This window comes from Phragmites australis, chromosome 3 (genome assembly GCF_958298935.1).
Source record: "Phragmites australis chromosome 3, lpPhrAust1.1, whole genome shotgun sequence".
NCBI classification, from domain to species: domain Eukaryota; kingdom Viridiplantae; phylum Streptophyta; class Magnoliopsida; order Poales; family Poaceae; genus Phragmites; species Phragmites australis.
In genome coordinates, this window is record NC_084923.1 from 48989407 (window position 1) to 49059219 (window position 69813).

Below are 69813 nucleotides of genomic sequence, written 5' to 3' on the forward strand. Positions count from 1 at the left end.
TTATGTGTCTTTTTTTATCATTTGGCACCTAATTTGAATATAGGTGATATTTTATTTCCGTTGACCGTACACGTGGGACCCAAGGTCCACGAACTCAACCCAACCATGGTTCACACCAAGCACTGTTGCGGTCCTTATCCATCCCGTGAGGTGGGTCCACCACCTCTCTCATCTACGTCCCCACCACTTTCTCTCTCTCAGCCCAAGCACCCAACCCGAGCAAGTGAAATAAGCGGCGGTTGAAGTCAAGCAGCAGGGCGTGACATCGTCAGCTATTGCGAAATAGCCTTCTGACTCGAAGCGAGCAAGGTTTTAAAATTCGATTCAAGATGGATTACCTAGTCCTGTGATTTCTTCGACATTCGCAGTTTTTGACAGTAATTCGATAGAAATCGATCAAATTTTTAATTTTTTTAATTTAAACCTAACTGAAAACCGATCAATTTTTAAGGTCATGTTTGTTTCAGATTATAAAAGCTGGATTGTGATTAAAATTCAAAAGCTGAAATAAACAGCTGGATTGTAAAAGCTGGATTCTGATCACAACCTAAAAGCTGAAACAAACAGCTAGTTGGAAAAGCTGGATTGTTACAATCCAACACACAGATTGTAACAATCCAGCAATCTGCTTTCCACCAGATTATAACAATTCATAATCCAGATTTTTACAATCCAGATTTTGCAAGTCAGCTTCTTACAGTCCATAATTTATAAGCTGTTTTTCATAATCTATAGTTAAAATAAACAGGAACTAAATACGAACAGGTTACCCACGCGTTTTAAAACACTGCATACGAGTGTTTGGGAGCACGCGGACTGCGATGCGGCCCCAGCAAGCTGGCCGCGTTTTTGGAAGTGTCGGGGCGAAGCAGATGGAAGCACCCGGACTGCGACGAGCTGGCGGCGACGCACAGCCTGGAGCCATTGGAGCGCGATTGCGATCGATTTTACGACCTGGAGCATCGGTATAAAATTCTTAACCTTCGATGGGACATCTCTAATTTATATGCTAATCACCATACTGAACCCTTTTTTTTTACGCTTAGAAACGGTGATTTCAATTAGCGTCGGGTGACTCCCCGAGCGGCTACATAATCGCAACCGCTAGTTGCAAGCTCTACCGTGACATGTAAAATCAGCAACTGCCAGAAACGTCTCGCCAAATGTACATGGCTTTAGGCCACTCTGCATGTCGTGAAGGAGAAGAGATAGCCCAAATCCCACATATTCAAACCAAGCATTACGGTAAGACGTACGGGATAAATACTGCACGGACTTGTGCAGTTTCGCTTCGTCTGAGCTGACGCAATCGACACGAGTTTTTTCAACAAGGATTCGGAAAACGTCATCGTCTACCGGTACAAAATTGCCTGAAGTCGGACATATGTTTACTGCACATGAAATCATGGATACAAAAGAAAATACGTTCCAGTCCAGCTGGTAGTAAGTAAACTAGCAGTATACTCCCTTCTAGTAGCGGAGCGCCAGTGTTATTATAGAGGAATCCTAGTAGCAGCAGTATTAATTTTAATTACTTCTCCTGTTTATTTTTACTTGTCACTCTATTTTTAAGGAGCAAATTTGATCATGCTTTTTTTCTAAAAAAATTGTAGATACTAGAAGAAAAAACCAGAAACTGGTGCAGTGGTGCATGCATCTGGGGATTAGAGATAAGGATGACCTGTATACCTTAATGCCTTTTTCTTTCTTTAGTCCGTGACTTTGGCGATGGAGAGGATGACGAGGCTGCACCGCATAGGATAGGATTGAATAGGACAGGAGGTGACCCGCGTGCGGGCGTGGCACTGCCGCTCTGGATAACGATGCGCACCAGTAGTCTGGGCCTCCGGACTCCACCGGGTAATTGCAACTTCACTTTGACTTTCTGACGGATGTTTAATCTTGTTCGTTTATTTCTCATATTTATTTATTTATTTATTTTATACTTACTATTTAATATAAATCTCAATAAAATGAATGATTTAAATAATTTACTGGTGTTTTGCCCGTGTGTTACAATAAGAGATAAAAACTCGTACTAACAATTTAACCATGTATCTGAAGAATGGTTAAAGCACAGCTGAGAGTCTAATAAAGAATGGTTAAAGTATACTTGAGATTCAATGAAGAATGGTTAAAGCGCATATGAGATTCTAATGGTTTGGCCATGAAAACCTAGAGGTTCTTCTTCATGTGAATTTGGATATCTATCTTTTAATATAAAGTCATCCAATTTCTTCTAAGTTAGTTTAGTTTTTCTAAAAACGTAGAAGTTCTTGCACGTAGAAAGCAACATGAGCATCGCATTGGTAAATAGTTCCAAAACTAAATGTTATGATCCCATCCAACTACAACGAAAATATCTAAGAAGTAACCATCGTTGGTTGAGAGTGCATGTACTTCCTTGACATCAAAGTTGAGTTTGCCTATGAGTGTAGACAACTGGAGCATTATGTTACCATTAGCATTAGAAAGCTTCTAAAAATCATGTAATATAATGAACAAATGAAATAAAAAATAATTTATAATAGTAAAGTATCTTTCTAACGATGTTACAGTTGCTATTTTTAGAACTTACCTGAGTAAGGCTCTTTGGTTTGGAGAATCGTGTGTCACGGTCGGTCAAGAGAAGGTCTGCGCGGCAGATCGGGGTGGGGCAACATGTCTACGTGTGTGGGCAAGGCTAATGGCAATTCTACGCAGAGGAGGCGGGCATCAATAGGGAGGCAACGGCGGAAATGGAGATGGGCTCGGGGAGGGGAGGGATTCAGGAAGCGAGAGGAGCAGAAGTGCGGACGGACGGGCAGATGGGCGAGCAGGAGGGCACGGTTACAGCGACGGTGGCACTGGGAGAGGGAAGGAGGAGGGTGCGAAGGTGTGGACGAAGGCACCACCTGATCGGGCGGTGAGCGGGTGTGCGGAGGGACAGAAGAATCGGTAGAGGATTATTCTGATGAAAGGAACACGTCTTACTGCCTTAGGAGAGATAATCCGCGAATGGAAATTTCCTATCCCACTGCCACCCCGTGGCCCTGTGGCGCGGAGCTTAGCGGTTGGATGCGAAGCTCATTTGCATGCACAGTACTGCAATTGAATCGTCTGGATTTCGCTGATGTTCTCCCTCTACCCATAGATATTTCTTTTGGATCACGAAATACCGATAGATATTTCTCCATGGATCAGCTTTGTTTAGTGCCCGTCCAGCTCATCGTTACCAGACCAGGCCGGGCCACCTAGTACGCAGCAAGCCAGCAACGATCGAACTTGACAAAGTTAGATAGTAACGTGTCATTTAACACTCATGTCCTCGTTAAAGTTGGTGATCGGATGAAGGACCTAATGAACATGCTAGTAAGCTCTATGCATGCCTTGTTGCAGATTTGCAGTAAGGGCCGGCTTTCGTGTAGGTGTATACAAAATTTCAAGAATTTCGAGGTCCTTCGATGAATGATCAGTATTAAGTACCATCAAGTAAGCAAAACTTATGTACGTACTAAGAATCGTAATAAAAAAATAGTCTGGATGAGAGATAGGGACACACACACTCACCAACCTGTCGTTGTTTCTTCCAGAGACATCTGCTGATAAACCTGTGTTCTCTGCTGATAAAACTGTGTGCTCTGCAACTGTAACCGCCTTAATCCCTCCAAAAAGTCAAGCCCAACTGCGTATATAGATCGACCGGCAGCTGATATTTATCACTAAGTAGTCGTTCCATATCCATCCAGATCCACTTGCGATATATAATATCATTCTAACGTTCTCTCTCTCTCTATATATATACACTTCTTCCACAAAAGTAAAATACATACTTATTGGCACAATCCATCGATTCTGATAATCAAGCGCAAGGTGCGGTGAGAGCTCAGAAGTGTACGTAATTCGTGTTGAAATCCACAGCGGCGACGCGAGATGGGTTCTCTGATGGCAGGCTGGGACTCGCCGGTTCTGGGTGATGACAGCCAAGGTACGCATGATCTACCAACTCTGCTTCGACTCTGCCGTTGCTTATGTCTGTTAGAGACTAGAGTCAGAGATGTCAGATGTGTCCTGCTGGGAATGGGATTCCCAGTCCTCACGGCATTTTTTTTTCTTCTTTTCTCACGCTGCTGGCGATGTGATTTCTTGATTCAAAAGGGTGCACGTAGTCATGAAGTGTACTTGGTATTAAATTGTGTGTGTAGTTCGCGCGCGGAGGAACCGGTCGCTGACTATGGAGGAGGTGGATGCGTTCTGGAAGCAGCGCCGGAAGCCTGAGGACGGCGGCGAGGCCGCCTCGCCCTTCGGCTCCCCCGGCACGGTACGTACTTCTTCTGCCCACTTGTCCCTTTGTCTTGTGCATGCACGTAAGCCTTGGAGAGCTCTGATAGTCACAAGTAATGGCAGGAGAGTCCGTTCGGCAGCCTGGAGAAGGCGAGGTCTCTGCCGTCTCCCCTGGCCCGCGGCATCAAGGCCAAGGCCGGCCCGTCGTCACCGGCGGCCCTCCTCGTGGAGGGCTTCCCCGGCGACGACGGCGGCGGCGCCGGGGAGAGCCCCAGCAAGAGCCGCGACTGGTGGACGAGGAGCAACTGGGCGTTCCTGAACGAGCCGCCGCAGGAGGAGGCGTCCGGCAGGGACCAGAACTACACGCCGCAGTTCCACGTCGCCCGGATCGCCACCGGCAACAACACATCCGTGCAGGTCGAGTAGCCACGCGCGCGATACCAGCGTGTCTCTGGTGTCATCCTTGGACGGCATGTGCAAACCAAGTCAATTAATCTCGTGGATCATTTGGCCTGGATCATGTATGATAGCGAACGGAGTTTGGACTTTGGTGCATGCATCATCTCTGTGGTCACTACTGTTAAGGTTCATTCTTGGTGCAGTACGTATGACTAGTTGGTAGTGGCTACTGTTTGGAGCAACCGGCGACGGACACCATTGTAAATATATCTATATTAAAAAATATCACTATGTGTGAGGATGATATATAGATCATATGGTTACATGTTATAGAGATATTAATAGTATTTTTTAACTTAAGGGACTTTTACGATGATATTTTCTATGTATATACAGTATCAATATGCATATATAGAAGGTGTGGCAAGCGAGAGGTGTATGTAAAAAACGTTTGCACTATTGCAACCTGTTGCTTATGATTGTGCCTTTGTTGTAAAGAAGATTTCCGATGTGTACTCCGAAAAGAAACAATGGTACTGGCAAAAAAATTCTTGTCAAGTTGGTAACCCCTTTGGTACAGCGCCACCCACTGCCCACTAGCATCACATCTTGGTGGACCTATGATAGGATGGCGGGGTCGTTGGCCTTGGCGCGGTGGGCGATGCGGCGGAGGAAGGCCGGGTCGAGGATGGCGCGGGGGGAGGCGGCGGATGACGGCCGCGGCGTCGTCCGGGCGCGCGACGAATTCCGAAACGAAACGGCTCAGCTAAAAAAAGGCTCGAAAAAGAAAGAGTGATGTTTGTTTTTTTTCTTTAAGTGATCAAACTTAGTCATCTAATAAAAATCCGATGATTATTCTTCTTTCTTTCTCATTCTAACGTATGTCTAACAACGAGTAGGTAAAGGAAGGTGTAGTAAGAATACATCTGATTTGAAACCGAATTGAAAAATCCAATATGGACTTGACTCGTCTAATGGGTGAAAATATGCTCTTAGCACCGAACCTAGTGGAAACCCGCGGGTGTGATGCGACAGTGGCAAGGAGCCGAGGCGGGCGCGCCACCACGGGCGGTGGCCGGGAGCCGAGTCGGGAGAAAGAAGGATAACTGAGCCGAGTCGGTGGTCTGAAATTGAGCTGAGTTGAGGCAAGCAACAATGGTAGGGAGGTGAGTGGCGTGGGCTTTTTGGGTGCTCGTGAGTGAAAATCTACCTTACCCCCACCAGGTGTAAAACCCACAGGGACCTGACCTGCCCTGTTGTCCCTATCTCGATGACTTCATCCCCTCTCATCGCGCGCCGCATAACAGCTTTAGCTCTTGCAACGCTCCCCCGCCCCGTAAGCCCTTGATCGTCTCTAACGGCTCTTCCACCGCTGATCTACCGCCACAACACATCCCTCGCTAACCAACCCATTTTTAAGCTCCTCCATAACCAATCTTGCCAACCACCCATTTAACACCGACGGCTCTGGTGGCGTTATCATCACCTCACCGTAGCTCACCGTGATCCAAACCACCGCCCTAACCACCCTCTAATCTTAGAGTCACTGGTGAACCTGAATTCTAACCCCTCTGCTAAAATTATCGGCGCTCACGCGGTGGTATGAAATTGAGCATGTGATTCAGGATTTTGAAGATTAGGAAGTTTTTTTTTAGGGGAAGAAGATTAGGAAGTGTGAAAAAAGAAAAGAACATCATTTAGACCTTGTTTGGAATTGGAAGGCCCGAGTGCCCAGCCCATTCCGGGCTAATTTGGATAGGCCGGGCCCAGAAAAGCGAAGCTCCTGCCGTAGAGCCACACCACTGCGCAAGAGCAAAGACTCATGGAGACCGCCTTCTTCTCCGCCGCCTCCCTCTTCCACGGCGACGACAGCGATGACGACCGAGGTAAGACCAGTGAAGCAATCCCCCGCCTTCTCCTCCCCGATGCCCACCTCGTGCTTCTAACGGCTGGTGCCGTCTCTTCCGTGAGATTCAAGATGAGATGCAGGTCGGCGCTGAGGGAGAGAAACAGGCGTTGGAGTATGCGGAGAGAGCCCACGACTTCCCTGGCATGGTAAGATTCCATGGCTCCGCAGTCTAGTTTCGCGTATGTAGGAATCGATGCTTCTCTGGAGTCGGGAAAAAGGCCCGGGCTTTGAACTGTTATTTAGGTTTCTCGCTTTCTTGGGATCCAATTTGGATGCTTCATGAAGAGAACGCACCAATAAGGCCTAGATGAACAAACAAAACACTAGATTATTTGGTTTGGTCTGCGTTTTCCGGGGTTTATGAGGGTTTTATGCTGCAATCTTGTAAAGGACAGAGCAAGATAGGTTCAGTGAAGAACTGACGTGGTGTTATTAGAGAAGCATGAACTATGATAATCCCATGTGTCGTTGCTGGTTTAAGCTCAGCTATTAGAAGAATTGAACGAAATTAGAATGGTGGTTCATTTAGCACCGCGGCTGGTATCTTGCTACTACATGTGATTAGTAACTTTAGGTTCTTTTTTGTTGTCTCAATATATCCTTCATATTTGGTTAGCATTTGGAAGTGCACCCCTGTGTTAGGCATCTGAAACTGCAAATGACTAGATTTTGATAGGTTGAATTAAATCTAGCATTTGGAAGTTCTCTTGGCGGCTTGCCTATAGTACAAACAATCCTTCCTATAATATTGAACCAGAAGTGGAGCCGAAGCTGAGGGAACCATACCCTCATAGGAACGCTCTGCAAGAGGTCTTTACAGACATTACCAATATAAAAAAAGTATCAAAAGGGTGAAGGGACCATAGTAACTATTATCTAGGTTTGGTCCAATATCGTCTACCTATCTTCTCTAAGTCCCCCTATAAGTGCATGCAATCTGTGTTACATGGACAGGGTGCGGGTGTCGGAGTCCGACTCGTGTCGGAGCGTCCGATTCGGCAAAAAAAAATTGGGACACGCTAAATACCACTTGGAATCTGACACGGATACGCGAGTGTCCGACTCGGCAAAAATTTTTGGACACGGGTGTCTGGGTAACACAGCATGCAATGGATTTCATGGTGCTGCATCTCAAAATTTACATGTTTCAATATATTATGAATGACTGGCTGTTTCAATTTTATACCAAAAGCTACTGTACCTGGTGTTCAACAAGAGTGAAGGATATATGAGTTTACTGGTTTCATTTTGATTCATAGTCGTAACCTGAAAAGTACTATCCTCATGATCATTGCTCATTGCTGACCTGAATAAGTAGTTTCATATTATAGATTTATAGTTTTCCTTGATGTGTCTTGCAGCCAATCCTGTGATCTTTTAAATGATTGTGAAGTTAGAAATATACTTTGCCTCTCATTTTTCATATTTATCCTATGTTCACACTTTCAAAAATGACATACAGAAACTGAGTGTAAGGGAATTCTCGTGTCATGAGCTAAATGCCAACCTGCTATGGCCTGGGACATTTTCATTTGCTACATGGCTGGTTAAGAATCGATCAATTTTGGAGGGACAACGGATCCTGGAATTAGGAAGGTATGGAGGCCATGTTTTGTGGTGTAGAAAATGTATTTTTTTTCTCTGACCAATTCAATAAGAGTGGCCACTATATCTAAGATTGATGACCGAAAAGTTTTTTTACAATGACCTCTGTCATTGCCTTATTGGGCTCAATAAATAGTTTAGGATAAATCCATGTCTAAGCTTTTTCCTATTTGCTGTTAGCATCGAGGTATGCATTGTGCTTTTATCATGCTGCCAAGACTTGGTAATCATTGTTTAATGTATCAAGCAACCAGGAATTTGTAGTCCTAAGCAGTTGGTTGGATTATGTGATATTGGGTCTTTCTTGGCCTCAGTATCCTATTGTAATAATGCTTTGGTGGTTTAGTAAACAAGAACTTTATTTTGTTGTCCTTAGTCGAATGTTGTCACAAGGACATGATAAATGTTCTACAACTTGTCTATATGTTGTTCATTGGTTCCTCTTATCCTGCTTAGTGGGACGGGAGCTCTGGCGATCTTTCTGAGGAAGGCATTTGGGGTGGATGTCACAACCTCTGATTATGATGACAAGGAAATTGAAGAGAATATAGCTTACAACTGCAGAGCTAATAATTTGGATGTGTTACCTCATATCAGACGTGAGTTATCTGATCGTTCCAAACAAAAGCTATTCACTTGTAGTATTTATTTTTCCAAATACGTCCTTTAGGTGCATGATTAATGCACCACCTGAAAGGGGATAATTTTTCTGACGTTTCTTATTAAACCTCAGACACATGGGGTGATCCATTTCCAGTTTCCAGGCCAGATTGGGATATTGTTATTGCCAGTGATATTCTACTCTGTAAGTGTATACCTTAGTGCTCCGTCTCCGAATCACATCTTGCTATGGTGGAATGTTCTAATGTGATACACATCTATTTCTTTCAGATGTTAAACAGTATGAAAACTTGGTAAAGACAGTATCCTTTCTTTTGAAAGAATACAAGCAGACCAGCCAGAAAGCTGTCTGCACAACCATCACAGACAAATCAGGTACCCCCGAAATATGTGACTTTGTAACCCACCCGGCATGTAAGAATATCTTGAGCTTATGTTTCCATTGGCTGGCAGGAACAGAAGTAGCTACAAAATCTCCTATGTTTCTGATGAGCTGGCGCAGAAGAATCGGCAAGGACAAATCGCTTTTCTTCACAGGATGTGAAAAGGCTGGCCTGGAGGTGCAGCATTTGGGTGATCTTGTGTACCTCATCGACAGTCACTGAAAACTGAGGAAATGACTCTCAGCGTTGGGTTGGGTTTGTTACAAATGTCACGACGAAAAAGGCTTGGTTTGCAGTGCTTGAGCCTAGGAGCAGTAGAGTGGTTATTGAGATTTTGTTCCCAAACATTGTATTCTCGAGAATGTATTTTTACAACTTGGAGAAGACAATGCAAAAGCTTGAGAATTACCCTTGTCATATTTCCTTGTCTTACCGTATGGACGAGAAAGACTACGTCCATGGACACATTTGGTTTTTGTGAAATACACAGCCTGCCATTGTCTCCTGATCTGTTGCTTCAGCATTAATTTTTCTCAAAGGGCATGGCTGACCTTGCAGGGTCAGCAGGCCGATTTTGGACCTTGTTTATGAAGAATCAAAAGCCACTCAACAGCTAGACGTCACAAACCAACTGATTCTTAGAAAGCCAACCAAAATTCTGCTCGTGGAGAATCAGAAGCTCCCCCAAACAGAGCCTCTGATCCCACTCAACGAGGTGTGTCGCTGCGTGAGCGGATCGAGCGTTAAGCTGCGGGAGGAATGCAAGATCATGTATGATTTATCTCAATTATTCATCTCTTCTATCTGATATTTATCTATATCTTATATTTTTTAACTATCTTGCACGAATCTCAAAGTCCATACGTAAAATTCCTTTTCCTTTTTTATCTTAATAGTATGTTGTTTTTGTTGGAAACAAGGTGATCAATTCTTTCATATTTAACATATCTACCTCTCTTGATTGCTCCCACTTTCAACACTTTTAATTAATTAATATCTAATCCACTACACTCATTCACTCTCAACGTCAACTACCAATAACTTTTAATAAGGACTTTTTAGAAAACATCACATAGTAAAACTAAAACGATATATATTTAAAAATAGAATTAATTTTTTAAAACGACATCTATTTTAAATGAAGGTAATATATACTTATCTATACTTGTATTTTCTTCTCCTTTCCAGCACCAATCTCAAAGGCCACGCGGAAAATTCCCTTTGGACGCGGCGGCAGCGCAATCGAGCGCGTGTCCGGCCGGGACCTGGGTTGCCAGAATGCCAGGCAGCGGAAGCGGCGCGCCCAGCCGCCCGCACAGGAAGCTCGCGTCGGCATGTGAACTCGAACCGTCGAACGCGTGTCGGGATTATCCAACCATCCGGTCTCTCTCTCTCAAAGAGAGCGCGTGCATGGTCGTGACTTCTGAGGACGTGTCGCACATTACCTTCCACACAGTCACACAGGTACGTAGCTTCGAAATTACAAAACTGCTACATGTACTTCCAACCGTGCAAAAGTCTCTTTCACACATATTCACTCCACACACCTCATCGTACGTAGTGTACAACTACGTACGTACGTGTTTACAGGGAAAAGACAACGTACTAGCTCCTCGATCTATCATGCATGGCCAGCTCTCAGATATAACATGCAAAGCAAGCAGCCGTGAACATCTACAGTGTACACCTCAAGCGTAAAGTACGACCACACGATACGTTACCGCGATCCCATCCGACTGATGATCAGACATGCTGGTACGTAGTAACTGCACATGTGTATATATATACACGAAAGCAACATACGTACGGTGCGGTACGTCTAGCCGTTGCCGGTGACGATCCGGGAGACGTGGAACTGATCACACGTGTAGCTCCGAGCCCTGCCGAACAACACCTCCTCCTGTGGCGGCTCGTTCAGGAACGCCCAGCTGCTCCTCGTCCACCTACGTTCGCGCGGGAGTGGCGCCGGCCACGAAACCATGCATGCATGCATGGATCAGTCCATGTAATCGAAAAATAAATTAAAAAGAGCGAAGCTGCCAACAGTGTACAGACATCCGCTAGTCACACACGTACCAGTCGCGGCTCGTGCTGGGGCTACCGGAGGCGTTCTCGGGGAAGCCCTCCACGCGCGTCGCCGGCGACGACGGCTCGCTGTGGGCAGAGGACGACTGGCCGTTAGACGACGGCCACGGGGCGTCGGTCCTCGTGCCGCGAGCCATCGTCGGAGACGGCAGGGACCTGATCGCCTCCAGTCGCCTGGCGGCGAGCGGGCTTTCCTGCTGTAATTCAGAACGTCGGGAAGAGGGGAGCGGGGAGACGTCGCCGGCGCGGGGAGAGCCGAGCGGCGAGCCCTGGCTGTTCTCCGGCCTCCCGTGCTGCCTTCAGAACGCCTCGACATCCTCCTTGGTCAGCGACCGGCTCCTCATCAAGCGAGCTGCATCGTCCATACATGCAGCATATAGCAAGTACGTGATCGAGTAAAGATAAGCCGTAGCAGATCGAAGGCAGCAATATAATTACGACTAGCTATCGATATATATGCGGGAGAATGAAACTATAGTCAAAGTCCTCAAATACAAACTTTGATCGAGTATGTCGGAGTAGCCGAGCAGCTAGGTACCTTTCCTGTCACCCAGCACTTGTGAGCTCCAGCCAGACATCAGAGAGCCCATCTCCCCTGTCTATATCCTATGACTGCGAAGAAAACCCTCTTTCCCCTCTTGAAACGGAATGATCGATGCCTCGATGGAGATAAGTCTCAGGTGGCCATTTTATAGTACATGAAATAACTGGCAGGGGGTGAAATGCGACAAAACAGCTTTCACAGAAAGGATGCTCCCGTACAAATTTCTTGGACCAAGATATAGCTGTGACCATACCTCATATGAAGTTTCCAGTTTCCATTGGAAGTTCAAATACTACTCTCTCTCTCTCTCTCTCTCTCTCTCTCTCTCTCTCTCTCAGGAACAAACACATACAGATGATCTAAACATTCCGGTACCTGTCGATCTGCACACGCGTCTTCAGGCAGTGTAGACAGTGCATGCATGCGTGTGAGCGGCCATGCGTTCTCGACTCCTCGATCGTCATCCTGCCGCCAGGGGCGTTGATCCTCTCCACTGCAGCTCGTCCTTATCAGAAAGCTCATCTCGTTGTGCGCATACGGCGGTCGATCGAGAGGGGCCGACGGCAAGGTTAAAACACGGGCCAACTTCTCGCGGCCCAAATCGTCATGCGTTCATGCGAAATTGAAGCTTTTCTTGTGCTGGTTGGGCCTTGTATCGCTAGCCCATTTTCCTATTGTTTTTCCTTCTACACTTCATAATCGTCTGAAAATAAGATGATAGGGTTATGACTTATGAGAGCGGGTTGATTTTTTTCCTTCATCGTCCAACTTAAAAAGAGGTTTTGGAGGGAGACCGATCTGACAGAGGAGGTTGACATGTAGTACTGTTGGTCTCGAACGGTGAAGGACGACCGATAGACTAGCATCGAGATGGGAAGGCAAGGACATCAGATTAATGTAGTAGCAGGGGCGATGCTGGACACAGATGGAGGAGGGCACGGGAGGCGGGGGAGAGCACGCGATACGTTGAAGACATCTGCAGATAGGTGGGTGGGTGAGTTGTTCACACCAACATGCACATGGTGAAGAGGAAGGGAGGAGAGTCGTCCAATCAAGACTCAATAGTTGGTCGATTGAAATGAAACATCTTCTTAGGCACTTGAAGAATAGCATCACCATTTTCCTTTTATTTTGTGTTGTTACCGGGATTGTCTTATACCAGTTCACGGAAGATGCCATTATTACTAGCAAATACCTGATTCTTTTTAAGAAAATAGCCGAAGGAAAGAGGACAGGGACCCACGAGGCGAATATCCCCCGGCCGGTCCTACCCGACAGCGACCCAACACCCAATCATCCCCCGCCCGGTCCTACCCGACAGCGACCCAACACCCAATCATCCCCTCATCCTCCAGACCTCCACCTCCTCTTCTTCCATCGGCCCTCGCCTTCCTCCTCCCCATCGCGACCCCCCGAAACATTCCTCCACTCCTACCCGAGGAGAGAGAGAGAGAGAGAAGAATCCAATCCTCTGATAAGAGATTAGTGTGGGAGAGAGAGAGTCGTCGGGGGATGAAATTCGGGAAGGATTTCCGGAACCACCTGGAGGAGACTCTGCCGGCGTGGAGGGACAAGTACCTCGCCTACAAGGCACTCAAGAAGCTCATCAAGAACCTGCCGTCCCCCGAAGGCGATGCCGCGCTTCCTCTTCCTCCTCCCCCCGCCGCCGGCGGCGGCGAGGGAGTCGGGGACGGGAGCGTCGCCCTGGGGAACTGGTTCGCCAGGATCCTCGACATGGAGCTCCACAAGCTCAACGATTTCTACATGGAGAAGGAGGAGTGGTACGTCATCCGGCTCCAGGTGCGACCTTGCCCTCCACGATTCTTGTTGATGCGCGTGTTTGTGGCCGATGCGGGCATCGTGGGTTGTAGGGACCTCCTCTTCATTGGGTGAAATAACTAGCGTTTCAGGTTAAGTCATCGATTGTCTCTGCCAATTTATGTTGGAGTTGGTCTCTTGATTTCAGATGTCAAGTCAGTTTGTACGAATGATTAAATCAGGAGTGAAAGCTTTAACATATATGATCTCTGGAGTTCTAGTATGGCTAAGGAAATGTTGAATTGAACCAAAGACTAAGGTGGATTGCGATGGAGTTTTAGAGTACCATGTCTTCATCCTTGCTTGTGGTTCAGTTCGGAGTGAATGGCTAGTTGATGTTCAATTGTGGGTAGCAAACTAGGGTTATTCTGATCGTAATTGTAATTTGGTTAGCTTCATTGTACATGTCTTATGTTCGTTCTGAACGAAGTGGATAACCTTTAACTTTGTATGGCAGGCAGAGGCTTTCCTTTTTTCCATTACTGTATGCGCTTATCCATAATACAAGGGATCAAATCTGTGACTCTAAATTTAATTCTGCAGTGATAGTGTACCTCTATATAGTGGCATAAGATTCTCAACATTGCACAAGGCCGAATTAACTTAGGCATTTGGCTCAAGTCAACACATAAAAATGACCAGAACGAGTGGTGGCGTGGTGCTTTAAGCATGCTACTGAAAAATGCCCCTTATTTTCTCCTGGATGAGAGCTATCTTGATTCCTATCTAAGATTGCATAGATGTCGAGGCCAACATGTCTCTAATTAGATACTACCGAATTTTAGTGATGGTCTATTTCACATTCTCGGTGTTCTGTAATCAGAAGGTGCAGCAAAAATGTTGAACATTTTAAGTTTGCTCATTTTAGGGTTGACTCTGCATAAGTGTTCCAGTATATGAGTGGCACACCTAATTCCAGTAAAGTGATTGTAAATTATAGTGAACTGAAACTAGGATTTTGGTTGACTAGGATATCCCACCTTTGTCATATGAATACCAAAATAGCCCCTTAACTGACCTTCACCTGGTGCCCAATGTACACCTGTAGACAGCAACGGGACTTGGGGCTGCAGGATCTTTGCATTAGAAATTAAAATTTCCACTTCATTTTGGTGGGTCATCCAAACTCAGTTGATTGAGCAGAAGATTGTTTAAGATGGAGCTGCCCTTCTATTTCCTCCGAAACTTCTGAACTTATGCTACTGAACAGTGAAGTGCCCAAACAGTGAACAATGTTTTGCATCCTAATCCCCCCTCCCCATCCCAACAGGCCTTGGGCCTTAGGCATAGTCAGTATTAGTGCTGGCCGTTTGATACCTGAAAGTATCTATGCCCTTGTTCTGTGATGGGATTTGAACCTTGGTCACAGACAGTCTGGTGCACATTATAAACAGAAATTCCAACAAATTTCTGGATCTATAGGATCTAAGAATCTTGTTATGCCTTACAGGGAAGATTCCCCTAAAAATGTACTTACATTCTGGAATGTTTTATTGACTGTTCGGGAGAAAATTTCTTTTCTACGTAGAAATCTTGCAACTTATTAAATGTTGTTATCCTTGTTTCGGCATTTTCATCTCTCTATTTGTTTGTGTAATTTGGGGCCCTAAGTAGTCTGGTTTTCCCAATTTGTCCTCTCTTTTTATTCGTCAGTTAATTTGCTTTGACACTTCCTTACGTCAGAGCCATCATTTTAACTTTTGTCGACCAATTATTTTTCAAAAGGTGCTCAAGGAGAGGATTGAGAGAGTCAAAGCTAAGAAGAATGATGCTTTTACATCCAAGAGTGCATTCACTGAAGAGATGTTAGAGATACGTAAAGATTTTGTGATCATACATGGCAAGATGATTCTTCTGCAAACCTACAGCTCCCTAAATTTTGCTGGTGAGCACATCAGACCAAGTTGGTCGATCTGCACTCAATATTCTAGCAGTAGTATGTTTGGCACCATCTCATGCATTTTAGACCAGGTCTCAGGATTATTTCCCACTCATTGTATCAAATACTTTGTGCATGCAGGACTAGTGAAGATACTGAAGAAGTATGACAAGAGAACAGGCGGTCTGCTGAGCCTACCTTTCACTCAACGTGCTCGTCACCAGCCATTTTTCACAACTGAACCTTTAACAAGGCTTGTTCGAGAATGTGAGGCTAATCTTGAACTCCTTTTCCCAGTCGAAGCAGAAGTACTTGAGCCTGGTTCCTCTGCAAAGCTGGAACAGCGCGACGATGTGGCTAGACACGATCCAACATCATCTTGCAATGTGGAAACCTCAGATGTATACCGAAGCACACTGGCAGCAATGAAAGCTATACAGGGTCTTCGGAGAGCCAGCTCTACTTACAACCCCCTGTCTCTGTCTAGATTCTTCCATGGCGAGGACGGGGAAGCCTGTTCTGGCGCCATCACTTCTGAGAGTTCACTTTCAGATTCCTCGACAGACTCCCAGATTCAAGATGCTGAAAAGGATGATAAAGAGGTGCAATCTAGGGAGCAGAATGCTGCTCGAAGGGAGCATAATGCAGAAGGCCAGCCACACGATGAATAATCAGTCTTCGCACACGCTATTCAATAATCGTTGATAAGTGTAAATGGTACTACCTCCGTTCTCAAATAGATATCGTTTTAAAATGGATATAGCCAAACTTAAAAAACTTTGACCATTCATACATACAATCGCTAGAATTCAACACATGCAAATGATATGAGTGGATTACTATTAGCCATGAAAAATACTTGCATATGGTTATATATTTAACAAAATTCACTGAGAAATAATTATGAAAAATAAGGTTAAAACATGTGTATTGGAGACGGTGCTAATGTCTTAAACGATAAGTAAAGGAGAACGGAGGTAGTAATAATTTAGCTGTTTAACCGTCTTTGATGTATCATGCAAGGATTTCCTAATGGTACTTTTTTGTCAGGGTCATCGAGTGTTGCATTTTATCATGTTTTTGTTGCGTTGCCAGTTTGCGGTAACTCAGAAGAGTTCATGGCAGGTGCCATTTGGGTTTTGAAGCTGTAGGCAGAAAGTATTTATATGCCATTAGCTGACTTGAAAAGGAATTTTGTGCAGGTTAGCCTTGGTTACTCGTAATTTTTGTGAAGTAAAACAGCTGCTGATGACTTTGCACTGGTCTCTTCCTTACCATGATAGACTCGTATTTATCAAGCTTGCTATGAAGCAGCAAAGCGCACCCTAAATGCCCCAGCACAAAGGTCAATTAGCTCGAATGATCTTTGGACTCGCGCAAATTGGAATAAAAGAAACTACATCAGAAAGGACAGTCAGTGCCGGGAAAAAAAATAGCATCAGATATGCAGAGTATTTGTATTTGTGTATAGACTTAATTTGTCACTTCAGTTCACTTTGAGCTCACAACATTTTACACAGTTAGTAAAGAGCAGGGTGAGAGGCTGTGGGGCAGCTGCTGCTGACATGAATAAGTCCCTCCAACGGGGAAAAGATTAGAACAAGAAATACACACATTTTTACATTGTTATCAGTGATCAAATGAAAATCACGATTTTCCCCGATTGCAACCCTACAGAGCCAGTCATCAAGCATGATCATTGTTTTCTTACATCTGAAATTGCAGGAACCTTGGCTGGGTAGGTAGACAAGTCCACATCGAGCAAGTCTGTGAGGTCGTAAAGTCCTCCAGGAGGGTCGACTTTGTCCTTGATTGGAGTGGTCATTGTTTCTTCCTGATCTGCCTGGTTGGATGATACGCTTGATGTCACTGGACTATTTGAAGCCACCACGGCGATGCCAGCCAACTCTACACCCTGCCCACTTGGCACGGCGCTCCCTGAAGGATACTTTGTTTGTGCATTGTCTCCCTCGTTGTGATTGTAGAGCACATATTCGTTATAGGTAGGCGCAAACTGCATGAGAATGGGGTAGGTTAGACTAGACAGGCAAACTACAATGCTATAGGATATGGCCATACAAGATCATGGTTACCTGGTGAACAGTGTCATGGTAGAAATCATTAAACTTCAAAGCGTGGAGAAGGCTTCCTCTGAAACCACCAGAAGGGCGGGCATTGGCACCCGCATACTCCTTGTAAGGGAAGGCAAATAGGTGCCCGATGGCTGCTATGAGCATCTCAACACACAATACAAAGTTCTGGAGATCAGCGGCTTTTTCAGCATTCTTGATAAATCGAGATTTTGCAGCAAGGAAAACCAGGACACCCTGCAATAAACAACTTCAAATTATTGCATGGACAAAAGTTCCGAGGACACAATAGTTCCTTGGCAAGGCCACATTGCAAACGGAAACAGAGTTCAAGATTCAAGTGAGTCAACAGGTGGCTCGTTATTATACATTTATACTTGGAAGAGGGGAAGAACATCGAGTGGTGTTCTATGTTTACCTGCCAATATGTGAGAAACACAACTGATTTGATAATGATGAATTTTGGGACAGGATTGTATGGCCGAAGTAGATCTCTGCATGCCGCATAGAACAATGCAAGGGCATATAACGCCATTGAGTATGAGATTGTGTATATGATAGTTATGTACAGATAGGATTGGTTGACACTGAAGTTGCCATCTTCGTATTTTCCTTTAGCATAAAGTATGAAGGTAATAACAACCAAAATAGGCTTAAGAATCACAAACTGCAAGCAGCCTTGTTTGCATCTTCGTATGAAACGCCTATTCAAGGACACAAGATTTTTCAATCAGCACTTGCACAATCGTGACATAATATGCACCAAGGACACTTACGCACCCGTCTAGAGGAATAGCTGGAAAACAGCAAGTCATCAGAAACCATGATGGCTTCAGGGTTCTGCCACTCAAACTTACAACCACAGAACCAGGACCTCCCACCCATGCCAAACATAGTGAAAGGAAATTGTAGATGACCCAAGCATCATAGCTGAAACATGATGAGATAGGAAATTTTCAGAAAAAAGGCAACAGCATAAGGGTAATCCCACAAAAAACACAAGGAGAAATAAACCTCAAATCTGCACTATGATACTCGGGTTGGCATGTTAAAAGTGTTTAAGAGGCACCAACAAGAAGAGAAGTTAAAAAAAAAAACACATGATGAAGGTCAAAATGCCCATAAACTGCGCACAACTGCATCTTTGGTCATGACATGTTCACAGTTCTTTCAAACCATTCATTCAGTGAGAATCTAGGCCATGTCCAATTAAAAGAACTTATTATATTATCATATCATCAGTTCATGACCTGTGATGACCACGCTGCAACTTTACGCAACAGGAGATTATTTGTAACATTTTTTCCACATTGCTTCTATTTATGTCGTCGTTGTTCTTAGGAAGGCACTCAACTAACAGTAGCATGAATCATCTCCGTATATCACGGGTCTGGTGCCGATGCCCATGAGACCAGACCAATGTTTGGAGGTTTGGCTCCATGAGCACTTGTCCAGAAGGGAGCAGTTCACAGATGCTAATACTGGTAGTGCATATAAATAGAACAACAGCAAGTTAGCAATAAGGCTGCCATGCCATATGGACGCATGTGATGACAGAAAAATCTTTGTGTATATTGGCTTTGGCTATTAGAGAAAAACCAGCAAAAAAGTTCCTGCCTGTTCTTGTTTGTGTTAATGGCTTACAAATAAGCATTTTGGATTCAAGGAAATATAAGATTACATGTCTCGACAGTTAGAAAAAGCAGAAACCATGACCCCACATTGAACTAGACCATTCACATGAAGAGATATAAGAGGTTTCAAGTGCAAGTAGGACTTACATCTCTCGAATAGAATTAAAATATATTGCACTGTCGGGGAAGATAAGGGAAAGAAATGACATCACTGAATATACCTGCAAAATAACATGTATTTTTAATACGCTGAAATGTTGACATATAAAAGCAATTATAGGCAAAAGCTATTGGACACAAGGGATGACATGTAAATGAACAGAGGATCAAGTGTAAGTGAGTTACATCTATGTAGAATAGTAATCTGTAAACGAGCAGTCGTATTGCACAAAACAGTTGTGTTACGTTGCTACTTCTATGAGCCATGGCCATTTTCTCAAAAATATAAGTGTTGGTATCAAATTTGTAGGAATTTTGCCAAATAGTCCATAACTTCACATGACAATAGCCATGTATTATTATAGCATCAGCAAATTCACTTAGATGAACCCAAACACTTGGGTGAACTATAAGCACATTACCAAAGTCGAACCCCATTTCCACCAAACAAAACCTCCAAAACGAGAAACAATTCGCTTAGAAAACCATTGGAAGCAGCTACATTCCAATCAGAACTATGTCCTCAATGAATTAGCTTGTGTACTCAGGACAAAACTACAGCGAAAAAAACTCCACTTCTATTCCAATCAGAACCTCAATGAATTCACTTGCTAATTCGGAGAATACCACATTAAAACCAAGCAAATGGAGCTCCACAGTGAGCATTTGGCATTAAAATCAGAATCACATAGCTCTAGCAAATTCATCAGAGTATTCAGCTCCAATCACAGCCTCACAGCCACAGTTAATTGGGCACCTTGGACCCCAATCAAATATTCAAAGCGCCAACCGAACAAGCCTAATCGCAGAGCCACGAAAGGAACTTGTGCAACCTAATCGCAACCCGCGCAGGCGCATCACGAGTCAGGACCTCGCATATCCAGAGCCGCCGCGTATACCCACTTGCAAATCCACCTTAATCGACTTGTAGTTGTATTCCGGCTCCTAACCACGACACCCCCTCAAATTCACCCAAAAAAACCTCCAAATTCGCTAACTTAACGACAGATCTGGTGCGAGAGAGCTGATCAGAGGGGTCAGGTGTACGAGCCGAACAGAGAGCATTACCGGGACCATGAAGATGATGCGGACGATGAATCGCTGGTAGATTGGCTCGGCGTAGTGGAGGAGGTGGCGGTAGATGTGGACGAGCGCGACCACGGTGGCCGCCGCGGCGCACACCAACGCCGCCGCCGTGTACGCCGCCGACTCCCACTCCATCGCGCCTGAGACCGTCGGCCACCAGCCCTCCCGGTCCCACCACGGCGGCGCAGCAGCGAGGCGAGGGCGCAGCCCAGCCCTTTGATTGGCCGGGTTGGGTGCTTAGTGGTTGGGTTGGGGAAGAGAGAGAAGAGAGGGAGGAGGGGTTAACAGTCAGCGACGGATATGTATAATTTAAAATAGAAGTGTATTTGTTATATGTGTACTGTTTTAATTTAGTTTGGTAGATATAAATATATATCTGCAGTATGACTTTATTCATACAGGTATCAGTGTCTCAAAATTAATTTTATGTGAGCAAATAATTATAATCTTAATTTTTATATCTACAGTATGAGTTTATTCATACAGGTATCAGTGTCTCAAAATTAATTTTATGTGAGCAAACAATTATAATCATACAACATTAAATACGATCAACCACGTATAAACTCAGCTCATGTCTAGATAGATAAAAATAATTAATTGTTTTTCTAATAATTATAATTTTGCTCAGCTTGCTTCCCTTCCGTCTATATATCACACCCTATTAGCATTTCGCGTTGGATTTTTGGTTATTTTTTGTTTAGTGGTTTGATTTGATTTTTCTGGAGATTTCAAGTGTTCGAGAAGGACGGTGACGAACGAAGCTTGAGAATTCTTCCTCCTCAAGCGTGGAATGGAATCAACGCCTCTCTCACCTCCGCTGGACGCCAGGATTTCACGGGGATTTCGTGAGAAAACGATGCAATCTCGCTGGAATTTGCACGAAACTCTGCAAAAAAAAGGACTGCTGTCCTCCGTATCATTGCCCAAGTAACGTAACCAGATGTGCACCTCACCTGCCGCTGGATGATGGATGGATGGATGCTTCAGCCGACAGGTGAGTCACGCCAGCATCCGATCATTGTCATTGCAGCCTGGAATTCGATACGGCGGTTAGGCCGACTACAGCAGGTTTCGGACGGCTGCATCCATGTAGTCATCCTTTTTGCCGATCAGTCTGCCCGCACGGCAACAAGCGGCACAGTGTTACGCATAGCAACAGATGGTAGCAAATTTACTAATGGAAATTGGACACCGTAACACTATTTAAGAAGATGTATGTGGGCCTAAAGAAAAAAAGGTAACGTAGCGTAAGAAATAAAATAACTACTAAAGATTAAAAATTAAAAAATACTGTAATAATATTATAGAAAACGAATTTTTAAAATCTAATAAAGATGGTTCTTAGCATCAGTAGCATATGCATGTTTATTTAAGTAAAGCGAATCAGCGCCTCGATGATAGTGTTGTTTTGCGACGCCATTACAGTTTTGTGCAGCTTCAACGATGAGGTACACCCGCTAAGCCTCAACAATGAGGTACACCTGCCACATCCCCAACTACTACTGCCGCAGCTTGGAAGATGTCAGCAACTTCGAACTGGACTTTTCATGGGTGTGGGCCTTAGGTTAGATCTATTAGACCGGCCTGATGTCATGCATGTTGTAATATCCAAGGGAATGCAGAGGCTTATAAGCCATGACCCTGGAAGCGGAGACGATAAACTGACATGAACAAGAAACTTTGAGCTCCTGAACCTTCCAAGTCCTCTCCTCTCGAATCTCCAATTCTACTTGCTTCCCTCACCATTCCGTCTAGATCAAGTAGGTTCATAACATTTGGTACCAAAGCTAGCAGCAATCCGTCGTGATTCTCTCGTTTGATTCGTAATTCCAAGAAGAGATCCGCGTCGATCCGATCAACAGTCAAGGACATGGGTGACACTGCTAAGCGATGATTAGCTCCGAACGATACTGCTAAATGCCATTCTGATTTCAACAATCTGTTGTGTCTGTGTGTAGGACACGCAAGTTGTTAGTTTCGCTTTAGAAAATGAAAAAAGAAAACTGCTTGTCGATAATACATGTTGGCTGTTGTTGGCTCCTTATTATGGTTATCGTTTTATTTATTTTTAGTTTAAAATAAGAATAAGATGACTCATTTAACTATTTTAAATATATCTACAACTCTAACTTATAAATTTTTAAAACTAAAACTCTACCAAACAAATTCGCCCTATTTCGTAGTGGGAAATCCGGCCCACCGAGTTACATCGGCTCAGGCTAGCTCGGCCCAATGTTTAAACAGGCCTGGATGAATGTCGGTTAGAAAACAACTTGGGCCATGGCATGAAAGACGGATAATCCACTAGAAAAAAGACATAAAAGGTGGGTTAGCCATGTTAGGATGTCCGTAATGAACTACCTCGCGGATGCCTATGCGTGAACATGTTGGACATGGCTTTTCATTCAGTGAATGAATTGGGAAACCATAACTGCATTGAGAGAGAGAGAGGGAGGGAGTTCGAATTCCAAACGCGATTACAAACAAAAGAAACGAGGAAATTCCAGTTCAGATTTTCGAATAAGACTGGACTTTCATGTGTAAGGATAGAGAATGTGCAAATTCAAAAGTTGACAGTGGGACCCACGGAAAGTGCAATTTTGATCTTTTGAACCGTTTCTCGAATTTACGATCGAAGACCGTGGATATGTAGATCTCGTTGAGATTCTGTTTTACTATCTAACATCTCATTTGGACATTAGGTAAAACCATAGTGAACTTAATAAATATAGATCATTTGATGAAAAAGAGAAGACAAAAAAAAGCACCGGAGCCATCCCACCCAGTATGCCCACCTCTCACGCCTGCACCCTCTCTGACCCTAGCTTGGTCGCTGCCCTTGCCTCCCGTCGCTTGGTCGCTATTGTTGCTGTCACCTAGCCACCACCGCCCAGTTGCCGATCGTTGGCTGGTGGGAGTCGGGGGTTTGAGGAGAGAGCTGACCGACCATGAGGAAAAAAAGAAAGAAAAAAAATGAAAAAGGAAGAAGGAGAAGGGAGAGAATAAGAAGGAAAAGGAAGAAGAAAGAAGTAGAAAAATGGGGTTTTCGTGAGCTACACTAAACCGATCGTCGATTCATTATCTCACTTCAAAGGTGATCTCTAAATAGTCCTTAGATGCTTGTAGATGGATGGAAACGGTCGATTTTGTCATCGGATTAGTATTCTGGTCGACTCGTTGCATGCAACGACTTAATTTTGAATTTGAGACTATGGGTGTTAAATTTGGCCATAAGCCTACAATGAAAATTGGATGTCTCGTCATTATACTTTTGATGGTACTAGTCTGGTTCGAATCAGATAAGCAGATTATGAGTAATTGGTAAAATAGTGTGTTACCCGTTGTGCTAGCTTGGGCTTTTGTTTTGGTTGTTTGAGCCTCGACCTAGCTATAAGAGAATACTGGTAGTCGAGCTGTAGATGTTTCTTCATTGTTTTCGTTATCGTCTTGTATGCATGGTTCCCGAGCGTAGTAGCATGTCATCGTTTGCTTTTGTCATTGCGGTTTTTTATGCTAATTTATGTACTTATTCATGTGGTATCGTTTTTGGACATAGTTAGTTCTCATCTTCATCGTCGACGAAGGCAAGTGAATATAGCGGATGGCTATGCTTGAACTTGTTATTTGGTTACCTCTAACTTTTAATTCCCGTAGTTGCTAATGATGTACAAATTAAATGTGAGCGTATTACTTACTCTTTGTCTTTTGAAGATAGGATGTTTCGCTAGATTATAAGGTAAAGAAAGTGAGATATGTCATATTTCTTACGGTTGTTTATATTCTTTGTATGCGAAGTATGACGTATATACCTATGTTGAAAGATATATCTTTCGATTATGCATGAGTTTGTTGTTGTCATGTTTACTTTTTTAAAGTATTGGAATCTTGAATTAAGAAGTTAAGTGAGCAAGATATGTCACTCTGTAGTTGTTCTTTATTGTAATATGTAATTCTCGAAGTGTTATATATATCTTGGAAGTTATATTGTTAGATATGCATGAAACATATTATAAATATGACATTTTGCATTGGAAGTTTTGTTGGTGTTTTATGGTCACGATTATACCGGTATAATACCGTATATTACCCGAGAGGGGTACGATACACACCCTTACGTTACTCGAGTAGAAATAAGGGTGAGGAAGAGCGTTGCATATGCATACATATGGATGTCTGCACTTCAAATGCATAGATGTTGACCTTATATTGCTAGGAAGTCGTTAATACCGTTTTATATGATAATGCTATGATGATTCATAGCTAGCAGATGATAGCACGTGCTTATCGTTGTATGACTATGCTTATATGTTTTTTTTAATATTGTTAACTCATTCAACTTCTTATCTTTATTAAAATAAATATTTAATCAATTATAGCTAAACAACTTGTTAAAATAATTTACTTACTGAGATTTTCAAATTTCACACTTGCTATCTTTATATGTGTGCCTTGAGGTGACCTCAAACATGTGGGTTGGATAGCAGCACGACTTATACATAATCACCTTAACTTTTTATCCTTTTTAGTTGTAATGTTAGTTTAGTGGCTTAGTCACCCTGATGATTGATTATCTTGTCGTAGCATAGTTGTACGATTGATGCAAGTTTCACTTGCTATGATGTTTATTATTGTTAGTGTGATAATATACTTATATATGGTTCTATGATGTTTGATCTGTTATACCTCTAGTTACAGAAAAGATATTGCTAGAACTTTTTTAAGGTTTGATGGCTTTGTAGATCGATTTGGTAGCGCTCCAAGCTTAACAACTTTCAACTAAAAAATCACAGGTACATAACCTCAGTTGTGCATCTCGCGGACCTCGATGGACTTGTCCATCCAGCGGCACCGGTTTGGAAAGACATTGGCAGCCTGTCCTAATCTGAATCCCAGACAGATATTTCAGAGAATGAAAAGGCAGTACACAGCAGTAGAAATCTGCCAGTTCTCTCTCGTCCGCCATCCTGTGAAGGAGGCTGCTCCTCGTCGCCCCCAAAACCCCTCTCAAACCCTCTCTCCCCTATCCACCCCGCCTTCCCTATAAAGCAAGCCCTCCCCCCACACACCCTCAACGCCATCCGTTCCATTTCTTATCCCCCTCCTCCCTCCCTCCTCGATGGCGTCCCTCCTCACCCTCCCCGCTCCCGCCCCCGCCCTCGCCCTCTCCAACCCCACCTCCTCCTCCTCCGTTCGTCTCCAGGCGTCCGCCTTCCGCTGCTGGGCGCTCCGGCGGCGCGGGTGGGTGGCGGCGGCCGTCGCCTCGCCCAACTCCGTGCTCAGCGAGCACGCCTTCAAGCGCCTCCAGCTCGGGAGCGACGACGAGGACGAGGAGGTAGCGTACGGGAGCGACGGCGACGAGGGAGTTGAGGCGGGAGCGGGGGAGGGGTTGCAGGGGGGCGAGGAGGAGCTCGCCATTGCCAGGCTCGGCCTGCCCGACGAACTCGTCGCCACGCTCGAGAAGCGCGGAATCACCCACCTCTTCCCCATCCAGGTGACAACAATTGCGCTCTGTTCCGACTCTTGGATGCCTTGATTGTGCTCCATGTGAACCGCAGGTCTTGCTATTGGAACTTTGGGAGGAGACAGGGTCACCGAGAGGGGGGAAGGTGTCGGTGTACGATTTTTCGGGGATTGAGTTGGTATTTTCGAAATTCGTGGGGTGGACTTGTTTTGGTACAAAATGGTTACAAGGTATTTGGAGTATGACTAATTTTGGTGGGGAAATTGAGACGCTGGTCTACGCTAATTAAGCTTCTTGGTCCGAGCACTTGAACTGGGAAACTAAAGAGTAGTATTATTCTCCCTTTTCAAGTCATAACTGGTTCAATAATTAATTAATTATACACGCTCCTTTGTATCGAGTTATAGTTCTGGTTGGCACTTGTATTGAGATTTGTTCATGCCTAGTGCTTCGCAATTTTGCTGCAAGTCAAGACCGCCCGGTTCTTACTGATACTACCAAATGTTGTCAGTTGCTACGTTTGGTATGGTGGATTGGAGACATTTAATCAGTTATACCGTTTTTCTTTCTTCGTAGTTTCTAAAGGTAGTAGAAGATGCTTTTTTTGCTTGGCCTTTTGCTGACTTGCTTTCTATCCTCCAGAGGGCCGTATTGATTCCAGCTCTTGAGGGCCGCGACCTGATTGCTAGGGCAAAGACTGGAACTGGAAAGACACTAGCCTTTGGTATACCCATGATCAAACGATTAATTGAGGATGATGATGGGCAGAGTATGAGGTATCTATTCATCCTGCTATGCGCTTCACATTGTTGGTGCATTCGAATCAGTTGATAGTTAACAGTCACATTGACCATTTCTTTTCCATTTTGGCAGGCGAGGTCGTATTCCTCGGGTTTTGGTTCTAGCACCTACTAGAGAGTTAGCCAAACAAGTTGAGAAGGAAATAAAGGAATCAGCACCCAAGCTCAGTACAGTGTGTGTTTATGGTGGTGTCTCATATAATGTCCAGCAGAATGCACTATCACGTGGTGTTGATGTTGTTGTTGGAACACCGGGCCGTATAATTGATTTGATAAATGGCGGAAGCCTTCAGTTGGGGGAAGTTCAGTATTTAGTCCTTGATGAGGCTGACCAAATGCTTGCAGTCGGGTTTGAGGAAGATGTGGAAACAATATTACAACAGCTGCCTGCAGAGAGGCAAAGCATGCTTTTCTCTGCAACGATGCCTAGTTGGGTGAAGAAATTGTCTAGGCGGTACTTGAACAATCCTTTGACAATTGACTTGGTACAGCCTTCACATTCCTTTAATTTTCCTGTTTCCTTTTTCCGTGTGTGAGTTTGTGTGTCCTCAGGGGTGGGGGTCCTTATTTACTCTTTTTTTTGGTTATACACTGAAACAAATGTAGGCTAGAAATTAGTGTCATCTGGTATAAGAGCATTCTTACATGTGATCACAGATATCATTTTGACATACAAGATCATACTTGTTGTGATGATCATGGTGCATGCTATTTAATACATATTCTGGCCAGAATACTTTGTCATGCAACCCATGAGATTGTTTTTGTTATGCCATATGTCAGCCGGAAATATTGTGTTTAATTCTTATTCATGGTGCAGAAATACGAAGTGCAATAAGTTAGCTATTCCCTTTCTCTTGAAACTCTCCAAAGGAGTAATCGACGGATTCTACTGTTAACATGCATTTGTTTCTGGCTTTCTGCAATGCTGGCTAGCAGTTTGTTAGTACACTTATGTGGGCCCATGTTGATTCTTTGTGAGATATAATCATGACACATGTATATTGTTTTTGTTTTCTTTTCTCCTTTTTATGTCCTAATTACTTATTGGGTTTCTTCATGTGTTTAATTAGGTCGGTGATCAAGATGAAAAACTTGCTGAAGGAATCAAACTCTATGCTATCCCACTCACAGCGACATCGAAGCGCACCATTCTTAGTGATCTAATTACGGTATGTTAATGCAGCTCATGAAATTTTTAGCTGCTTTTCCCCTCCCTCTTCTCTTCATTCAGCTTAACTTTGTTTTAACCCTTGGGATAAAAGTAAATGGCACAGACAGCTAGGGCATGCATGATTTATTTGAATTAACATATACACATAAGTATAAATTTTACTCTTATGTGCGCTGATTACTTTTCCATCATTCCATGAACATCATTTCTACTTTCCTTGAATGCTTTGGTTACTGCATTCATTTAAGCTGGGTTGAAGCTGAAGTTTTTTGTTTATTTTTTAAGTTCTGGATATTGACAGTCTCGATTTAGCTGTTACAAGCCTAGGATTTTGAACTTGGGTGTACATATGGCATTATATATAGCTGATTTTTTCCGATAACCATAAATATTAAACAACGTCAAGATCCAAGGTAAAAATTGTTCATAATAATGACAACATCTAAGGTAATATAAATAACTAAAAAAAATCAAAATGACAATACAACTTTACGGTTCCTCACCTTTTGAAATGCAGCTATGATGGCATCATCCTCAACTTGCCTAGCAAATTACACATTCATATGTAGTTATGTACCTTGATGCCACTTGAAGTGCATGAGCAAATGCTCACTGAACTGCTGCAAGGACTCACTTAACTCGAAGTAGAATTTTCAGAAAGTATGCATGAATCAGTTGGTGAATGTGAGACACATGCATTGTATTGGTGTGTTACTTCTGTGTTTCAACAAGGCTGTCGGCAGTTAGAGACATAGCTAGCTTTTGAACTGCTGCATCAACTCAACAGTGCTACCGCTACAAGCCTACAACTGCTGAAACTATCTAAGCTTACAACTGCCGCTGCTCAACACATGGTTAATTGGCAGATAATCTAGCTAATTTACATGCATCCAATTTAATCCAAATCATCTCAAGATTGTACAACACATCATTCTTCTTGAGGAGGCATGCAGCTAGTTTACCTGGAGCGCCAGGAGCGGCAACAGCGCTCGAGCCATCGGCTTGGATCTTGGCCACGCCACGCCCGCGACCCTTGCCTGGTCGGCCTTGACCTTGCCCACGCTCCGACAGCCCCGTGGCGCCCATCTCGTTCGCACCGTGCCTGCGCCCCGCGGCCTCCGCCTAGCCGACTTTGATCTCGCCCGTGTCGCCTCCCACCGCCGCCCGTTGCCGCCCCCGCCCTCCATCTCGTATCTGCTCGTGGCTTCATGCCTTAGTTCCGTAATCCCGTCTGTGGGTCGTGACCGCGAGACTGCTCTCAGGCCTTAGCTCAGGCAGTCGGCGTGGGCCGTGGGTAGTTGAGCGGGCTCGTGGGCGCGTCACGCTATAGTTGAGTGGGCTTGTGGGCGTGTCACGCTATAGCTCAGGTTGCATCGTGGGCTTGTGGCCCCAAGGGCTTGAGTAGTTGAGTGGGCTTGACTGGATACCTTATATATAGAAAAGAATTCGCAAAAAAAAAAAAAATGGGTGTAATGTACACCCATGACCCTTCTTGGGCCCGCCCTTGCTCACAAGTTACGTTTAGTCACTTCTTTTCTCAATTGGGTTCAAAACTTCAAGTTGCAAATGTCTGCTTCTGAAACTGATTGAGTGCCAGAGCTTTTAGTATTCTCAAAAAAAGATTTGCATCATTTGATTTCTTAGAGCTTCTGATGCTGGCAAATTAGGATTTTCTATGCCTGATTGGAGAGAACTATATCGTATCATGGTACTTCAGTGGTTGGTTATCATGGTGGTGTCATTCTGACTAGGTGGTTCCGAAGACTACTATCTGCTACCAACCTGTAACCAATTATAAGTATGATACTTAACATTACAATATACTTGATGGAATATTCTTTAACCATGACGATATTCACTTCAGATCGGGATGATTTGGACGCGACGGTTCCTAAAATACTTTTGTTTTAAATATGACTGTACTGAAATGAATGTAGTGTTGGTGTTTAGTTTCATCATTTAGGTTTTGTGATGATTTGTCATGGTTCCTGGATTCAGAAACTAATAAGATCATGAAATCTGTCACAGTTCATACAGCTATGTTAGTATATAATTGTACTTAGGTCCGATTGAGAACACAGTTTCATCCATACATCTTCCATGTGACCATGTCTATTGAACATTTTACTAACTTTGGGACCAGTTTTGCTGAGCCTTGTTGCTGGCTTTCACATATCTATGCCGTGAGATAAGTTATTTCGTTTAAATATTGCAATGTGTCTCAAAATATTTTTTTGTCAGGTATATGCAAAGGGTGGGAAAACCATTGTTTTCACTCGGACGAAACGGGATGCAGATGAAGTATCATTGGCACTGACGAACAGTATTGCTTCTGAGGCACTTCATGGTGATATTTCACAACATCAGCGTGAGAGGACACTAAATGGTTTTCGTCAAGGGAAATTTACTGTTCTAGTAGCAACTGATGTTGCTGCTCGTGGTCTGGATATACCAAATGTTGATTTGGTGAGTTCACAAATCCTCTTCACTTCATCTGATTCTAGATACTGTAATTCTGTAAAATACCCTTTCTAACACTTGTTAACTCTTTGTCATGGAGCTGTGATGGTTGACTGTTGAGAATTTTCAAATGTGCGACATATAACTATGTCTAGCAACTTTTGCCTACCAAATTATTAGCACGCATTCCTCTAAAGAAGATAATTTGCAGAACTTCTGAGTTTCGAACTCTTTAATATTTACAGTGCTAAATAGGGTATTAGTCTATTAGATCATCAAACAGTTCAGGAACTTAGCATTTTTTTTACCCCGACCATTCAGGAACTTAGCATTTAAGGCCTTCATCTTGCCACTAAATGAATTCAAGCGCTGTTTCATTTGTTAAGTTTGGCATGTCTTAGGTTTTATATCACAATGTCATCTAGCTTTGGTATGTTTTATAGCATCCCTGTATGATATCTTGGGTTAATCTTGCGATTTACTTGATACTGTTTCTTATCACTCCTTGTTAACTTATTATGTGCATTTCAGCATTATTTGAGATGAACTGTAGGCATATACAGGTTAATTAATGAGAGGCTTTCATTTTTAATGCAGATTATCCATTACGAATTGCCAAATGATCCAGAGACTTTTGTTCATCGTTCTGGACGCACTGGACGGGCTGGGAAAGTTGGAAATGCAATCTTGATGTTTACAAGCAGCCAGAAAAGGACAGTTAGATCACTTGAGCGTGACGTTGGTTGCAAGTTTGAGTTTATCAGCCCTCCGTCAATGGAAGAAGTGTTGGAGTCATCTGCAGAGCATGTTATTGCTACTTTGCGAGGGGTGCACCCAGAGTCGACTCAATCCTTTCTTCCAGCAGCTGAGAGATTAACAGAAGAATTAGGACCTCATGCTCTTGCTTCTGCACTGGCACATCTGAGTGGATTTTCTCAGCCACCTTCTTCACGTTCTCTGATCAGTCATGAGCAGGTAAGAAGTGACTCAATTGCACATTGTTATTTTACTAATCCTACCATTGAGTTCATCTATGTCCCACAATTAATTAGGCATACCTTACACCTGTTCCACCATCAACTTGATTCATTTGTTCTGACTTCTGCCGTCAAGATTTGAGGATTTATCCGGCTGATGTTATATGACTACCAAATTTACCCTGAATGCTACTGACCACTAGTACTGAAATTTCCTTTATGATGAATTTGCAACAGGCTATCAAGCGATCATCTAGGAAAGCTCCATAGCTTTTGTTGTGCATTTACCTTTTCTTGTATTTTTTGTTCTTAAAGCAAGACATCTTCAATCGCTTTCTTTCCCTCTACTAAAATGCAGGGATGTGTGACATTGCAACTAACTAGAGATTCGGGATATGGAAGAGGCTTCTTTTCCCCAAGATCCGTTACTGGTTTTCTATCTGATGTTTGTTCGGCTGCTGCAGATGAAGTTGGCAAAATATACCTAACAGCAGATGAAAACGTGAGTTTTGCCAGAGTATGTTAAATTGTTAGGCATTTCCTTCTGTCCATTTTGTCCATAAGCATACAGTTGTAAGGATGGTGGCTGATAATACTTCCTTAGCATGCATATCTTCTCCACCGTAACGTACATTGGTTCTAGTAGCACGCAGAGCACTTCAGAGACGGTTTGCTCGTATAACTGCCTTGTCCTGCATGTCTCCTTTTTCCTTTGGTTTTGCTTTTGCTTTTGCTCTTTTTTTCTACAAAGTTGCGCATGATGTTCCAACCCAATTTCGACTACAATCATGAAACAAAGACCTTTTATGTCGTGGTGTCCAACTGTCCATCAATGACTGTGCAAGCAAATAATTGTGCCATAGATACTTGAATGCAGCTTTATTTGGTAACAAGTGTGCTGCTTGGGATTGTTGGTGACATAATTCTATCCCTCAGATTGGTTTGGATGTGGGATCTAGAACAATTAATTGTACTGATATTTTGTCAACTTCTTTTCTAAAAGAAAAGCAAAGTTGCACGCATAATAATTTAACTAACATTGTACTGTATTATGTCTTTTATATTGTTTCCTTTTGTCCTGATGAATTTTTCACTATTGGATCTATGCATTGCTCATTGTATCAGGTCCAAGGAGCAGTCTTTGATTTACCTGAGGAGATTGCAAAGGATTTGCTTACTATGGAACTCCCGCCAGGAAACACCATAACCAAAATTACAAAGGTAATTTTTGCAGCTTGATCCTCTTGAGTTTGTCTTGATGGCTTGCTGTGCCATACATTACAACATGTGCTAAGAATGCTGACTGAGATGAATAGGAACTGAAAGCCTAGTCTCACACTATTTTGATATTCTCTTTTCTCTATTTATCTCCAGTCAAGCCAGCTTAAATTGGCTTGGTTTTTATATCGTGTAATATCTATCGCTGGTCTTGTTTTGGATGTGATTTTGGTTTTCTGTGAGCTAGTGTGGTAACCACTTTATTATTTCCTGCTTTCAGCTGCCTGCATTGCAAGATGATGGTCCTGCTACTGATAGCTATGGTCGCTTTTCAAACGACCGAGGTTCCAGGAACAGAAGGTCCAGGGGAGGCGGCGGCCAAAGAGGCCGGGGTAGTTGGGACTCTGACGGTGAAGACCGATTTCGCCGTGGTGGCAGGAGCTTCAGATCTGACAATGATAGTTGGTCAGATGATGACTTCTCAGGCGGTGGGAGAAGATCAAACCGTTCCTCATCCTTTGGTAGTCGCTCATCATCTTACAGTAGCCGTGGCTCACCATCCTTTGGAGGCCGCTCATCATCCTTTGGGGGTAGGGAGAGGTAAGCTTTACAAGATCTCTGAAATAACATACCAAGCTGCTATTCTAGATACACTCAATCAAGGTATTAGTTCTTAGGTAGTTCAGTTAGAGTGACATGATTTTTCTTTCATGAAGTAGATGCACAATCAGGGCACACACTCATCTGAATCTCCTCCATACAAGATGTTCGCTTCATTATTAGGTGCACGATGAGAATAGGAAACCAATTGATCTCTGAGAACAGCCCCTGTCAGAATTTGTAGCATTGCTTGCCATAAGCACTTCCTCTAGAACTCAGTTACTTCTGTTTGAACCATTAGTACATATGAACACCTAAACATAATGCTCTATAATTAGTGCTGACCAGTGAAGTAGTTTGCTAGCTAGCTAGCCCTTGCTACAGCACATCATTAACTCCCCAAATCATGATCAGAATTTACTTGTACATCTCTTTCCAGGACAAAAATAATTAATTACCACACTACAAATTCGCACATGATTATCATTCTCTTTCTGAAGCTAATGAGCTTCCACCAATTTGCAGTAACAGAAGCTTCAGCGGTGCTTGCTTCAACTGCGGCGAATCAGGGCACCGAGCATCAGACTGCCCAAACAAGTAGACGATAGAAATGACGTTCTTCCCTGCCGCGTGGGGTCGCTCCTTTTGGGCTGATCGGCTTCCAACAAGCGGCTGGGCAATTCAACGCTGCCAAGCAAAAATCCAAGCCGAGAGCCCCACCCCAGCTGATCCATATACGCCCTCCGACCTTATGGCTTTACACGGACCGTGCGCTAGCTACAATTTTGTGGGGTCACTTCGTCGCGCGAAGATTTTGGCACGCTGACTACCAAAGGAGCTCCTCCAGTTTATTCATGTAACGCAGGCTCTACAGGGATATGTTTTCTTTTTGCCTTTTGCTGCCGCTTGTTGAAGACCTCGATAGAATGTTAACACAACACGAACCATTCGTGTACAGTTGTTACTGCTGCACCATTGGGACAGGCGATGCCGCCAGAACTGTTCACGGGTATTAGAGCCACTGCTGTTGTTTCACATGTCATCAACTCTACAGCTTTCGGTGAAGAAAATATCAGAGTTTGTTGCAGAAAGGTTTCACCGGTTGTTCCGGCAGTCCGTACTTTCGATCCTCGCGGCACGAACTTCTACTTTATAAAGGTAGGGCTTGGTCAATGCAGCGTAGCGTACGACAACGGAACTAGGACATGGCTCGATTCAGCCTGGTAGTTGACGGTTGGTCAGTCAGGCAAAACGGCCACGATGCATCGAATTCGAACGGTTTCGTGTTGCCTTGTACGATCGATGGACGTGCTGCTTACAGCAGCGTGATGTGGCCGAAACGCGTGTGTGTATTCCGGATGCGTTCGAGTTGGAGACGGTCGCGATTCGCAGGCTCGCGGCAGAGCTTCTGGTACCAGAAAAAGGTTGGCGATGATACCGAACTACATCTAGCAAGCGACCTGAGACTATTGCGTCAGGTCAAAAAACCGAAGTCGGGAGTGTACACAAAACAACTCGGGCCTCGTATTCTGCCATGGTAAACATGCGGCTGACCTGACCATGTGAACAGACCGCTGTTTTTCTTTAGGACTGGTGAATAATCTTGGTCTTTTTATTACTGAATCCATGTGTATTTGTACAAAGAACGGTCCATCCAGTTGAGGACGAAATGATAGCCGCGAGCCGTGACTCGTGAGCCTGCGTGTATTGATTGATGGGCAGTACATGGTACACGCACGCACTGCGTGCCGTCTCTGTCGTACTGCGCGCACCGGATTGGCCATGCGCATCTTCCCTGCAGGTAGCAGGCATCTCATCTCCAACGGATTGTTCTTGCGGCCATACTTGTGTAACCAATGTTACTTAGATATAGACATACGATATGAGAATTCGATTTGATAAAGAAAATTTACATATATAAAATATAATTTAAAATCCGACACAAATATTAGAATCGAACTCAGATTTAGGTGTACGGTAAAAAAAATGGACTCGGATGTCCACGTAATATTGTCTTTGAACATAGTTTAACAATTGATACAATAACATGTGGCAGTAAAAGTTAGTTCCCTTCCCTTCACCTACCTTAGGGTTGCCTCTGGGATCCATCATACCAAGATCATTGATCACACCCCTATGATGAGTAAGAAGAATCATGACAACCTCTGTTATTGATCCACCAGTGTGTAAGAAAAATCACTGCAATCTCTTTCACACCCCAAAAATCCTAACCTAGTCATCGAACACGCATATGCATCATGCCATCATGTTTAATGTATTTTGTTTTGTTTTAGGTATTCAAATATTTTAAAAATGTGCGTCGAGAAGCGACTCGCATTCCACCATATACTTACGAGTGAGAATGATTCAAAATAGTTTAGATAACCTAAAACCACTTAGGAAGGTAGGGGAAAAGAATTGGTAGAGAAAAAGAGAGGAAAATAGGAGAACTTTACTACATGTGGGCCCGGCTTGTGGACTGATCGTCAGGGCTCAGAATGCTCACTTAAAGCCCATCGATCACCTCTCTCAGTCTCTCTCACACTTACTTCCCACTCCAACTGAAAACTGAGAGAGGGGAGAACCACCCCGGAGCTGATTTCCAAATCGAAGCCTCCTCGGAGTCGGCCAACCCCCTAAGAAGCTTCCCCATACCAAGGTGAGACTTCTCCGACCATTTCCCCATCATCCTTGAGCTCAAATCGATCTCCATTAGTTTAGACCTGAGCCCCACCCTTAGCCATGGATGTCATCCATAGGGTAATCGAGTTTGGCCCCATGCATGTTGCCCAAACCACCAAATTTGAACTCCGCTAGCCTAGAGTGTTTTGGTACCACCCTTAGTCGAAGGCATCGTCGGAGCCTTCACTGGCAACCTTGCCGAGGTGCTGCCGACCAGGCCTAGCATTCTGATTGCCACTTGGGCCTGTCTGACTGTTGGGTTGAGACTTGGATGGCTAGAGTTGAGTTTAGACTCTGTAGTTAAGAGTCAGACTGCCATGGCTACTCAATAGAGTACTATTTTGGTCTTTTTCCAACCCTCACGGTTTGACCGTCACCTCATCCCAGTCTTACCGCAAGTTACTCAGAACCCAATAAGCCTAGGTTATCTCATGTGGTGTTCAAACCTTTATAGCCCAATCAATTAAGTGTTCTTTTGCAAATATTTTTATGACATGACACATTGTACCTCATTCATGATCATGCATCATAAGCATACCTCTTAGTTCGTTCTTTTATTTCTTCGATGCGTTGTTCTATTGGTTAGAGAGTGATGCCTTGACGGTTCAATAGGTTAAGGCCAATACCGAATCAGAGTCTGGAGGTGTATGTGGGCAAAGCACCAGAAAACTAAGGCAAACATCTATGCATATTTTACTTTTACTTTGGATCTTGTGATGTTTAATTTTGATAAATTATCGCTATATATATATGTCATGCATGTTTAGTGAGTCGATATCAGAATTTATGGGTATATTCTAATTATTGCATTGTCCTACCTTGACGTTGTTTATCTCTTGATCCATTGTAACCTGGGGTGTCACCATATAATTGTCAAACTTAAAATGAACGCGATGTGCTTAGCAAGCTTAGATCACCGATAGAAGACGCACGGTAGGATGTTCTATCGTTCACGAGCTATAGAGTTTAATTACTATCCACAATGAAAATGATGTTAGGATAAAGAGTTGGTGAGAATGAGACAAGATGTGGACACTTTTAGGGTCAGGTCGGGAAAGGAACTCGGATGCAATAGGCCGCTTACAATGATTAAGCAGCGACCATTGTTTGCTATTGGCTTAAGCACTTTTCGTACTTTCACATATTCAATAATACACGAATGAACCGATTATCATACGCTGTGCTAACACTTGACTTGTGGCACTATGACGCGTAAGAGAAAAATGATGAGGAGAAGCAAGGTAGCGAGGAGCTGAAAGTATCCGGGACACGCTCGTGATAACCCTAGTGCCATAGGTGCAAGTGTAAGTGGGTCGTTCTGGGTATGAGAAATGTTATCTCAGGGGACAAGTAGATGGACTCGAGTCGTGTGGGTAAAGATGTACCCCTACAGGGTGTAAGATCAATTCAAATTGTCACGCTCTCAGTTATGAGCATACTTATGTTTATCCACATAGATCGTAGAGTTCCGATGTTGGGTTGTATATGGTATGTTGGGAAGTGAATTGTGCATGTCTGTGTTGAGAAGAGCATGTTCTTGAGTTGGTTATGCTTGTACTTATGTTCTTATGATAGGATAGTAAAGGTTTGAGATATGTTATATGCTCACATTCTCGAGTCAATAAATTGCTTTTGCGTATAAATTAATTTAACCTTGTGGCTGACTCCTTGCTACCTTTTCCAAATGCATTATCCTTAGAGTTGGATTATTATATATCTATTATAAGTAAGTCTTGTGAGTAACTTCGTATTCAGGTTACTATCGTTGAGTTTTTGCAGATGAAAATGAATTAGTGTATGACTACTTCATACCCTCCGATGTCGGTGACGGGTAAGAGTAGTGGTGGGCTACTCACGGTGACTCGGTGGTGCCTTAGAGCAAATGGTGCCACCTCTTTTATTGTTTATAGACGTTATTCCTGATGCGTAGTAACTTTAACATGCTAGGAGATAAAGTTGTTGTATTTTGTTTCTTCTAGCGATTGTTGATGTTACGTTGAGGGCCCAAACTTGTGTAAATGACTATTATCCTATAATTTTAGCAAGTAGTGCTTTAAATTGTTGAATTTGTAATGACTCAAAGACTCGTAATATATTTTCATTACTCACTCTTTATTATACCTTGATATGATGAAGCCTGTTATAAATGTGTGTATTTCAATCCTGGGTATAAAACACATACCAAAACTACCGGGATTGGATTCGTCTTAACCATTCATGGCTACAATTATTGCCTTGAGATGTGGGTTAGCACGTGGCAAGACAACCATGTGCTAGCTCTCATCTTAATGAACGATCGGTCGATTTAATTAATTAAAATACAATTTGAACGATTGCTCACAATCTCTTTCCTCTTGAGTATGGGCGTATGGCTAGGAGGCTGACCCTGGTCAACTCTTCTCTTTCCTCCCTCCGTTAACATACACCATGTGCACGCTCAAGCACCCGAAGAAAGTGATAGAAAATATTGACAGAGCTAGAAAAAATTATCTTTGGAGGGGAAAGGATATCAAATCAAGAGGCAACAATCTGGTAGACTGGTAGCATGTATGTACCCCAAAGAAGAAAGGTGGTTTGGGTGTCATCAATCTTTCAATTCAGAACGAAGCTTTGTTAGTCAAACATCTCCATAAATTCTATAATAGAGAAGACATTCCTTGGGTTAATATGGTCTGAAGCACTTACTACAGCGACAACAAGGTTCCTCATACCACCCCATCATAGGCTCTTTTTGGTGGAATAACATCATGAAGCTTTCAATCTTTTTTAGGGGATTGCCTCGGGCAGGCCAGGTGATGGTACCACTCTTCTTCTCTGGGTGACGTGTGGAATGTAAATTACCTAAAACTCAAGCTATCCAGACTGTTCTCCTTTGCAAAAGATGGAAACATCTCCATTGCTCAATTATGTGAGATCAGCAATCCCCATGACCTTTTCCACGCTCCTATTTCCCAACAAGCTTTTCTAGAATTACAATCTCTCCAGTCTCCTCAATTCACTGCATCTCCATGCTAGCCAAAAGGATTCTTGGGAATATTGTTGGGGTAGTCCCTCTTACTCCTTGAAAAAGTTTTACAATACCCCTTCGGATCTATTCAGCCCTTTATTTGGATCTGGAATTCGAAGTGCATGATAAAGATCAAAATATTTGCTTGGCTCCTTTTCAAAGATCACCTCAACTCGAGGAACCTCCTTAAAAGGAAAAACTTCATACCGGAAGGAGAAGACTATTCATGTGTGCTATGCAATCTGGCCATGGAAAGAAACCACTTATCATCTCTTTTTCAACTGCCCTTTCAGCAGGCGAGGACTAAATTCGCTCATCCCTTCTTCATGAAAGTCTTTCTCATTGTGGCATGAAAAAATTTGGAAGCAAATGAATGCAAAAATCTTCAGACTCGTCTTACGGTGCTTGGAAGAATAGCTTTGTAAATAACGTTCTTCTCCACTTCTACAGAATATCTGCTACTCTTAGCCTTTGCCTGTCCGCTTAGTGTAGCTGTCTTGTATAGCCCCTCCTCTTCCGGGCTTTTTTCCCCTTCTCCTCTTTTTATTTTTCTTGTTGTTTTTGTTTTTCTTTTCTTTCAGTTTTTTAATAAAAATCAATAGCAGGGTTCTTCCCTGCTGTTTCCCCACTCTAAAAACGTGTGACAGCAAAAGATTAGGAGCGGCAGAGATCATTCGGGTGCCTTGAGCGGATTAGCGAAGTGAATGCCGTGTTGAATTGGACATATTTTATAGTAATATATAGTCCATCATTCCACTGTTCTTGAACAGAGGAACCTGAGAATGATCATCCGATACGACTGTCAGTGCATCATCATGCACATTGATGTCTTGGATCAAAATTTCTCTTCCAGAAACATGACATGTCTGTGAACTGTTTCTCTGATGTAGATACATGCACGATGGACTTCTTTTTTTCAGACTCCCAACACACGTATGCGTGGTACAGGTAGGCAAAGAGTGAGAAGAAAGCTACTGTACTAGGATTAGCAGTTGCCCACTACCATACTCCAGATTCCAGAAGAAGTGTTAGGAGTGTTAACACGGCCACACGGGTTGACTTGGATCTGCGGCTGCATTTGTTTGCACGACATGTGGAATCGAATTTCTAGGGAAGACCTACTTGACGTGCTAGAAAAGTATCAGTACCTTAGACCATACCAACAATTTTAGCAGTGCTCCCAGAAGAAATCTTTCTTTCCAAATAACCAGATTAGATTAAGGCTGAATAGTACACGAATACCCTGAAAATTAATCAGTTGCCAGTAGTAGTAGTACACGTACATTTGATTATAGAGAACTCCTCCGAGACTCCTCTTCTGAAAAATTACTCCCTGCATCCAAAATACAAGGCACGTTTCATATCGAGAAAGTCAGACGTTGGAAGGCGAAGTTTTGGCACCAGAACTATTTTGTTTTTCCTTCTGAAAATACAAGGCACCAGTCCAAGCCCTGGGTACCGGGTAGGAACTGACATCCCCTGCAATACCATAGACTTCCAATTATTCAATGACTCTACAGTGATCACATTTGGAGATGGAAAGAAGACGAAGTTCTTGCACCATGCATGGTTGGAAGGCGAAACCCCCGAACTTCACACCGCGTCTCTTCAGCCTTTTCAGAAGGAAGAACAAAACAGTGGAGCAAGAACTCCACAACAACAATTAGATTCGCACACTCTGTGGGAGGATAACAACTTTCACCCAGCTTGATTCATTAAGAGGCTGGCTGCACCAACCCTCATGCATATTGTGCAACGGTCCAAATGGAAACCGGAATCCACCTGTGTCTGCAACGCCCATTTGCCCAAGATGTCTGTTCCTATGTTTTAGCATCGGAACAAATCCGTATCACCCACACGGGGCATCTCATGAGCTTCTAATCCATAGCGGGCTGGTAGGAAACTATAGTGAAAGGTGTGCCAAAAGAACAACACTATTATTTCAACGGGACGATCATCTACATCATATGGAACCGTCCTAAATTCCAAAATAAGAGCTTGTCAGCCCAGGAGGTCGCACACCACGCTAAGGAGGATATTGATCAGCGATGATGTGCATTTCTGATTGTCGATGGATAATTTCTGATAAGAAATCTGGTATACTGATCGATGGACACGTTGATCAACGTATTTTGGGTTGGATCTAATGGAATAAAAAACGCGAGGATTTTATTTAAGTTCAGATCTCCTGTGGAATAATAACTCTATATTCTGTATATTTTCTTATAGATTAGATGAACTTGTTACAGCACGTGCTTTTATATCCTACAAGCCGGATCCTCTCCTGTCAGGACCCCGACCTCAAATTCTTTTGTGCCTCCTGTATCAGTCCCTAGATAAAATAGCTGATACGCACAGAATTCAACAGAACAATATAAAAAAATACTTTGAATAAAAATAATTACCTAAAAGGGACGAAAGATTGTCTCGTGGATAAGGATCCATGATGGACCAGCCAGGCAGAAGAGCCTATAGTGGAGTGGAGCGAAACAAATGGTGCAATCCAATGCCACGAGCACCTTCGGTGCGGACGCGACATTAAACTTCTTCTCTTTAACTTCATCTGCGTTGATATTGATCTCTATCTCAACAGTCTGAAAGGAACAAGACTGAGTACAGAAGGTACTAAATAAGTCCTATACTACTTTAAGGTGTTGATAGATGCATAAAGGATAACTTAATAATAAAGCTTTACGGTTTAGTTTTAAGCACAAATCATTTTAAGTAGGTATTCAGTTGTATCCTCTAATACTGACTTTAAAATAGTTTAAATCCAAAAAATAAGGTAACAAGTTATATCCGGGGGGTTCGATCCATAGAGGGGCTACACTTCGCTCCGTAGTCCCTATCATTAAATCTTGTGTATCTCTAGTATCACACAGCTCCTAACGGATTGAACCAGTAACCTCATCACACATATATCTAGTCCACATACTCACTCATAAAGACACGCACTTAGACTCTAGTCAAAAATGTTATACCTTCGCATGTCCATAACCGTACTCACGCAAAGGTTGTGCACTGTACTCACGCGGTATGTTTAGCCTCCAACCATAGTGGAGTAGTGAATCATACTGAAACCTCAATCACCTTTCCTGCTGAGCTTTTTTACGAGATTTACCCCCACGTACTAAAGGTCTTGTACTAAATGCTAGGTTTTATTTTTAATCACTTACCAGTCTCTGTGCATTCAAACAGAGGGTCAGATAGTCACTTAACTGCTCGTTGTTCTTAGCCTCCTGGTATGATGTCCAACCTAGTCTAGTAATAGAAAAGTCAAGTCCTACCCATACAGTACGCGTGGTTGCACTGAGGTCGCTTAAGCATGGCAGCGAAATGACTCGGTTCTTAAGCGGTTATGGCAGATATCTTTTGGCAATGAATACCACTAAGGTAACTCAAGCCCTTAAGAGCATTGTCGGAGGGTGAACTCCTCAAGCAGGGATCCGGAGGGACCCCTTTGAGATTCGGCCCAGGGGATGATTCTGAATCTGTTTCGCGGGTGAAATAAATAGGCGTAAATGCGATGCAGGTGGAATGGAATGATCGGATGCAGAAGTAGTAAATGCACTGGAAGTTTTTAGACAGGTTTGGGCCGCACTGAGCGTAACACCCTACTCCTGTGTGTATGCTATAAATGCTCTGAGAATGTCTCTCATGGATGTTGCTGGTTACAAGAATATTTGTCTAGCCTAGAGCTTCGGGCTCCTTGTTCTTCGGTGATCTCAGCTTCCGTGCTTGTACTGAGACTCTGTCTTCTTCCTCGGCTTCCTGTCCTCAACCTTCTCCTTGTCTGTCTCTCCCTCTTATCCGGTGAGCCCGCCCAGCCTTAAATACTCGCCGGGGTGGTAGTGTGCCTAGAAAGGGTGGGTGCGAGTTCCAAGACGTCATAAATGGAAAGCAACCATCATGGGCTGCTGCGCGAAGTGACAGGGAGGGTTGAAAACGCCCCCTCCCCGTCTGGTCTTGTTCGTCATCATGCCGTTCTGCAACAGGCGTCGCGGAGATGGCCCACCGGGCAGCCACTGAACGGCCCGGCGTGCCCGCTCGGTCTTGTACACATGACACAGCAGGGCGGCAGGCGGGGCGCCTTGGGCTTCGCGATGCTATCCCGAGGCGGGCCAGATGTCCCGCGATGGGACCCGTGCATTAAATGTCCCCACGCCTCCCTGTTAAGCCGTGGCAGGGACTGACACTGAGCATGGCAGGAGCAGTTGGAAGCGATAGGCCACGCGCTGTGAGGAACCGTCCAAATAGTATTCTAATTAATCATCAGGAGGATCATTAGTCATAATCACAACCTCGACGATTAACCAGAATACCATTCCGGTAGTCCCGGCACGTGTTTTGTGCCCAGGATCGGAACACATGCCTTCCAACTCAAATATCACAACACAGTTTAATAGAGAGCAAATAATTAAACTGGATTACCATTGTTAAACAAGCAACTGCTTCCACAATTTACAACAAAAGAGGAACAACAACAACTACTATGCAGCGGAAGAAAAACCTATACAACAAAAGAGTATGGAGCCGTATGCCCTTAGGCTCCATACCAAAAGCGCCAGAGTTCGGAGTAGAAGGTGCTACTCCTGCCCGCCACCCTGATCGGCAGGCACAAAGTAGCCGAACACTGCCTCTTCTTCGCCGACCTGCGAACCTGGAAGCAACTTAAGGGCAGCACCCTTAGTACGAAGGTACTAGCAAGTCTTACACAGTATGAGTATATATATTCTCGACTCCAAGGATCATGCATTTAAAGCTGTAGCAAGGATTAAGACATGTTTAAGTTTATTAAGCAGTAAGCAACCTAGACTCTAGGTGTAAGCAACTGACTTAAACAACCACCGACTCAAACCCTGCCAACCAACTGATCAAAACAGATATATAACAACAAGTGTATAAAAGCAAACCATTCCCACCAAACCACCAACCACATACCGACCAAACCACCCTAATCCAACCATGCCACAACCCACATCGAAACTCTACGACCAAAATATGGTCGCTCGGTGGAGATAAGCGATAGCGATGCTCATGACCGAGAGCGCGGCAGTTCGAACTGATTATACACCCTGCAGGGGGATACTCCTGGACCCACACGACACAGGGACCATACGGCTTGTGCCACCCGCTAAGATGCGCACAAGGGGGTACCCGTGACAACCTTTCCCAACCAGGCCCAACCATGTGGATCAACCATAGCTCGGCGAGGCGGTATTAGAACTACTCCCCGAGCAAACTAATACCGCTAAAAGCCCGGACTCAAACCGGACTCACACCGTCTATGACGAGGCCCACATGACCACGTCTGCGAAGGTAATCAGCTCGCCTACCATTATATCAGCATGTGGTGAGTAAGGTATGTGCTAAAGCCGACTACATCGATGATCGGTGCTTAACCGGTGCAAGCGGTCTACGGTGTCCGGGTTCCCTCCCCGAACTGCCTGAGGACTCCTCGTGAGCAGATGACACCCCTAACACCGTCCACACCTCGTCTCAACTCACCACTCACCAAACCGACTCATCATCAACACAACCATAAGTGTGAACAAGTAATAAATCCTAGGCTCGCAACAACGGTGGACGCCGTCGTCGACTTCTACCGAAAAGCTTAAGTACCACTAAGCATAGCGAACTAAAATTAGACCTCGATGACACCACTAGGCTCCTAGGAACAACACATGACATGTGACCGAAATGGGATAATGCATCGGCATAGGTTCTACCCAACTCAGTACCCGACACATGCAATGTATACATAAGCGTAGATAACATATTAAATTTTCAAGTAGACACGGTGCAATATGAACGATGCTTGCCTTGCTGCCCTGAATCAGAAAGGTGGGACGCCTCACGATCGCCCACGGCCTCCGGGATCGACGGATCGGCGTTCACTACAGAGAGCAACGCGTGCAATGTAATGAGCATGTATGAAATGCGATCATGTAAGAAAAATATGCTCCACAATACATGACAACATTATTCCAAGATCGTACTGTCCAAACCAGAATTTTCCAAGTGGTCTCAAAAAGTTTAGAGTTCATACGAATTAACTACGAATTTTACAAGCTATCAGCTATCAGGAAAGCCTGATAAACCGTGCTCGGGGTGCCCGGGATGAACAGTACTCACGGGTACCGGGGGTGAACAGTACCCGGGGTGCTCGGGGTGAACAGTACAGGGGTGCTCGGGTGGACAGTACCCGGGGGTCCTCGGGTGAACAGTACCCGGGGTGCTCGGGGTGAACAGTACAGGGGTGCTCGGGTGCTCGGGTGAATAGTACCCGGGGTGCTCGGGGAGTGCTCGGGGTGAACAGTACCCGGGGTGCTCGGGAGTGCTAGGGGTGAACAGTACAGGGGTGCTCGGGTGGACAGTACCGGGGGTCCTCGGGGTGAACAGTACCCCCGGGGTGATCGGCAGTGCTCGGGGTGACTGCGCTCGTGCTCGGGTGAACAGTACCCGGGGGTCGTCGGGTGAACAGTACCCGGGGTGCTCGGGGTGACTGCGCTCGTACTCGGGTGAACAGTACCCGGGGCTCGGGAGTGCTCGGGGTGGCTGCGCTCGTGCTCGGGTGAACAGTACCCGGGGGTCGTCGGGTGAACAGTATCAGGGTGCTCGGGTGAACAGTGTCCGGGGTGCTCGGGTGAACAGTACTCGGCGCTACAGTAAAATCAGCCTCGCGCAGCTCCAGAACCGCAGCCATTACGAAGGGAAAAACTGGGCTAAACTAACATGGGAGTCTCTCTAAATCAAAAGTAAAAATGCCTAGAAGGGTGTACAGGGTCTAGACTTTGCTCAACCGCCTAGCAACATGATTCCTAACTCAAATCCACGTAAATCCTCATTTGTTCCCAGACTGCAGAACCTTAAGAACTTTGCAACCCTAGTTCCAGATTCAAGATCTATCCAACCAAAAATGAGCATACATGGCATGGGAGTCTAGCAGACTCACCCAAGGTCCTTTGCTGAGGTTGGTGACCGCCAGTTGAAGGAGGAAACGACGGAAAATGGCTTGGAGAAGAGAGGAAAAACTGCTGCTTCCTTGCTTCACCCAAAGAACACCAAACAAGTTCAGAACCAGCTCGAATTCTTTCGGGGAAACTGAAAATGAATTGGATGGACGAGTAGTCCTTGAGCTGGTGGTCACGTGAGTACCACATACGTACCTTGATCTTGCTCCCAGAGGTAGGGATCCAAAGGGGAAAAAAAAGGGAGCCTAAGAGAGAGAGTGAGAGAGACAGCCAACTCCAACTTGCTTCCTCAAAAGCCTTATATGGTGGAGTGGGTGAGGAGTACGTATGGGCAAGTTTGAGGGGAGAGAGAGCTGTTGCCCACTTATAGAGAGATATTTTCCACCCAAGTGGGCCCCATTTACCTAGAGGAAAGTCCAGACTTGCTTCCAGCTCCTTTATTTCTCTTAGTTTTTCCTTCTCCCACCTCATTGACTCAAAGTGAAGTGCTCCAGCGACCCAAACTGGAACATGAAGCTGAAATTGCATGTTTTAGGATTAAAACACACAATTATGGATTTCGGGACGTGACACGCGCCCTCTTAAATGCGGCATCGAGCCTTTCACCAGTTGACACCTCACCGTTGGACCTCTGTGGGGGCCACCGGCGAGGGATTTGAACTGGACGAATCAAGATTTAAGAAAGGTTTGAATTCAAAAGATTGAATTCGATTGAGCTTCAGATGAAAGGGATCTAAGAAATAGATTTGAATTTGAGAGAGGTTCAAATTCAAATCTCTACTCAAGAATCATAAACGCAATTAAACCAAAAATACATATGCTTAATTTATTACATGTATTAATTTAGAAATTATTTAGTGCTCTTCGGAGTACATAGCCAAAATAATATATTTGAACACATGCATGCAAGTGTGTGCCTCTCTCTATATATATATTAAGTATATATTTACTTGATTTTATATTGGTTTAAATAATTAGATATCTTTTAAATACTAATGAATTTTGCTATATTTCTAAATTCTAAAATTCAGGGTGTTACATCCCTTTTATAGAACAGGAGGAAATGTGCACATATAAATGGACTATGCCAACTCTATGGCAGACCTACATCTGACGAAGCCAACTACTCCTAACTCATCATAACAAAGGATAGGCACGCACGCCTACTCTAGTCGCCTTGCATGCCCCGTCCCATCACCGAGTGTTGTCACGCTCAGCTGCGAGGTCATCCCGTAGTATTTAAATTAAATGCTACAGGACCATTCACCGCGCCACCATGGCTGCCCACAACCTTGCTCGTCATAAGGAAGTGCATGTGGAAGGAAAACACTTGAGTGGGTGACATTAAATGTGATTTGAGTGTTATGTGAGTATCTATCCTGCGATCAGAAGCGACTGATGGTAGGGTTTTGTCCTCAACCAAGGGACTGGTCGCAGGAGTCCTGTCTTGATCGCAAGGTGAGGTCATGGCCTTGAAGGTATTAGCCCGTCGGTTGACATGTGACAAGCGTGTGACCTGTTGGGTGGGACACCCTCTTACTTATTACACTGGTAGTAATGAACTAACGCTACCTTATACATGGGGGGTACATGAGGTTATAGTGTTCCTCTGTGTTTCCGGCCATTGCTGATGTGTATAACTCATGTAACTAGCCTCTCATAGGTTGATGGTGCGGCTCAACCCGTCTTTTTATCATAAATTCCTCTTCTTAATTGAACGGCAGATCTCTGCTCTTTCCGTTAAAAAAAGTTATATATTTTGATCAACACTTAGTCGAATTATAAGAATATTTAGTGTATAAAAATTATACAACTAGATTTATATTTAAAAATATTTTCATAGTATATTAGTTGTGTAGGTAAAAGTTATATATTTTATGAGTAAACAATGATTAAAATTTTATTTTAAAAACTAGACTATAGTAAAATACGTTTGGGAATCTTAGACACAGGGAGTAGCACGGAGCAGTTCTTTAGGCCTTATTTGTTTTCTGTATTTGCTTCTACTTCTGCTGTTGGTAGAAGGCAAAAGCTCGAAGTCAAAATAAACGAGATTCTGGAGAAGTGGTTTTTGAAGAAGTTAAAAGCCTGTTTTTAAGGAAAAAGAACTAAAACTGAGAAGCTCGCTGAGAGACGGTTTTTTTAGAAGCTATATGTTGAGAAGCTAAAAATTTATTGTAGAAATCAATAGTCTATTTAAAAAACAGCTTTTCACATAAAACAAAAATACAGTTTTTCAGAAAAAAAACAAACAAACATACCTTAATTAACAATTCAGGCTTCGTGGAATGTGCAGATTCCAACGGGCCCGGATAAAAAGTGTTTGATCAAGGCATCACCAGGCATGTCATAATCATGGGCAAATGGAGATTTGTTTAGACGCCATGCTGCTACTGCTTGGAGATCGATCGATACGGCTCTCGAATTAACAAGCCTGTTTTGACTTGTCGCCGGCGTCGTTAGTGGTGCTAACGGCACTTGGAGAAAGAAATGAGACTGATAAGTGGAGAGACTACCGCTACGAGCATAAGATCGACTGAAGCTTATACTTACAAGGCACCCGATGCATCGCGCCATTTTATATAAGTACTTACCCAGACGAGCCACCATCAAAGTTGCCAAATCATTTGACTGAGCTTAAAAATTAATAAAATCATCATAAATATTTCGCTGTCGATAATATCATCATCTATCACTTAGACTGAAACAAAATTCGTTTTAATAAAACATAAGAAGCAACCTCTTGATAGATAAGAGATATTACTACCTTCACTACATATTTAAGTCAAAACTTATTTTTTTTAACAATAGTATCCATTTATACGTTTTAGAGGTAGGATCGAGTGAGACTTCTCGCGTTCAAATCCAAGCGCTCGCGTCGTGTAAACGCCGTCCTTGCCAAAAAGACTAGCGCCCGGATGCGTCAAGACTTGGTTCTCAACGTATCCAATAATTCCATATCAAGGAAACTAATGGATGCTGCTGAGACAGGACGCCATCGGTATGCATCCTACACAAGCGACGAGCTCGGCTTGATTAGCAGCAGCTTGCAATTACAGAAACCTGACATTACTTCGCCACGCCGTGGCTCGTAAGTGCTCTGAATCTGAAGCAAGCAACCTCCGCCTGGGGAACTAGCCAATCCATGGACCTGACCACGCGGTTGACGAAATTAACAATGAGCAGGCAGTGGACCAGTTGGATCTTACTCCATCACATCTCGATGGCTTGCTCGTGCAGCCACGGGTCCATCCTTGGTCAGTGCAACGCGACGGATCGACGTTCGGCCGGCGGGCGGCACATGTGTCGCCAATGGTGGCCAAGCGAGACGTCCACTCCTGTTTAATAATATTATTTATTGAAAAATTGTTAAAATAATAGCTAAATTTAAAAATTTGTAAGAATACCGATGAGTGATTTGTCGGTATTCCGCACATCGACAGATTACGTGGAACAGGGTCCGGGGCATGTGGGCACGCAGAATACCAATAGGTTACAGGCCCTGGGTGTGCCACGTAGGATGTTCGTGCAACGGACATGTCTGTCAACATTTCGCGTGTCGACTGGTAACCAGGGTTCAAAAAACCGTCGGTAACCGCTCAAAAATCGCGGTTACCGACCTTCCCGGTCCGGTCCGATTTCAAAAACCGCTCGGTAACCGAAATTTGAATTCAAAAAATTCGAAAAAATAAAAAAATTCAAAAAAAATTCAAAAAAATCTTTAAAAAAACTAGACACAATTCTAAGAACTTCTGTGAAATTTTTTTTCAAAAATAATGTCGTTTGCATCATATTCTATAGGGAGAAAGTTTGAAAAAAATGAAAAAAATTGAAGCGTGCGGCTCAATTATTAACTCACGTTAAGGAAAAGTGTAACATGCAAACACATATTTTTCTTGTATAAAACGTATTTTAAGAGAACCTTTAAAATTGATTTCACTTTATTTAGAGTTTTATTAAATTCTCTATGATTTTTACAAAGTTCACAAGCATAAAGTGAATATGTTAAGAAAAATCACTGTAATTAATTTTTTCATGTCTACTATTATTTTTTCTACGTAAATCATAATATAAATAAGCTAATGAAAGTGGTTTCACTAATTTTTAAGGTGTGATGGGTCAGTTATGAATTAATCTAGTCGCAACACATTTACACAATCATGCATGTTACAATAACTAATTCATGAGTTCATATATTTTTAAAAGATATAGGATCATGTAAGAAGACTAAAAAAATTAGTTTCATGATTTTTGGATTAGCAAAGAGTAAACTATGCATTTACCTTAGTTTAACAAATAAAATTTCTCACAGAAAATTTTGAACTTTTTTATGAGTATAAATACTTTTATCATGTAGATCATGTTACAAGGAATCCAACAAAATTTGTTTCACTTGATTTGAAGCTCGGATGAATTAGTTATTGATTTTACAAGATTGAACCCTTTTTTAGATTTTTTGTTGAACTGCGCTGAAATTCGATAAAACCGCTCGATAAATCGAGAAAACCGAGCGGTTACCGAGCCAAACCGCTCGGTAACCGACCGAATCGAAAATGCGAGAAAATCGCTCGGTAACCGACCCAAACCGCTCGGTAACCGACCCAAACCGCTCGGTTACCGAGAGGGCAAAAACATGATTTTTTCGCAAAAAATTAAAATTTGCCGAATGAATTTTCTCCGATTTTTTTTGAATTTTTGACCGGTAATCGCGGTTACCGCGGTTTTTCGGTTACCGCCGGAGGTCGGTAACCGACCTCCGGTCGGTAACGCGAACCTTGCTGGTAACACGTCATAACCTGTCAGCACGTGGAATACCGCCATGTGCCACATTAGGCCTGTTGGTATTCCACGTGCCGATAGACTTTTATATAATATACAGTCGCCGATTCCTCTCCCACGCACGACCATACACATCGCGGGAGGCGGCTGACGAGTGGGTGGCGTGGGGTGGTGGCAGGCGGAGGCGTTCGGAGGGCGGAGTTGTTCGGCGAGCAGCGGTGGGCGGAGGTGAGAATAGCGGCGACCGACGAGCCGCGGGGAGCAGCGGTTGCTGGTAAGTTTTTTTTAAATAGTTAGAAATAATTAGAAATTTAGGATTATTTAGAAAGTATATGTAGTTAGAAAGATTAGGAATATTTAGAAAATTAGAAAAAATTATGGTAGTTAGAATGGATTAGGGAAAATTAGTATACAATAGTTAGAATAGAGTAGGAAAAATCTAGAATAGAGTAGAAAAATTAGAAAAGTTGGAATAGGAAATTTAGAATAGAGAGATCTAGTTCGGAAATTTATAATAGTTAGAAAATTTAGTATAGTTAGGTAGGAATTAGTATAGTTTCAAAATTTAGGTTAGAATTTGAGTAGTTCGGCAATGTCGAGTATTTAGAAATGTTTGGATATTTAGAAAATTTAATGTTAGAAATACTTAGAAAAATAGTTAGAGAAATGTCGAGTAGAGTAGATAATTTAGGAGAATAAGGATACGAAATTTAGAGTATAGTAGGTATGATTCGGAAATTAGCTATATATAGGAAATATAATATAGTTAGTTAGGAAATGTAGACTAGTTGGAAAAGTTCAATTATTTAGGTAATATAGAGTTAAAATATGTTACTTAATATGATTTGAAAATTTGATATTATTAGGCGTACATATTTTTTGTCGATGTAAGAATTATATATTTAAATTGTTGTGGATTTTCGTAGTATTGTATTTAGAATGGAAGGAGGAAAATACGATTCATTTAGAATTTATAATAGAAAAAAATAGATATATGTAGAATAGATAGTTTAGCATAGAACATACATAGTTCGTAATTTTTCAATCTTTAGTAGTTTGAAGTCGAATTATTATGAATGGGGTAATTGTTTTTTGGCAGCAATACATTTAGAATGATATAGTGTCAACATAAAGAGTATGTTAGTGATGATATTTTATGGTTATGTAGAATATAAGTAATAAGGTTGAATAGAATTTGCGGTCGTAACTGTTGTATGTTGATTACAATTATTTAACCTGACGAAGTATAGTATAGTTGTTGAATCAGGAATGTCGACCGTAGTTGGGTTCAGGGTTTTTTACGGCTCTGGATATGTCATACAATGAGACAATGGGGTGAATCTGAGTAACTTCCAGTATATGGACACAAAATTGTATAGTCCGAGAGAGACTCACGCAGTGACGATAAACCCTATGTCACATATAATATTTACTAGTGTATGTAACCTCCGTGTCAGGTACTATAATATTTGTGCTTCACAACTACTACTATTAAAAAAATTAGATTTTGTATCCTCCTAACACTACTTGACTAAAAAAATTGCCCACACAATTTTACATCAACCAGATAAAGAAATATCGATAAAATTACATTGAATTAATATTAGCAAAAATCGAATCATTCCGTGATACCGTTTGGACAACTCTTTTAACTTCTTTTATAGGATCCACATTGAGTTATGACAGTGTCTTATTAAATATATGGTATTCTCCTCATTATTAATAATCATATTTCAATAAATACATTATATTCTCCTAATGATTAATAAAAATTAATTAAAAAATATAGTTGTCGGCCTGCCAGCAAATGGAGTGCCGACAGGCCTGCCGGCATTTCGTTTGCCGACAACCCTGTCAGCTATCCGCTACCAAAACACCCTTATCAGTGTCTACCCAGATGCCTACACGCGGAATACCAATATGCCTTTGATCCGTATTTTGTGTGCCGACAGGACCTCGGACCCGTGCCATATAACCTATCAACATGCGAAATACCGGACCGAGTACCTATTCTTATATTTTTTTTTTAATTTAGCTATTATTTTTATAATTTTCTAATACAATAATATTATTTTAAAAAAATTCTCCACTCGTGTATCTTCCACCTTCCCGTACCATGGCATGAGGTGGCGACTCAATAGCACTGATAAAACTCTCAAATCTTTAATATATCATCGTACGTCTATGATGCGTAGGATCATCATAATCACTGGCATATGAGACCTAATGACATATCCGGTATTTTAGTTTTAGTTAGTGACATGTGAGAAATTATATATAGAAGCCTATAGTAAAAGAAATTTAAAAAATAAGCATTTCTGCACAAATCTCACACTTATTTGCAAAGGTGTTTCAATTTGTCACGATTGATGATATGTTTGTTTTAGCTACAGATTATAAGAATAATCTATTTTGTAGAATATGTAAAAGTATAATTTTATAGTATAATTTAACTTATAGAGTGTGGCGGTTGGTTTTACTTTTACTGCTAGGGCTGAAATCCAAAATCACAGTAAAAACAAATAGAGTTGAGGATGTCATGCACATGCATGCGGATTTGAAGAATCCAGAAGGACACGGTGAGGGTCAAACCCTGTCCCATCCAACGGTTCTTTCGCCTCCGTACGGTTTACACACAAAAGGAAATTCCAAAACTGAAAAAAAGCCTTACTCATACCGTCATACGTGGACCGTGGTTACTCATGTTTGGGAACGACTTTTCACACACCCGTTCACACTACTTGTGCTGGTAAAGTGGCGATTGATCTTAGTTTAATCCATAAATCGGGGTAAAAAAAATCATTCTCGGGAGTATTGGATTACAACATGTTTTTTTTTCTTTTCTCGCACTAGATAGACCCATCAACTTTCTTCTTCGTCAAATCATTATCGGAGGCGCACCCTATAGGCATCTCATTCGTCGTTTTTCATCCACAGTAAATGATTTTTTTAGGAGTATTTTTTAAGTACAAAATATGTTGTACCATATAATTTATGATATGAGATATAATTTTGACATGTAGAAAATACAAATCATAAACTATTAAAGGACGACGATCTAGTTTTCTGATCAATCAAAAAGTACATAATTATTCAGTTAGAACTCAAATCATCGCAAAACCCCCCTAAATCCGCCTTAAAAACCATCAAATAGCCCCCATTTGGAAGCAAAACGTCCAAGAGACGATAAAGCCGCTCACCCTCCCCTCCCACTCCAACCATCTCCCCTTCCCTCTCCTCCTCCCTAGGCTGCGCAGCCAAACGCCTCCGTCTCCTCGCCGCCGCGCCACCCTATTAATTCTCCTCATCCACGATCCCCTACTCCACACATCGCAACGCAAGCTTCTCTCCATCTTGCTCATGCCCGCGCGCTTTCCCTCCAGGCAGTGACATCCCGCGGCGCACGCTTCGCCTCTTCAGTTCTTAGTCCGCCGAGAGAGAACCGGGACAGGGGAGCAGCCAAGGACCAGCGTGCAGCCATGTCCGTGCGAGTGGCGGCGGCGTTGCCGGGGGTGAGGACGGCGTCCTCCTCGGCGGGGCTGGCGCCGTGGCCGTACGTGGAGTACATGGCGCGGTGGGAGCGGCAGGTGGAGCGGCGGCAGCTGTTCCTCCGGAGCTACCAATTCTCCCGCGACGCCGACGTCTCGCGCTCGCCGCGCGCGCGCGCGCGCCGCGTCGTTTGGGCGGGGCTGCGCCGCCTGCGCCGCGCCGCGGCCACGGGGCTCCGACGCCTCCGCGCGCGCCTGCGCCTCTGCTTCGGCTGGGCCACGCGCCGCCGGTCCCGCAGGGCCAGCAGCAACCTCCGCTACGGCCGCCTCTCCGGCGCCGGGCACGCAAAGGCGGCCGCGTCCGTCTGCTTCTGGTAGTGCTCGGCGGAGCAGAGCAGAATCGAGCTAGAAGCATTCTTTGCTTCGTTAAGTTCGCGTCTGAAGCGAGACAAGCTTAATTACTTAGACAAGAATTAGCCGGTGTGTGTTGACTTCGATTCTGTGGAGTTGCTTGCTTACTAGTGTTGCGTAATTGGAGAGGATAAAGAGGGTTAATCAAGGGGACAAGGATGTTCATTTTTTTGGGTTCTTTTTTCCTTCATTTTTTTTTATGGTGACCTACACTCTACTGCTCGCTGTCTAAATATATTATCCTGCCTTTCTTCTCTTTTGTCTTCGAATGAACTGTGTGTTTTGCTCAAGTAGCTTCTGTATCTGTTGTTTTTGGGAACCGGTTCCTCTGCACTTACTGCAGGCGAGTCCTGTCGGTTTCTTGATGCCCTGTAACCTGTTCATTTCTTAATTTTGTATAAAATTTCAGTGGCAGTAAGTTCTTACTTCTACGACGGTTGTACTTGTGGCCCATGTTTGAGGCATGTTAATGCCATTCAAACCAAAATCACTCCTTTTCATTCAGAATATGTGAAATCTTTGAAGCCACTGCGATGAGAGTCACTAGATTCTTCAATCATGCAAACAAGATGGGGGAGAATGAAGTCTCTTTCTTTGCAAGGACCAAGAAAGAGTCCAAAGTCTGAGGTCGTCTAAAGCTGGTAGTTTTGAAGCAGGTGAGGTGAGCCACATTTTCGTCTTCCAGCTTTATTTCAAGTACGTTTCGCGGTCAAAAGGCGGCAGCAGCAATCAGCAGGCACAGCAAGATTAGAAGGAAGGATAAGCAAGGAGAAAGAAGAAGGATTTGCCAACCGCCAATGCAGCTCCTTTCTCACCTCCCCTTTCCCCTGTGCCCCTTTCCATGATGCCCTCAGCTTTTTCACGAGAACAAAGTGATTTTCGTGACAGATTGGGAACTCATCTGGTCTCCAATGTGCAAAAGCTTTGGGCTTGAATCGACCCCCTCTCTGCAGTGCTTTTGATCAGTCATTGGCTCATTGCGCATTGGAACAACATGCTGATGTGTGTGTGTGTTTGTGAGAGAGAGAGAGAGAGAGGAAAAATTAAGCTTGTCCAGAGAGAGAGGGGGAGGGGGGAGGAAAAATTAAGCTTGTCCAGAGAGAGAGAGAGAGAGAGAGAGAGGAAATTAAGCTTGTCCAGAATGACAATTTTGCAGCCACTTGTCAACTGAGAAATGAAGAGAAAGCAGGACGTTCGTCTCCAATCCGATCCGATCCCCTGCATAGATGACTTCATTCGTCGGTGTAATGGTTATCTTCGGTACAACTCTGAAGGTTTTCTAGTGCCATCGTGTCAAAAAAGTAGTTTATGATTGTACCGGAGATGACCAGCGCAAGACCTAATGCAGCGATTGGTATACGCGGTCCACAACCACCAAGTCTCGAATCAAGTGCTTCAATTTGGCTTAACCGTGCATCTAGTATGTTGGGGTTCAGCTTCAGTGATGATCGATTGATCGATCACCATGATCGTGCTGGTCCATACCTTGGATTAAAGACCAGATGCTGGATTAATCAAATTGTATTGGCGATCTTTTAAAGCAGTAGCCGTCACAGAAGCGTCCCCTCCATGCTATGGCTTTGACTGGTATGCGCTTAGGATAAGCATCGAGATGATGAGAATGAGCTTTTTTTTTTATAAACATATGTATAACTAAGTAGATGTAGCTATATACTCACACTATCACGTATACATATTTCACATAACATTTATTAAAGATCGCAGATACATAGTTTAAAGATTAACGAAGCCACTATATACACTTAGCTGTCGACATGTACGTTGCGTAACACTGAAAAATCTATCTTAATAACACACAAGAAGCAATAGGGATATAAACATCTTTAATAACTATATAAATGGAGGCTTAGTTCTCGACGGTGAGAATGAGCTTAACTGATGGTCCTACATGCTCTGATAGTATTTTGCACGGTTTGATTTCCCCATCTTTGTGATCTGCTTTGTACGATATCCGCATGATGCTGGAATTTGGTTCCAGGGTCCAAATGAATGATTGGGATATTCGGTGCCGACGTGTTCTTTCGCTGTGTTCAGTTTGTCGTTGCATTAGGATGCTTGAAATTGTGAGGGAAAAAGTAACGGGTTGAACTGCTGCTTTACAAGAGCGCTCAGCTCAGCTACCTTGCTGCTCAGGTTTGGCGAACCAAGCTGAGACAAAATTCGAATCCGAAAGCTGGGAAAGAAAAAAAAAGAGCAGCCGGTTTGAAATGATCAGTGCTGCAATTTAAAAAAGTCTTGTTGCAGCTTCTTTAGGGTAAGCTACTGCTTTACAAGTTATAATTAAAGATACTACCACTGCTGCTATTGCTACTCTGGCAGCCGCAGTAGAAGCAGCAGCTATGCAAGAAATGGGAATGTTGTAAACGGAGCGAGGGTGATCTGCAAGAAATGGGAATGTTGTATATGGAGTGAGGGTGATGGGATTAGCAACTGCCGAGCGATACAGTAAAATATATTAGAATCTCTCTTCAACTGTCAGATAAAAACTAACATATCAGATCTGATTCTACAATAACATATAAGTTAGAATGAGTTGTATAAGTGGCTCTCTGAAATGAAATCCATCCATGGTACTGGCCCACCTGTCAGTTAGTCCTACGTGCTTACTGTTTCGTACAGACCACTAGAGACCGAGTGATGAAAACAGGAGCAGACAGCAAGCAACGCAGGGTCAGATGATCAGATCCCAGCCAACAGTTGGTGGTGCACAGCTGCCACCTGCGTGCGTTTACTCGTGGATTTCAGGGACCAGATTACTCGCTGTGTTTTTACCGGGCTGCAGAGAGGGAACGCGACGTGTGGCACTCACTAGTCGGTCGTGCGAGCACTCAGGTGTGTCGTTGGCGCGTGTCCTTGCTGCGCTGCGCTGACCTGACCTGACCTGACCTACTGAAAGGAAAAATAATCTTACCAGAGTTGGTCTCATGCATTTAAAGCCTACACCTCTAATTTATAGTATAAGACATAATAATTTATTTTCTTTTTTTGCTCGCACATATTCCGTTTGTCTCTGTCATAATTTTTATAATAACTTTTGTCATATGTCATGTTATATAAATTGCGTCTAAACTTTAAATATATGAGGCCATCTCTACTATGATTATTTTCCACAGGATTTGTGGCCGGACGGCCTCAGCCGCCGGATTTTGCGCGATCCGGGTGGCAGGAGCGACAGAGCGGCTGGAACATGGGCCGAGGCGACCCCCTGCCATCACCGAACTGCGCGGGCCCGGGATGCGCTTGCCAGGGCGAGCCACCGCGCGCAAGCCCGGTAACAAGGCCACACGTCCGACCGCGCGAGCGTTCGGTTGTGCTGGCTCTGCTGCCTCGGGGTATGCCGTTTCTGTGCCGCGCGCTCTGAGGTGGGCTGCCCGACCTGGCCCGCCCCGCACGCGAGCTGGCGCACCCAATTAGTTATCGGATTTGTTAATTTGATGGTGAACCGCTGGAACCTGTCATCACGGATATAGCGTGGAATTAAAGCTTGCATGAATATAAATACGAAAAAGAAAAAAATGGATAAGATGATATCGATTTTTTTCTAAGGTATTAAAGAGTTAGTATTCTCTAGTCTTGTTAGAGCATCCATTAAAAATATCGTTTTCACTTAAATCATTGCTCCCTCATAATTGTCACTTATCTAAATTCGGATTGATGGACAACAAACTAAATACATGCACTTCTCAAGGCTCTAACGAGAATTCCAAAAGCTCATTGAGACCACTCTAATTATTTAAGATTGGCTAGGTGTTGCTAATCACCAAGAGTAACAAGTCAATAACTTTATTTGATCTAGATCAAGCCTAAACTACAGCTAGATGCACACTTACTGCCCTTAAAAGTACTAATGATATCCTTAATCTTTCAATTAAGGACTTTGTAAATCACTTAAATGTTCTCTCTTGCTTCTTGATGATACACACAATATATATGCTCCTTTAGGTTATAAGAGATCAAAGTGAGACTGAGTTAGCGGGTATTTTTAGGCTAGAGATCCAAATCTAACAATTGTCCAACTACCATATTTTTCTGTGAATATCGAAAGATTCGGCATGCACTGACATACACATGTCGGAATATCCAGCGTGTATCCTTTTCAAACACTCCTCCTAACTGTCAGCTGTCAATTAGCCGTTAAGCCTGTTAAACACTCTGATGAAGCCTCCGGGCACACGTCGGATCATTTGGCTTGTAGAACCATGAAATCTATACTTTGAAATTCTTCTCTGCAAGAAATACTCTGATGTATACTTCAGTGTACACGTTAGACCATCTGGTGTGCATAATCTTCAAACATCTCGCTGAAATTCTCTCTGCAAAAAATGCTCCGGCGTAGCCTTCTTTACGCGCCGAACATCCACATTCGGCGCAGACTTCAACTTTTTTGTGCTACGTCACCACATAAAAATACTCCGGTGTTAATGAGCCTTATATCGTTGGATCATCTGGTGTGCATAAGATCTTTTTGCCTTAATCCAATAAATACTCCGACGTGTTCTTCTCTGGTATTATCGGACCATCCGGTGCACTGAAATTTCTGAGCTAGTCCAATTCAAGCAATCTTCAGCTTTAACTTCTCGATATCTTAACCATGAGCTTCTTTAAGCTACATAGTGCTATAAGTTTATAAGTGTGCATCCAACCTTGTCTAGACTCAACTAGATCCAACTACAACTCTTAGCCCCCTTTTATAGTATGATCAAAAGACTAATTAAAAAGACCTAAACTGCTCTAAATATCATTCATCTCTTTGTGACACTTAGAACTAGAAGATATTTAATCTTAATACATATGTCATTTGATCGTCCATTATATCACCTTAGGGACTAAGAAACTCACTCATTGTGAACTAAAATTTCAATACTCTTCAAAACTCACATGTTAGTCACAATGATACGATTGTCATTAATTATCGAAACACTTACCACTTACTTGTGGGCTTAGATGCTACAGTTGAGCGAGAGAGAGGGAGGGAGAGAGAGCACAATATCGCTAAATTGAAAGAGTACACGCGTACGTGTTTGTTACACACGCTAGAGATAGATTGGAGGGCTACAGACCTTCAGTGCATGGACAAAAGGCAATACCAGTGAATACGTGCACATGCGTACACTCACAATCTACCCATAATCTAATCTTGAGGGTGAACCCACCAGGGATCTAAGTCGAGCGGGACTCGAATGCAAGCAGACTCGGTAGTATGCCAACAATCTTGCCAATCGAGCTGACGCTCGATCTCAAATACTCCATTCGGTCACAAATACATAACTTTTTGGATAAGCTCCGATCAATTTTTTAAAACTTTGACCATCAATAACTGTTGAAATATTTAGTTTTCAAAACATTAATTTATGTGTGGATTTATCTTAAAAATACTTTCATAATATTATAAACCTATTAGATTATATAAATATATCCTAGTTCAAAATATTAGTCAAAGGTATGCAACCAAATCCATGCTATGTCCTGAACTTAAGTATTTTTATTGAATGGAGTAGTACACACTGTTGCACACTTTTATCAACCGACCGGGACAGGTCACACGACCTTAACCTAACCCCTTTTAACTTCCCTGTACATATTTGTGCACGCTATACTAGGTTTTTTTTCCTGCTTTTATTCGTATGTACAATCACCACAATTTCACAACCACTAGCCACAAGACCTAATTAAAACCAACACGCTATTAGCTAGCATTCGGGAGAGGCATGTCGAGTGGGCCTGTAGTCCGGCGACGGCAACGGCAACGGCACGACGGCCTCCTCCACGTCCTCCTGATCTCCCGCTTGCCTGCACGTGGGGTCACTCCTCGGGTTGTACCGCTGAACGACGAGAACCGAGGCCGTCGTCGAGAACTCCGGCGTCGCCACGTAGCCCCCGACGGGACCCAGCTCCGGGCAGTCGCTCTTCTCGACTAGCGGAGTCGTCGGCGCCGACCGACCGGCCACCACGAGGTTCTTGCCCCTCCCGAGCGTTTTGATGGCGGATGTCAATTCGTGCCGTTCTGTCACTGCGATCTCCTCGTACTTGACCGACAGGTCTCCGGACTTCAGCGCCTTGGAGACGTATCTTTGCAAGGTCTCCTCGTCTTTGGAGAGGTCGTCGGCGTTGGGTTTGGCCGCTGCCGTGAAGCGGGCAACGGTGAGCTCGATGCCGGGGTGCTCGCCCATGCGGGCGGCGTATGCAAGCGCCTCGCGGTCGTCGGGCCCGCCGAAGAAGAGGACGAGGACGGCGTAGGAGACGTCAGGCGCCGAGACCTGCGCCGCGCCGCCGAGGACGCGGTCGACGAGGACGGCGACCGAGCAGGGCGCGCTCCGGAGCACGCGGACGTTCACCTGGTGGTACGCCCGGTCGACGGGCTCCAGCGTGCCGTCGTGGCAGAGCATCTTGTGGAATGGCAGCACGACGAGCGCGGCGCGCTTGTGGAGCGCCGACCCGACGATGTCCTCGTGGATGGTGCTGAGGTCGGAGATGGCTGTCATCGGCTTCACCGTGACGGCGCTCAGCCGCTGGAACGCCTCGAACGCCACAACCACCTCCCCGCCGCCATCGCGCCCGCGCCGGCTCGAGAAGGGCAGGCCGTTGCGGCGCGCGCGCTGCACCATGGTGATGGCCGATGACCGCTCGGAAAACTCGACGAGGTGCATGGCGTACATGGTGAGCTTGCTCCGCCTCGTGCCGCGCGAGGCCTCCACCAGGTTGATCAGCGTGGGGATGCCGCGGCTGGCGTGGAAGCACGCGAGCACACGCAGCTCGCTGTCGGCGTCGGCGCGCTCCACGGTCCGGTGCTTGTACGACGCGCTGCGCCGTGCCGGCTTGTACACCGCGGTGACGGCCGGGGTGGTAATGAAGGTGGTGATGAGAGCCATGACCACGAGGATGGCGAACGCCTCCTCGTTGAGCACCTTGCGGTCGCGGCCGATGTTGAGCACGATGAGCTCGACGAGCCCCTTGGTGTTCATCAGCAGCCCCAGCGCGAGCGCCTCGCGCAGCGGCACGCGCATGAGCAACGACGTGAGCACCGTGCCGCCGATCTTGCCGGCGCAGGCCGTCGTGACGACGAGCGCTAGGAGCCCCCACGACTTGGCCCCCGAGATGGTGGCCACGTTGGTCTTGAGCCCGCTCGACACGAAGTACAGAGGCAGGAACAGCGACGACACGAGGTCCTCGATCTTCTCGGTGAGCGCGCCGGCGTAGGCGCCTTCCTTGGGGACCAGAACGCCGATGACGAACGCGCCGAACAGCGCGTGGATGCCGATGGTGTCGGTGACGAAGCCGGCGCCGAGGACAATGGCCAGAGTCGCGCAGACGAACGATTCCTTAACAGGCTCGCCGGCCGGGGATCGGCGCGCCATGTAGATGAGCACCGGGCGCACGAGGAAGATGGAGGCGCCGACGAAGCCGACGCCGCAGAGTAGGACGTAGATCGACACGAACGGCGAGCCGGATCCCGAGAGCGCGATGGCCAGTGCGAGCAGTATCCACGCAGTGATGTCGTTGACGGCCGCGGCCGACATGGCCATGCGACCGAGGTCGGTGGTGAGGAGCTTGAGCTCGGCGAGGATGCGCGCGAGCACCGGGAACGCGGTGATGGAGAGCGCGACGCCCATGAACACGATGAGCGGGCCGCGCGGCGCGTCGGGCGCGATGGCAGCGCGCAGCACGAGGGAGGAGCCGACGCCGAGCGCGAAGGGGAGGGAGATGCCGGCCACGGCGATGGCGAGCGCGCTGCGGCCCGTGCGGCGGAGCGAGGCCGGGTCGAGCTCGAGGCCGACGAGGAAGAGGAAGAAGAGCAGGCCGATGTTGGCGAGCGTGTCCAGCACGGTGAGGCTCTCCCGGGGGAAGACGGTGTCGAGGAAGACCTTGTTCCGGCCAAGCGCCGACGGGCCGAGGAGGATGCCGCCCTGCATTGCCATCGATCCATTGCAGCTGTGAGCACACTGCCGTTCGGTCCAACACATGCATACTAATTCTCAGCGTTTAGTACGTGCGATTTTGAAATTGCAAAACTTAATGTTTAATTTATTTTCAATTTCTCATCCATGCCTATGCTTGGCTGGTCCATGGCGATGCATGCAATTCATGATCCAACCTTGATCACGATGCTTCTCACAGTCCTGATCCTGATATTAACTATTGAAATAAGCCTATTTTACTATTCCGAACTATATCGTTGGTCCGGATAATGTTCTAAACTATTAAATCATCAATTTTACTCATTCGAACTATCAATACCAGATCATTTTACTCCCTGAGCTGGTTTCAGAAGTGGTTTTGTTAACGTGGTTGCCATGTCACTCGTTTTTTTTTTTTTGACATGGCTGTCACATCATATCTCTCTCTTTTTTCCTTTCTTCTTTCCACCCGAAGTAGAGGGGGGGGGGGGGGCTCGACCGAGTGAGCTCAGCAGCATGGACCGGGTAGGGAAGAGCAGAGCATGGGCGGCGCAAGCGAGCGGAGCAAGGGCTAGCGGCAACACGCGCGGGCGGTGTGGCCTTGAGCTGTCGGGACAGCGTTGAGGAGCAACGACACGGAGAGAGAGGGGGTGGCGGTGGCTCGACCGGCACGGAGAGCAAAGGCTCACTTGCGCCGCTCGTGCTCTACTCTTCCCCTATCTAATCCATATTGCTAAGCCCGCCTGATCCACCACCGTCCCCTCTCTCTCTGCTTCAAGTGGGAAGAAGAAAAGAAAAGGAGAGGGAAGCCGTGGCAACCATGTGGTAAAAAACCGGTGATATAGTAGCCACGTCAATAAAATTACTTTCGCAAGGAGGTAAAGTGATCCGGTATTGATAGTTCGAAGAAGTAAAATGAATGATTTAATAATTGGATTATCGGGACCAACGATTTTTCTTCTTACTTAACTATTTCGAAGTGGTTCCGTGGTTGAGGAGCAAAGGACTCACCTAAACCACCCATCCGGATCGAAGATCACACCCACCTAATTTTGATATTAACTAATCTTGATGTGTTCGGGTACTATACTAATTAGTTCTTCAGTTTGTTGTGTTATAAACTTACAGATCTGTGTACAAAACTATAGAGAAGACTCAAAACTCTCCCAGGGATAGCAAAACTCAAAACCGTGAAAGGTAATACGTTCATGGACATGCCTGACACGCTTCAGGCTAAAACAAAAATCAAGTCAGGAATAGCGTGGTGGACCTTGTTTATGTAAGCTCTAGATTTCTAGTAGACAGAAAACTAATTAGACTGTTTGTTTTTATTTATTTTTCTCCTTCTAATATATCATCTTATTTTTCTCCTTTTAATATATTTTGGCAACTTTCCTGTCGCCTTTTTGAAAAAAAAAAGTCGGTTGGATGTACGTACGGTGGGTAGAAAATTGCAAGAATCAAGTGCAGAGAAAGATAGCCAAAGCTACAACGGCCGCAGAATAAATCAAACTGTCGATTGGTCATGTGGCTCAAATTGTTTAGCTTAATCTTGGGCAATCTAAGTACAGCCATCGAAGTGAAGTCAACTCCTGCATTATTTGGACGCTGGTCAGTGCTGCCTTTGTGGTTCCTATGTTTGCACGTGGTATGTGTGGTGGACAAGTGCAAATTTTACACGTGTGCGATGAACTTCTTCAGCCGCATGAAATAATCTCTCTATTTAGTGACCTTGGATATGTTACTGCTGAAGTCATTAATATTTTTGGATGTGTTCTTCTCAAGACCGGGTAACGTAGGAATATTAGTATTACGGTTCCAAAAGTAGAAAAAATATAACTAGAAGATGGCTAAACGAAGCTATTGCCTTCAATTTCCAGAAACGCGGAGTTGTCGCGGGGTCCAAACCTTGACTGTTTTTGCTATGTTTTTTTAGCTTGACTAAGTACTGTTGGTATCTTGCTATGTACATTGTACAGCCATAACATACAAATGCAACAAGAACAATCAGATGATGAGTAGCTGTGATGATGCTATATACCATGTACTGTTATTAGCTGAACTCATAAATAAAAACTGACGGTTCAGAACTGTTTTTTTTACGGTGCTGTGAGCTTATTCTCTCTGGCATTTACAGAGAAGACACTAATTCAAAACTGAAGTATTGTGTACAGGGGCGGAGCATTATTATAGACAGGATGAGCCATAGCCCTTTTGGCTCAACAAAATTTCTGTATTTTGTAATATATTTTTTATATTTTATATAGATCAATCTCTAATATTTTATTAATTCGATCGCTTTTATGATTTAGTTAGAACTCATTTAGCTTAATCGGCCCCTCTTCTCTAATATTTCACTGATGTGTACTATGAATTTTGTGTACTAGTGTAGCACTAACTGACTTATGATACGCATGCGGTTGTCCCGTGTACGTATTCTCGAGAAGAAAAAACTATCCATCCCCGTGAATGGATGTTCAAGGTTTGCCTGACGTGATGGAAGAACGTTTCACAATAACCAAATGAGCGTGCATGCAAAATGAGCGAGCAAATTAAGCTTCAATCCGTCGAAGAAGCATATGTAGCAGAGTTGGTTGATGGATGGAGCAGAGAGGCGATCACTCATGCATGGAGAAGAGTGGACTTACGATGATCTCTGCGATGACGCGGGGCTGCCGGAGCGGCCGGAGGGCGAAGGCGAGGCCGCGGGTGAGGACGAGGACGAGGCAGACCTGCAGGATGATGAGCGGCAGCGAGAACCGCAGCGGGTTGTCCCCCTGCCACGCCCCCTCCGACGTCGCCTTCATCGGCGCGCACAGCGCCTCCTCCCCGCCGACGGCGACGGCCATCTCTCCCTGCTGCCAATGTCGCGCGCGCGGTTATGTGTGCACAAACGATCAAAGACGTGTACGTGCGGCGGCCTCAGCAATCCGAGAAGAGGAATCGTGGATGTGTGCGCCCATGCTCGGCAACAAGGCCGGCCGGCCGGCCAAGATTCTCGGAGGGAGGGAGAGGAGATCCATGCATGCAAATATAACTAGGTGCACGTGTGACGACTGTGCTCGATGGATTGATGGATGGACAGTTTCTCTCTCACCTGATGCTGGCTGGACAAATATAGCAGCGGCCGACGGGCCGGCCGGCGATGGATGGAGGCAGCTCGAGATGGATGGAGGTTACGATCGGCCGCCGGTTGCGTGCAGTGTGTGATGGGCGCTGCGGATCGTCGAAGGCTAGGCTCGTATTTATAGCGTATCGATCACTAGCAAAACATCGAGCACCCTGGTCTTTCGTTGGATGGTTGGAATTGGACACTACTAGCTGCTAGGAGTAGTTTGGACTTTCTTTGGACGCAGTGATGAATTAGTAAAAAAAAAGGTGACGAAATAATTAAGTTTGCACCTGGTATTTATAAATCAGCAGCTGAGCATGCATCAGATATTACAGTACTGTTGTGTAGCGGGAAGCTAGTTATATAACTTGGAGTTGCAAACAAGTCGATGGAATGATCGATCATGATGTGCATGCTTAACAGATTTGCTATTTTTAAATGGTCTGATCTTTTTTCCTAAGTATAATTAATTTTTTTGTAACAGGTTAATTTGAACTTCAGCAGATACGTAGCCGCCCAGCTGAGACCAACGTGCGTGTATATATGCTAGTGTTTCCAAAAGTTACACATGGTCTGATCGATAAGCTAGTTAACCAAGCAACTCTTTAATTTGGGCACGAAACACAATAGTCCGATTGAGAGTATGGCCTGGGGTTTAGATCTAAAAAGTGATGAAAACGCAGGCTTATTTAATTGGGATATACAAGATTCATTGATTCCTAAAGAAATGATTAGGGTATGAAATGCAACAATGTAAGTCCAGGCTCAAGAGCTGTGTTTTTCTTTTCCATTTTTCTACCTAAATTATCAGAGTTTTCTACCCATTCTAGCAATATGCGTATCAACCATGCATATCAGCACAAAGTTGGAATCTAAATCCGGAGAAAAAGTCCTAATAAGAAGCATGTATGTACACTGCACTTGTTTGAAAATTACTACCGCTATATAATCCAGCTGATCAAGCAATAGAATCCTAGTAAATAAAGCAAAACGTGTCAGCACTTATCTGCTGATTACTCACATGTGTAATAAAGTCTTATCCTAAATCCAAATTCCAGAGGCTCAAGCCTTTAGTTTATTTTTTCATTAAGAATACATATATACTATTAGCTAGTAACTGAAAAATTAAACAAGGTACCGAAACTGATAATATTTGTGTCAACTCTGGGACATCTGACCGGCAAAGCATAATACATACCCTAGCTTCTGTGGGTACGCCATAATCATCTATAAGAGGATTATTTGACTAACATTTTGTTACACTAAATACTAGTCGGCATCGATAAAATAAAATTTAAGAACCTCCTTCAATATATGCGCAAGAACCACATGAAAAATAAGTGCTCTCTCCATATACAGCAATGCCTATTGACGTTTTGCCGACCGATGGCTTGTCTAATATAGAATCGATCGATGTGGTATTAATTTGTACAAATTTTTGTTTAAAGAAATTTAACGATTCTTCCCGCCAAAAAAAAGAAATTAATTGATCATAGCTACTAACTGCATGAGATGTACATCAGTTTCCTCATAATTTTTTGTGCTATTTACTCATGTGGCCGCTCGATTTCATTTTTGTGCATTGATATATATATATATATATATATATATATATATATATATATATATATATATATATATATATATGTATGTATGTATGTATGTATGTATGTATGTAGATAAATGTTTTCGAGATAATTATTTAGCTCCCTCAAGAATGGGTGGAATGCCTTGTCAAACCAGCTCTTATCCATGCATGTTCATGCAAATGGTCTGCCTCTAACAAATTAGCTCGCATCTCCGTACGCTCCCTGCCGCAGCATACTCTCTCTATCTAAAAATACAAGGCATATGCTATTTTAGAAAAAAATCAAACTTTATATATTTTGATCAACAAATATTTAAATTATAAATATATTTAGTGTATAAAAGTTATATGAGTATATTTACATATTGGTTTTATAGCTATAAATGAAATAATTTGTGAGAAAACTATTATCAAAGTCCATTTTAAAGACCATGGCAGAAAATATGTCTTATGTGAACGAGGGAGTATATGTTTTCGTAATTGAACGGATCTCATGGACAGATATTCTTGTCCTTTTGTACTGTCAACGACGTACTCCATTTTGTGTCTGTCTTAAGATTAATCGACCCAGCTCGATGAACTAGCTAGCAAGCTGTAGCTATCACACAAGTACATGTGTACCGTATGTATACTAATAATCAAACAATCATACCTTTTTCCAAAAGAAATGGAATATGCATGGTTCAGTCATTTCATACTCTCTCTCTATATTATATATATAATCAGAGTTCTGCTCATACGTCTCTCAGTCGTTTCAATACGACTCAGTCAGCTCATCAAAGTCAGAAGCTAGATAATGGTTGTGATGATCAAGGTAGAGGACAAAACGGCAACGTACACATCGCGTTCGTCAACTGGAGCGCAATGCAACGCATATGTGCGCATCTCTCCTTATACTATAATAGAAGTCGATAACGTGCATTTTGTTAATTTCCTTCAAAAAATAAAGGATCACATGCATGCATTTTGCAGGTGCTAAATGAAGTGAGAGAAAAAATATGCATAACTACGACTATACTACATAAACGACGGCTAAATGAGCGAAAAGAAATTGCATCAATTGCACACGTGCCAGAACTAGCACTGTCGTCATCGCGTACCACGAGAGGATCGGAGGAGAAAGCCAAGTGATCGATCAGTTCCTCAGGTGGAAGGAACTGAAGCCCGGCAGCTGCCGATTTTTTTACAGTAATTTCAAAAATAATACGAAAATTATAGAATTTCAAATATATCACCTGTTCATTTGATCATTAGCGAAAAATAATTTCCGCACAATGGTAAAACAAAAACTATAAAATCTCGCAACTGTAGCGAAAATATTTTCACATTTTCAAAAAATTGAAAAATTGATTTTTATTGAACGGTAGTGTGAAAATAATTATTTACGATCTGGTTTCACGAAAATATTACATCGCTTTTCCCTTCAGCGAAAATATATTGTAAATGCAAAAAATTAATTTAAATTAGATTTTATGCATGCAAAAAAAATTAGTTCAGTGTAAAATTGTCCAATTACTTGTGTGATTGCCGAGAACATTTTTTTCTTAATTTTTCGTCCGATGTAATTTTGTCCACGTACTTGTGTGATTGCCGATAACATTTTTTCTTTAATTTTTGTTCGATGTAATTTTGTTCAGGTACTTGTCCGATTGCCAACATTTATTTTTTTATTTGATGTAAAATTGTGTGAGTAATTTTTTGAGTGAAGTAACCTTGGGAGGGTGCACAATATAATTCTTCAAACAATAATAGTTCTGAACCATAGTTGTCATAAAAACTAACATGAATATTATATACGCTGATGAACATTACATGGAACGTAATGTTTTTCGTCATAGCGTGAATGGACCCTAACCATTCAAAGATGATAAACGCTTAAAGACTAACCTAATAGTGTACCGATGCTAAACATAACATGCCTTATGAAATGAAAATAGCTCAGATTACAGTAGATGCTTTCTACTGAGTGCACCTAGAATATTTACCCTTTCTCAGGGCAAGGGGTTCTCTGCCTTAACGCGACGGGTCATCTCCCTCTTTCTTTCCCTCTCTGCTTCGTGTGCTTGAGCCGTGGCGTGCTCCTCCACGACCTTCCTCATGCGCTCCTCCTCTTGCCGCTTCATCCGTAGTTCCTCCTGTTGTTGATCATACTCGCGACGTTCGTAAGCTTCACTCCGCCACTGCATGTTCATGTTGACCCACCGCTTTTAGTCCTAATTTTATTCCATGTACAGTCACACCATGAAGTCACAAAGAGGTGGAGAAGACTGGACAAATGAAACTAGAGAGAAGATTAGTAAGACAGTGTATGAAATCGTATGCAAAATGTCATAAGAGTGATCTATGCCGTTATACCAATGTGTACTTGTAAGACCCTAACCTGGGATCTTCTGTGCCTCTCGTATCAGTCCTTGGATCAACTAGCTGATACACACAATATAACAGTTGTAGTATCACAGTCAAACTTCATACATAAGTATTATGGTTTAGAGTACAAAAGATTTACAAACCATGCAGTATATACAAATATGGCCGAACGACTAGCAAAACTCAATGGAAAGCAAAGACCCAAAGCCACAAACAGGTAGGGTGCAAATGCGACTTCTAAGACTACTCTTTATTCTCGCATTCACCTCCGGCGAAGTCGGCATCAGCTTCCTCATCTGAATAATAGCAAGAGTGAGTACG

At 43.7% G+C, this 69813-nt stretch overlaps 7 protein-coding genes across 9 annotated transcripts; 5 read left to right on the forward strand and 2 right to left on the reverse strand.

Annotated features, from left to right (window-relative positions):
* The first annotated feature begins 3633 nt into the window (after positions 1-3633).
* Positions 3634-5038, forward strand: LOC133913692 (uncharacterized). Its single transcript, XM_062356908.1, has 3 exons — positions 3634-3967; positions 4185-4300; positions 4387-5038. The coding sequence occupies exons 1-3, from the start codon at positions 3913-3915 to the stop codon at positions 4687-4689; spliced, it is 474 nt and encodes a 157-aa protein (XP_062212892.1). The 5' UTR covers positions 3634-3912; the 3' UTR covers positions 4690-5038.
* A 1345-nt stretch (positions 5039-6383) lies between these two features.
* Positions 6384-9597, forward strand: LOC133913693 (uncharacterized). Of its 2 annotated transcripts, none has more exons than XM_062356909.1 (7): positions 6384-6548; positions 6641-6717; positions 8034-8167; positions 8633-8775; positions 8910-8981; positions 9068-9172; positions 9251-9597. In XM_062356909.1, exons 1-7 carry the CDS (start codon positions 6485-6487, stop codon positions 9400-9402), a joined length of 747 nt encoding a protein of 248 aa, XP_062212893.1. In that variant the 5' UTR covers positions 6384-6484; the 3' UTR covers positions 9403-9597. The 2 variants fall into 2 exon arrangements, with proteins under 2 accessions (XP_062212893.1, XP_062212894.1); XM_062356910.1 differs by having other exon boundaries at positions 6425-6548; positions 6634-6717.
* A 3578-nt stretch (positions 9598-13175) lies between these two features.
* LOC133913695 (SPX domain-containing protein 4) lies at positions 13176-17520 on the forward strand. Its single transcript, XM_062356913.1, has 4 exons — positions 13176-13609; positions 15353-15512; positions 15648-16223; positions 16709-17520. The coding sequence occupies exons 1-3, from the start codon at positions 13322-13324 to the stop codon at positions 16175-16177; spliced, it is 978 nt and encodes a 325-aa protein (XP_062212897.1). The 5' UTR covers positions 13176-13321; the 3' UTR covers positions 16178-16223; positions 16709-17520.
* On the reverse strand, positions 17073-20748 carry LOC133913694 (uncharacterized). Its single transcript, XM_062356912.1, has 6 exons — positions 20458-20748; positions 19378-19451; positions 18377-18526; positions 18015-18300; positions 17600-17833; positions 17073-17520 (listed from the first exon to the last, which is right to left on the reverse strand). The coding sequence occupies exons 1-6, from the start codon at positions 20608-20610 to the stop codon at positions 17203-17205; spliced, it is 1215 nt and encodes a 404-aa protein (XP_062212896.1). The 5' UTR covers positions 20611-20748; the 3' UTR covers positions 17073-17202.
* Positions 20749-25551: 4803 nt separating this feature from the next.
* On the forward strand, positions 25552-34205 carry LOC133913696 (DEAD-box ATP-dependent RNA helicase 3B, chloroplastic). Its single transcript, XM_062356914.1, has 10 exons — positions 25552-25969; positions 26582-26715; positions 26813-27224; positions 27813-27911; positions 30155-30379; positions 30971-31348; positions 31709-31852; positions 32476-32571; positions 32849-33168; positions 33694-34205. The coding sequence occupies exons 1-10, from the start codon at positions 25595-25597 to the stop codon at positions 33767-33769; spliced, it is 2259 nt and encodes a 752-aa protein (XP_062212898.1). The 5' UTR covers positions 25552-25594; the 3' UTR covers positions 33770-34205.
* A 19564-nt stretch (positions 34206-53769) lies between these two features.
* LOC133913697 (uncharacterized) lies at positions 53770-54778 on the forward strand. Its single transcript, XM_062356915.1, has one exon. It carries the CDS (start codon positions 54090-54092, stop codon positions 54474-54476), a length of 387 nt encoding a protein of 128 aa, XP_062212899.1. The 5' UTR covers positions 53770-54089; the 3' UTR covers positions 54477-54778.
* Positions 54779-59990: 5212 nt separating this feature from the next.
* Positions 59991-65637, reverse strand: LOC133913698 (cation/H(+) antiporter 19-like). 2 transcript variants are annotated; one of them, XM_062356917.1, is made up of 3 exons: positions 65523-65637; positions 65074-65280; positions 59991-62434 (listed from the first exon to the last, which is right to left on the reverse strand). In XM_062356917.1, the coding sequence occupies exons 2-3, from the start codon at positions 65272-65274 to the stop codon at positions 60221-60223; spliced, it is 2415 nt and encodes an 804-aa protein (XP_062212901.1). In that variant the 5' UTR covers positions 65275-65280; positions 65523-65637; the 3' UTR covers positions 59991-60220. The 2 variants fall into 2 exon arrangements, with proteins under 2 accessions (XP_062212901.1, XP_062212900.1); XM_062356916.1 differs by having other exon boundaries at positions 65074-65283.
* Between the last annotated feature and the right edge of the window lie 4176 nt (positions 65638-69813).

What these genes read in the sequence shown, in the direction of transcription:
- LOC133913694 (XM_062356912.1), bottom strand. Translation starts at nt 20,610, where the DNA reads ATGGAGTGGGAGTCGGCGGCGTACACGGCGGCGGCGTTGGTGTGCGCC. An exon ending in GCATCATCTTCATGGTCCCG is followed by an intron (nt 19,452 to 20,457) that starts GTAATGCTCTCT and finishes GTTATTTTGCAG; the next exon opens with GTATATTCAGTGATGTCATT. An exon ending in TGTTTCTCACATATTGGCAG is followed by an intron (nt 17,834 to 18,014) that starts GTAAACATAGAA and finishes TGTTTATTGCAG; the next exon opens with GGTGTCCTGGTTTTCCTTGC.
- LOC133913693 (XM_062356909.1), top strand. Translation starts at nt 6,485, where the DNA reads ATGGAGACCGCCTTCTTCTCCGCCGCCTCCCTCTTCCACGGCGACGAC. An exon ending in CCCACGACTTCCCTGGCATG is followed by an intron (nt 6,718 to 8,033) that starts GTAAGATTCCAT and finishes AATGACATACAG; the next exon opens with AAACTGAGTGTAAGGGAATT. An exon ending in TGTGTTACCTCATATCAGAC is followed by an intron (nt 8,776 to 8,909) that starts GTGAGTTATCTG and finishes ATTAAACCTCAG; the next exon opens with ACACATGGGGTGATCCATTT.
- LOC133913698 (XM_062356917.1), bottom strand. Translation starts at nt 65,274, where the DNA reads ATGGCCGTCGCCGTCGGCGGGGAGGAGGCGCTGTGCGCGCCGATGAAG. An exon ending in GCGTCATCGCAGAGATCATC is followed by an intron (nt 62,435 to 65,073) that starts GTAAGTCCACTC and finishes ATGGCAATGCAG; the next exon opens with GGCGGCATCCTCCTCGGCCC.
- LOC133913692 (XM_062356908.1), top strand. Translation starts at nt 3,913, where the DNA reads ATGGGTTCTCTGATGGCAGGCTGGGACTCGCCGGTTCTGGGTGATGAC. An exon ending in TCTGGGTGATGACAGCCAAG is followed by an intron (nt 3,968 to 4,184) that starts GTACGCATGATC and finishes TTGTGTGTGTAG; the next exon opens with TTCGCGCGCGGAGGAACCGG. An exon ending in CCTTCGGCTCCCCCGGCACG is followed by an intron (nt 4,301 to 4,386) that starts GTACGTACTTCT and finishes AAGTAATGGCAG; the next exon opens with GAGAGTCCGTTCGGCAGCCT.
- LOC133913695 (XM_062356913.1), top strand. Translation starts at nt 13,322, where the DNA reads ATGAAATTCGGGAAGGATTTCCGGAACCACCTGGAGGAGACTCTGCCG. An exon ending in GGTACGTCATCCGGCTCCAG is followed by an intron (nt 13,610 to 15,352) that starts GTGCGACCTTGC and finishes ATTTTTCAAAAG; the next exon opens with GTGCTCAAGGAGAGGATTGA. An exon ending in CAGCTCCCTAAATTTTGCTG is followed by an intron (nt 15,513 to 15,647) that starts GTGAGCACATCA and finishes TTGTGCATGCAG; the next exon opens with GACTAGTGAAGATACTGAAG.
- LOC133913696 (XM_062356914.1), top strand. Translation starts at nt 25,595, where the DNA reads ATGGCGTCCCTCCTCACCCTCCCCGCTCCCGCCCCCGCCCTCGCCCTC. An exon ending in TTCTTAGTGATCTAATTACG is followed by an intron (nt 27,912 to 30,154) that starts GTATGTTAATGC and finishes TTTTTTTGTCAG; the next exon opens with GTATATGCAAAGGGTGGGAA. An exon ending in ATATACCAAATGTTGATTTG is followed by an intron (nt 30,380 to 30,970) that starts GTGAGTTCACAA and finishes TTTTTAATGCAG; the next exon opens with ATTATCCATTACGAATTGCC.
- LOC133913697 (XM_062356915.1), top strand. Translation starts at nt 54,090, where the DNA reads ATGTCCGTGCGAGTGGCGGCGGCGTTGCCGGGGGTGAGGACGGCGTCC.